This window comes from Triticum dicoccoides, chromosome 7B (genome assembly GCF_002162155.2).
Source record: "Triticum dicoccoides isolate Atlit2015 ecotype Zavitan chromosome 7B, WEW_v2.0, whole genome shotgun sequence".
NCBI lineage: Eukaryota > Viridiplantae > Streptophyta > Magnoliopsida > Poales > Poaceae > Triticum > Triticum dicoccoides.
Window position 1 is genome coordinate 739,096,513 of NC_041393.1, and position 72,089 is coordinate 739,168,601.

The following is a 72,089-nucleotide window of genomic DNA, read 5'->3' on the forward strand; positions in this document are numbered from 1 at the left end:
GGGAGTGACTTGATCCGAAGTTTCATGATCGATATCATAAGCTTCCACTTCAATTGGTGTAGGTGCCACAGGAACAACTCCCTGTGCCCTGTCACACACTAGTTGAAGAGACGGTTCAATAACCTCATCAAGTCTCCACCATCCTCCCACTCAATTCTTTCGAGAGAAACCTTTCCTCGAGAAAGGACCTGATTCTCGAAACAATCCCTTATTGCTTTCGGATCTGAGACAGGAGGTATACCCAACTGTTTTGGGTGTCCTATGAAGATGCATTTTATCCGCTTTGGGTTCGAGCTTATCAATCCTGAAACTTTTCCACATAAGCGTCGCAGCCCCAAACTTTCAAGAAACGACAACTTAGGTTTCTCTAAACCATAATTCATACGGTGTCATCTCAACGGAATTATGTGGTGCCCTATTTAAAGTGAATGTGGTTGTCTCTAATGCCTAACCCATGAACGATAGTGGTAATTCGATAAGAGACATCATGGTACGCACCATATCCAATAGGGTGCAACTATGATGTTCGGACACACCATCACACTATGGTGTTCCAGGCGGTATTAATTGTGAAACAATTTCCACAATGTCTTAATTGTGTGCCAAAACTCGTAACTCAGATATTCATCTCTATGATCGTATCATAGACATTTTATCCTCTTGTCACATTGATCTTCTACTTCACTCTGAAATTACTTGAACCATTCAATAATTCAGACTTGTGTTTCATCAAGTAAATATTCTCAACATCTACTCGAATCATCTGTGAAGTAAGAACATAACGATATCCACTACACGCCTCAGCACTCATTGGACTGCACACATCAAAATGTATTACTTCCAGCAAGTTGCTTTCTGGTTCCATTTTATTGAAACCGAGGCTTTCAGTCATCTTGCCCATGTGGTATGATTTGCATGTCTCAAGTGATTCAAAATCAAGTGAGTCAAAACGGTCCATTTGCATGGAGTTTCTTCATGCATATACACCAATAGACATGGTTCGCATGTCTCAAACTTTTCAAAAACGAGTGAGCCCAAAGATCCATCAATATGGAGCTTCTTCATGCATTTTAAACCAATATGACTTACATGGCAGTGCCACCAGTAAGTGGTACTATCATTACTATCTTTTGGCATGAAAATGTGTATCACTACGATCGAGATTCAATCAACCATTCAGGTTTAATGCTAATCTTGATGGTAGAGGGAGCGTGCGATGTTTGATTACATCAAACTTGGAAACACTTCCAACATATATCGTCAGCTCACTTTTAGCCAGTCTCCGTTTTATTCCGTAGCTTTTATTTCGAGTTACTAACACTTAGCAACCGAACCGGTATCTAATACCCTGGTGCTACTAGGAGTACTAGCAAAGTACACATTAACACAATGTATATCCAATATACTTCTATCGACCTTGCCAGCCTTCTTATCTACCAAGTATCTAGGGTAATTCTGCTCTAGTGGTTGTTCCCCTTATTACAGAAGCACTTAGTCTCGGGTTTGGGTTTTACCTTGGGTTTCTTCACTAGAGCAGCAGCTGATTTGCCGTTTCATGAAGTATCCCTTCTTGCCCTTGCCCTTCTTGAAACTAGTGGTTTCACCAACCATCAACAATTGATGCTCCTTCTTGATTTCTACTTTCGCGGTGTCAAACATCGCGAGTACCTCAAGGATCACCATATCTATCCCTGATATATTATAGTTCATCACGAAGCTCTAGCAGCTTGGTGGCAATGTCTTTGGAGAAACATCACTATCTGATCTGGAAGATCAACTCCCACTCGATTCAAATGATTGTTGTACTCAGACAATCTGAGCACAAGCTCAACAATTGAGCTTTTCTCCTTAGTTTGCAGGTTAAGAAATGGTCGGAGGTCTCTTACCTCTTGACGTGGGCACGAGCCTGAAATCCCAATTTCAGCCCTCGAAACATCTCATATGTTCCGCGACATTTCGAAAAACGTCTTTGGTGCCTCAACTCTAAACCGTTTAACTGAACTATCACGTAGTTATCAAAACGTGTACAAACGACGTTTGGGGTTCAGCACACTGAGCGGTGCATTAAGGACATAAGCCTTCTATGAAGCAATGAGGACAATCCTCAGTTTACGGACCTAGTCCGCATAATTGCTACTATCAACTTTCAACTAATTTTTTCTCTAGGAACATATCTAAACAGTAGAACTATAGCGTGAGCTACGACATAATTTGCAAAAACCTTTTGACTATGTTCAGGATAATTAAGTTCATCTTATGAACTCCCACTCAGATAGACATCCCTCTAGTCATCTAAGTGATTACATGATCCGAGTCAAACTAGGCCGTGTCCGATCATCACGTGAGACGGACTAGTCATCATCGGTGAACATCTTCATGTTGATCGTATCTTCTATACGACTCATGTTCGACCTTTCGGTCTCCGTGTTCCGAGGCCATGTCTGTACATACTAGGCTCGTCAAGTTAACCCTAAGTGTTTTGCATGTGTTCCGAGGCCATGTCTGTACATGCTAGGCTCGTCAACACCCGTTGTATTTGAACGTCTGAATAAACCACCCGATCATCACGTGATGTTTTGAAACAGCGAACTGTCGCAACGGTGCACAGTTAGGGGAGAACACTTCTTGAAATTGTTGTAAGGGATCATCTTATTTACTACCGTCGTTCTAAGCAAATAAGATGTATAAACATGATAAACATCACATGCAATCAAATAGTGACATGATATGGCCATCATCACTTTGCTCCTTTTGATCTCCATCTTCGGGGCTCCATGATCATCATCGTCACCGGCATGACACCATGATCTCCATCATCATGATCTCCATCATCGTGTCTTCATGAAGTTGCCTCGCCAACTATTACTTCTACTACTATGGCTAACGGTTAGCAATAAAGTAAAGTAATTACATGACATTTAAGTTGACACGCAGGTCACAAATAAATAAAGACAACTCCTATGGCTCCTGCCGGTTGTCATACTCATCGACATGCAAGTCGTGATTCCTATTACAAGAACATGATCAATCTCATACATCACATATATCATTCATCACATCCTTTGGCCATATCACATCACATAGCATACCTGCAAAAACAAGTTAGACGTCCTCTAATTGTTGTTTGCATGTTTTACGTGGCTGCTATGGGTTTCTAGCAAGAACGTTTCTTACCTACGCATGAACCACAACGTGATATGCCAATTGCTATTTACCCTTCATAAGGACCCTTTTCATCGAATCCGATCCGACTAAAGTGGGAGAGACAGACACCCGCCAGCCACCTTATGCAACTAGTGCATGTTTGTCGGTGGAACCGGTCTCACGTAAGCGTACGTGTAAGGTTGGTCCGGGCCGCTTCATCCCACGATGCCGCCGAATCAAGATAAGACTAGTAACGGCAAGCATATTGAACAATATCGACGCCCACAACTACTTTGTGTTCTACTCGTGCAAAGAATCTACGCAATAGACCTAGCTCTGATACCACTGTTAGGGAACGTAGCAGAAATTCAAAAAATTTCCTACGTAACACCAAGATCTATCTATGGAGAGACCAGCAACGAGTAGAAAGGGGAGTGCATCTACATACCCTTGTAGATCGCTAAGCGGAAGCGTTCAAGTGAACGGGGTTGATGGAGTCGTACTCGTCGTGATTCAGATCACCGATGATCAAGTGCCGAACGGACGGCACCTCCGCGTTCAACACACGTACAGCCCGGTGACGTCTCCCACGCCTTGATCCAGCAAGGGGAGAGGGAGAGGTTGAGGAAGACTCCATCCAACAGCAGCACAACGGCGTGGTGGTGGTGGAGGAGCGTGGCAATCCTGCAGGGCTTCGCCAAGCACCTACGGGAGAGGAGGAGGTGTCACAGGAGGGAGGGAGGCGCCAAGGGCTCAGGTATGGATGCCCTCCCTCCCCTCCACTATATATAGGGGAAGGGGAGAGGGGGGAGGCGCAGCCTTGCCCCCTACTCCAAGAAAGGGGTGCGGCCAAGAGGGGGGGAGGAGTCCATCCTCCCCAAGGCACCTCGGAGGTGCCTTCCCCTTCGAGGACTCTTCCCTCTAGGGTTCCCTAGGCGCATGGGCCTCTTGGGGCTGGTGCCCTTGGCCCATGTAGGCCAAGGCGCACCCCCTACAGCCCATGTGGCCCCCCGGGACAGGTGGCCCCACCCGGTGGGCCCCCGGGACCCTTCCGGTGGTCCCGGTACAATACCGATGACCCCGAAACTTGTCCCGATGGCCGAAACAGGACTTCCTATATATAAATCTTTACCTCCGGACCATTCCGGAACTCCTCGTGACGTCCGGGATCTCATCCGGGACTCCGAACAACATTCGGTAACCACATAAAAAACTTCCTTTATAACCCTAGCGTCATCGAACCTTAAGTGTGTAGACCCTACGGGTTCGGGAGACATGTAGTCATGACCGAGATGTTCTCCGGTCAATAACCAACAGCGGGATCTGGATACCCATGTTGGCTCCCACATGTTCCACGATGATCTCATCGGATGAACCACGATGTCAAGGACTCAATCAATCCGTATACAATTCCCTTTGTCTAGCGGTATGGTACTTGCCCGAGATTCGATCGTCGGTATACCGATACCTTGTTCAATCTCGTTACCGGCAAGTCTCTTTACTCGTTCCGTAACACATCATCCCGTGATCAACCCCTTGGTCACATTGTGCACATTATGATGATGTCCTACCGAGTGGGCCCAGAGATACCTCTCCGTTTACACGGAGTGACAAAATCCCAATCTCGATTCGTGCCAACCCAACAGACACTTTCAGAGATACCCGTAGTGTACCTTTATAGCCACCCAGTTACGTTGTGAAGTTTGGCACACCCAAAGCACTCCTACGGTATCCGGGAGTTGCACAATCTCATGGTCTAAGGAAATGATACTTGACATTAGAAAAGCTTTAGCATACGAACTACATGATCTTGTGCTAGGCTTAGGATTGGGTCTTGTCCATCACATCATTCTCCTAATGATGTGATCCCGTTATCAACGACATCCAATGTCCATGGTCAGGAAACCATAACCATCTATTGATTAACGAGCTAGTCAACTAGAGGCTTACTAGGGACATGGTGTTGTCTATGTATCCACACATGTATCTGAGTTTCCTATCAATACAATTCTAGCATGAATAAAAGACTATTATCATGAACAAAGAAATATAATAATAACTTATTTATTATTGCCTCTAGGGCATATTTCCAACACAGATCACATCTGCTCACGCGCACGCCCACCGTCGTTCCTTTGCTGCTGCTGCCGCCGGGACGCGACGCGACGCGATGCGGGTTGCGGGAATGAGCCGAGCCGAGCTCATACCTATGCGCTTATTTTTGCCAGTCACTAATGGAGAGGTTCTGACAGCAGGGCCACGATCCGAGATGTCGGATCGTGGGCTGTCACGGACTCGGACGTGGGTCAAGCCCACGTCTCTCCACGCGGCTACGTTTATATAAGTGTGTTGTGTCCCCTAACCCTAGCCGCCACGAACAGATCATATCTGCTCACGCGCACGCCCACCGTCGTTCCTTTGCTGCTGCTGCCGCCGGTGACTCCATCCCGTCCGCCGCGTACACGGTCGATGGGAGAGCAGGTCTCCGAAACCACGCCCTTCTGGTTCCTGTACGGGGTGAGGGGCGAATAGGTTTTTGGGCAGCGATTACGCGACTGCTCGCTTCCGATCGTCTACTTCCTCTACGTCCGCGTCGCCTTCATCATCACCATGTCCACCGATCCCGACCGTGCCGCCGCCGAGAAAGCTGAAGCCGACAAGAAGGCCGCCGAGGCCGCCGCTGCTGCCACCAAAGCCGCGGCCTCTGCATGGCCTACTGGAGGGTATAACTCGTTTATCCCGCTCCTGATTAATTTCATATTAGCAGTACTAGCAGTATGTGTAGATTTGTCTACTGTTTTCTTAGTACGTGCATGTTTAGATCAAAGTTAGTACATCATCAACTTAGTCAATGCCATGCTAGTGATTTACTCGTGGATTAATTTAATCGAGAAATTGCCTATTTACTCAACAATCCAAAAACCTATTATGTGTAGGAATTTTTCGGCAAGTGGCTTTGCCGCAGCACTGAAACCAGATAAGTTTACCGGTACGTATTTTAAGCGTTGGCAGACCAAGACCACTTTATGGCTCACGGCTATGAACGTGTTCTGGGTCACCGGTGTGTCCACGGGAACGATTGCTCATGAACAGGAGAAGGCGTTCAGGGAGGCAACCACTGTGTTTCTCGGAGCAGTTCTTAGCGTGATCGGAGATAAACTGGTCGACGCATATTTACATGTGCATGTCGCCAAGGACTTGTGGGAGGTGCTCGAATCTAAGTTCGGGGCCGCCGATGCAGGGAGCGAGATGTATATTATAGAGCAGTTCCACGATTACAAGATGGTTGAGAACCGTCCTGTACTGGAGCAGGCTCATGAGATAATATGCATTGTTAAGGAGCTTGAGCTTCTGAAGTGCGAGTTACCGGGCAAGTTTGTCGCGGGCTGCATAATCGCTAAGCTCCCCAATTCCTGGAGGAATTTTGCCACCACTCTGAAACATCAGAGGCGTGAATTCTCAGTGGAGGATGTCATTTGCCATCTGAGTGTTGAGCAGAATTCGAGGGCAAAGGACTCGCACGGAAAAGGGGCCGAAGGGACTTCTGTTGCCAACATGGTGAACCAGAGAAACTTCAACTCCCACAAGTTCAAGGGAAAGAACGGTGTCCAACAGAATACCGACTTCAAGAAGAAGGGTAAGAAGACCTTCAAGAAGAACAAGAAGGATGAGGGCTGCTTTACTTGTGGTTCGACTGAACATTGGGCCAACAAGTGCCCAAACAAGTTTAAGAAGTCAGGACAGGACTCCAAGTCTGTTAACATGATTGTGGGCAACAATGAGAATGGTGCATCTGGGTACGGTAATTTATTTACTGTTTTTCAGTGTTTCAGCCTACCGATTGGTGGGTGGATACAGGTGCAGGTGTTCATGTGTGTGCTAACATTTCATTGTTCTCTTCTTACCAGGTCACAGTCCACGGGTCCGTATTGATGGGGAATGGCGCGAGTGCTTCTGATCATGGTGTTGGCACGGTCGATCTGAAGTTTACTTCGGGAAGGATCGTGCAGCTGAAGAACGTGCAGCATGTCACCGCCATCAAGAAGAACCTCGTTAGTGGCTCCCTTCTATGTAGAGAAGGGTTTAAGTTGGTATTCGAGTCTAATAAATTAGTTGTTACTAAGTATGGACTATTTGTTGGAAAAGGTTATGAGAGCGGAGGGATGTTCCGCCTTTCCCTCGCAGATTTCTGTAATAAAGTCGTGAACCATATTCATTCGAGTGTTAATGAATCTGAGGTTTGGCATTCACGTCTTTTTCACATAAGTTTTGGTGTTATGACGCGGCTAGCTAAGTTGGATTTAATCCCGAGTTTCACTTTAGCCAAAGGTTCTAAGTGCCTGTCATGTGTGCAAGCTAAGCAACCTCGCTAGCCTCACAAGGCTGCGGAGGAGAGACACTTGGCACAACTAGAACTCATACATTCTGATCTTTGTGAGATGAACGGTGTATTGACTAAAGGTGGAAAGAAATACTTCATGACATTGATAGATGATTCCACTAGGTATTGCTATGTGTATCTGTTAAATACTAAAGATGAGGCTCTACACTACTTTAAAATCTATAAGGCAGAAGTTGAGAATCAACCTGAAAAGAAAATTAAACGATTTCGTTCAGATCGTGGTGGAGAGTACTTCTCGAGTGAGTTTGATTCCTTCTGTGCGGAACACGACATTATTCATGAGAGGACGCCTCCCTATTCACCCCAGTCAAACGGGGTTGCCGAGCGGAAAAACCGTACTCTAACGGATCTGGTTAACGCCATGTTAGATACGTCGGGTTTATCCAAGGCATGGTGGGGGGAGGCTATATTGACGGCATGTCATGTCCTGAATAAAGTTCCGATAAAGGATAATGAGATAACTCCCTATGAGAGATGGGCAAATAGAAGGAAAACACTCTCGTACTTGCGTACTTGGGGCTGTTTGGCGAAAGTCAACGTGCCGATCCCCAAAAAGCGTAAGCTTGGACCCAAGACTGTGGACTGCGTTAATTTGGGCTACGCTAAGAACAGCGTTGACTATAGATTTCTAGTACTGAAATCTGAGTTACCTGACCAGAAGGTCGGTACAATCATAGAGTCTAAGGATGCTACATTCTTTGAGGATATTTTTCCTATGAGAGATATGCAAAGCACTTCTAGACAGGAATCTGAGGAGACACCTGAGCCTGATATTCCTAACCCTACCGCCAGCCACCCTGATGGTAAGAAAAAGGATCAAATCCCGAATTTTTTCCGAACTGGGTCAAATACTGAATTTATATACCAGAAGAGCCAAAACACGAAATTTTGCCGCAGCCAGAGGGAGCGTGGCTTCAGCTCACCCGCAGAGGATCCACTCTGGCAAGCAGCTCAGCACTACTATCAGGAGCAACTATCATTTAAAAATCAAATTGGTGACGTCTTTGGATTTTATTTTTTTATTAGCCTACTGGTAGAGACTAGTGCTGACAATGAGGGGACGGAGGTTTACATTATTTTAGTTCAGGAAGAGGACAAGAGGTCAGTGAGTTTGGAACCCTTTTCAATGGGGTTGAGATGGATGGATCAAAGTCTGTACCTGACTGCAATGACCACTCCAGAAAGACGGTTTTGGACCCTTCCCATTGCCTGCTAGTTACCGCTAACCTCATCCAGAATATAACGTTGATAACGTGTATTTGCTGCTATGACCTTTGCACAATTGCACACATGACAAATGGTACTCTCAAGGACACGCCTGGGCTGACCTCTTTCTAGCTCACATCTACGGCAACCTTTTTGCATATAACACCGATCAGCGGCTCAGTCCGTTTTGATGACATGAGACCGGCAAAAAAAAACACCACATAGGCGCGTTGACTAGTCTACTTTGTTTTCTCCCATCTTACTAGTGTAAGCATAAAGGTTGGGTTAAGAGTATCTACAACCGGACACCCAAACCGACCTCAAACATTTGGGCGGAAAGCCGGTCATGAAAATTCGACTCAAACGAACGCCTCAAATGAACCTCAAACGTCCGAACTGACCGACACCCCTCATATCTAGCTCAAATATAGGACGGATATAGAAGCGTCTGGATGCGTCAGCCACGTCGGATGATGGTGGGGTCCCACGTGGAATCGCCCGGAAACCCGGCAGTCCGGCGGAGATCTCCTCAGTTGTGGGGGTGTGAACGCTGCGTGGCGTCGCTTCCGCTCGTCGCTCAAAGCCAAATCCAGCTATTTAAGCCGGTCGGCGCCCCCAACCCTAGCACATCCACCTCCCGCCTCTCCGGGTTGCCAGCCAGAGCCCATCCACCTGCTCTCTCCCACTCCGTTGCTCTTCCCACGCTCTCCGGCTTCGCCATGGTCCGAAAGAAGATAACCATGTACTCTATTCTCACGGCGGAGAGCCGGTACCTGATCGAGCAGGAGATCCGGGCAAAGGCGCGCCGCGCCCGTCGCCCGCGTCGCTGCCAGGCTGCCTCCAGACTCACCAGAGCCGGAGAAGGAGGGGGAGCAGGCGGAGGCGGAGGAGGGAGAGGAGCAGCAGCCAGCTCCGATGAAGGTGGCAGATCCGAAGGAGGATGAGGCGGAGGAGCTAGACCTGGATTTTATTCATTGCATGCTTTTGTATGAATTTAAGATTTATAGTATGAGGTATCCGGATACGGAAGAGCAAATTTAAAAACAGACCGGCCACTGCCTGCGGATGCGTCCGAACGCGTTCGTAGGCCTTTGATGGCCCGGATTTGTTCAGTCTGGCTGTAAATGCTCTAAGTCGTGTGTGGTGCGCGCTCGTTTGGAATAGGGCAGCGGCCAAACAAAGTGCAGTGTCCTAGTCATAGCCCGGTGCGGTACCCTGCCGGGGGATTCTGGTCTAGTGGTCTGGTAATTTGGTGTTCTCGTGAAGCATATTTGTTGTTGCGTTTGAAACGGAACCTGTTGTTGTTTCTTGCTCCCTAGGCATCTCATCATTGAACTGGACTTCCTTTCTGGCTGATCGATTTGATATTTTGATTCCAGACAAAAGTGCAGTTGTAATGCTATTTCCCGTGTGTGCGTACGTGTAAAGGATTTTGGCGGGGAAGAGAAGGGAGATTCCAGCCTTGTGCCCCTGGCTGCAGGTGTGTAAAGTAGAGTAGTGATGTAACGCCTGTGTTGTCCTTCGGATTTTCGGTCGCATCCATGCATCTTGTAAAACATTGTACAGTAATTCTTCTGCATGCATCTTGTGATATGATGAAGTGCTGCATGCTTCATGCATGTGCTATGCTGCGCCGATCGAGCGTGCATGTAGGGCCGTCCGGCAGGTGAGGATCCCGTTTGGTTTGAGATGGTGCATGAGACCATGCTGACAGAGGGGAAGAGCGCTCGCGCCTGCCGATCTCTTCCATGACTAGGTAGGAACTGCGGCTTGCCGCATCCGGCAGCGGTGCTGCCGGGTACAAGTCATATCCAACCCGGTAATACAGTCATCGAAGCATTGCAAATATAAAAAAAAATAGCACGATATTGCGTCCTGCCACACCCCACCCAGTCCCATTTTAGCTAATCCGGTAATATATAATAGATATCTTGGAATGTTTAACAATCCAACATATGGTATATATTTATTCAGTCTAACAATCCAACACCTGGTAGTATTACTCAAAAAGCAGAAGATAATATTTACTTACAACAGTTATGGTCCAATTCAAAACATCAAATCTCGTTACAAACCATTGGTGCATTTGTTAACAATTGTAGCATGAAATACCTAAAGATCAAGGTTCCGTACTATATCCAAAAGCAGGTCATGTAAGTTATTTATTTACAATGCTTTAATACAGCATTTTACTAAACTATGTAGTTGGCTATGAGTAGCTTGCTCCAAACACCTTGTCATCTGATTTTCTTGAGTGTTGCGATGGACGCATCTGTTGAAAGACATCTCGTATTAGCCAAATTATGCATATAGTGTGTGTATGTATAGCAAGAAAACAATTTCATGCACTGACCCCCTATGAAAGGTTTTGGGCAGTAGGTGATAGGTGGTCCTCCTAATCCTTAAAAATGAAGACACATATACAAACTTCCTTAAAGTTTGGTGACTGTTTCAGAGGGCATGGTTATGTCCATCCTAACTCATGAGATCTTATGTGTTTTCAAATCATATTAGTTATTACTGGTCCTTTTCGTAACATAGTCAGATAAAAGTAAAAGGCACAAGATTATATGAGGAATTCAAATACTTCTGACCAAATCCACGAATAGAATGATTGGATACTACACCACTGATAGTTTTAATAACTAATATATGAGAAATTGAAATACTTTTGATTGAGTCCACAGTGAGTTCAATGTCTGGTTGACGGAATGATGGGATACTACACTACTTAAAATTCGGACTCAGTAAGACTTAAAGGAATATGATATGTTGTCGCCAATTTACTTACTTACCCTCCTTCCCTCATTATGTGAAGTGTAGCAAAGTTTGGTGAGATTAGGCCTGAACAGATATAAGAAAAGAGCATGAGCAAGAACAAATAACATATACGTCTTTTATCGACTTGTCATAGATAATGTAGGATAAACGAACTAAATATGCTTTGAAAAAGAATGTCAATTTCTACCACCTAAACAATTGAGAGATTAGTCATAATCCAAAAGCATTGTTCTCTATAGAACACTAATCAGACCATGTGAAATCGGAGCAAGAGTTTGACACGAACAATAGGCAACAAACTGGAGCTAACAATGCAATGTGGTCTAAAGAAGACAAATAGACAACGGATTGGCCAAGCTATTGACATCCCAGGCAACATTTATCTAATTGTTCTTATTGTGTATGGGTAGTTGTGGACTGGAGCTAACAAAATTTAGGAATAACAGGCAGTGCATATACGTGAGTGATGGTCAGACATAGCAGTTGAAGCATAAAGAGAGCATATTGGAGAGGAAAACACAAATTTACGAACCCAGACTGAGCTGCAGGTGTTCATCCTACTCTACTGAAACAAATGAAAAAAAGGGTAGGGTGTAGGATATGCTATACCTAGGGCGTGCAGAGGCAGCAGAAGTTGAGATCCTCTCGGCGCGTGGTTCGTGCCAGATATCCTCACCCACCACTGGAAGGTGCTCGTCCAGAATAGATGGGGCGCCCAAGAATCAAGCGAGGAAGAAGACCACCGGGAGGATGGTAGTGAGCTCGCCCACCAAACCCTGGGTCAGGTACTGGGGCAGCCCGGCGTGACGGAACCCGCTAAAACATATAGGCCACCGTAGCGGCTTGAGAGGAGGGGTGACGGGGGATGGACCTCAGGCTGCAATAGCAATAGAAACATAATCTGAAGCAAGATTGATCAGGTTGTTTTTTTCAACTGATTAAGAACTGCTGCAATTTATGCTGCCGATGCATGGTTACATTGTAGTCAACAGGGACTGGTAATGAAATAAAGAAATGACTATACTGCAGAGGAAGCTCATAACTAAAAGGAAACTGCAATAAAAGTAACTACCTGAAGAAATAGGAATCACAACAACTCTCTGTATCAATTGCTCCCTCTGAATCTCTATCAATCATCTACTTCCTTTGGATGGACAGATGTAAATCACATCAAAATTCACCCTAGAAGAACAGAGTACAAAACAAATATAGTCAACAATCTAGAGGTACCACCGACAGTAAACATCATAGCAAATAAACACCATATAGAAGCATGACCCTTTATTAGAAATAGTGCCGTGCGTGACCTATGACTGAAACTACAATCAGGATAAAGCACAAACATAAACGATGTAATAAACTGGGTGTTCCTGGGTGTTCACCATATTGTTTCCTATAAAGCAATAGTGTAGGTTGATTTTCTAAATCTTTCATACCATTGATTAGAGGCAATAATACAAAGTGATTTTCTAAATCGTTCGTGCCATTGATTAGAAGCAATAGTACAAACTGATTTTCTAAATCTTTCATAGCATTGATTAGAATCAATAGTACAGACTGATTTTCTAAATCTATATCTTTTATCACATCTTCACCAATTTCTTGGTACCATTTTTTCTATAGCACCCAGCCATGTTGATCCTCTATCTGTATATGCTTATCCATATCAGAAAGTCTAAATTCAACTAATTCAGTTAGGCTCTAATTGTCCAAATTTTAGCAGTCAATGTTATTAACTTTTCTTATATTGTGTCCTGTGCTCTTACAAGATGGCATCCAATCGGAGATGAGGATTGTGCGTGTGAGGGGGAGGGACAAATTTACCATATGGAGAGGTATCACTGGGCCCACTCGGTAGTGCATCATCATAATGAGCTCAAAATGACCAAGTGTCTGGTCACGGGATCATGCATTACGGTAAGAGTAAAGTGACTTGCCGGCTACGAGATTGAACGAGGTATTGGGATACCGACGATCGAATCTCGGGCAAGTAACATACCGATTGACAACGGGAGTTGAATACGGGGTTCATTGAATCCTCGACATCGTGGTTCATCCGATGAGATCATCGAGGAGTATGTGGGAGCCAACATGGGTATCTAGATCCCGCTGTTCGTTATTGACCGGAGAGCCATCTCGGTCATGTCTACATGTCTCCCGAACCCGTAGGGTCTACACACTTAAGGTTCGGTGACGCTAGGGTTGTATGAATATGAGTATGCAGCAAACCGAATGTTGTTCGGAGTCCCGGATGCGATCTCGGACGTCACGAGGAGTTCCAGAATCGTCCGGAGGTAAAGAATTATACATAGGAAGTGCTGTTTCGGCCATCGGGAAAGTTTCGGGATCACCCGGTATTGTACCGGGACCACCGGAAGGGTCCCGGGGGTCCGCCGGGTGGGGCCACCTATCCCGGAGGGCCCCGTGGGCTGAAGTGGGAGGGGAACCAGCCCCTAGTGGGCTGGTGCGCCCCCTTTCCCCCCCTGCGCCTAGGGTTGGAAACCCTAGGGTGGGGGGCGCACCACTTGCCTTGGGGGGCACTCCACCCCCCTGGCCGCCGCCCCCTTGGGAGATTCCCATCTCCAGGGCCGGCGCCCCCCCCAGGGGGTCTATATAAAGGAGGGGGGAGGGAGGGTAGCCGCACCCTGAGTCTTGGCGCCTCCCTCCCCCTGCTACACCTCTTCCTCCTCCCGCAGTGGCTTGGTGAAGCCCTGCCGGAGTCCTGCTGCATCCACCACCACGCCGTCGTGCTGCTGGATCTTCATCAACCTCTCCTTCCCCCTTGCAGGATCAAGACGGAGGAGACGTCATGCTGACCGTACGTGTGTTGAACGTGGAGGTGTCGTCCGTTCGGCGCTAGGATCTCCGGTGATAGGATCACTACGAGAACGACTACCTCAACCCCGTTCTCTTGAACGCTTCCGCACGCGATCTACAAGTGGTATGTAGATGCATCTCTCTCTCTCGTTGCTAGATGAACTCATAGATTGATCTTGGTGAACGTAGGAAATTTTTTATTTTTATGCAACGTTCCCCAACAGTGGCATTGAGCTAGGTCTATGCGTAGTTCTCTATTGCACGAGTAGAACACAAATCTGTTGTGGGCGTAGATCTTGTCAACTTGCTTGCCACTACTAGTCTTTTCTTGCTTCAGCGGTATTGTGGGATGAAGCGGCCCGGACCGACCTTACACGTACGCTTATGTGAGACAGGTTCTACCGACCGACATGCACTAGTTGCATAAGGTGGCTAGCGGGTGTCTGTCCCTCCTACTTTAGTTGGAGCGGATTCGATGAAAAGGGTCCTTATGAAGGGTAAATAGAAGTTGACAAAATCACGTTGTGGTTATTCGTAGGTAAGAAAACGTTCTTGCTAGAACCCAATTGCAGCCACGTAAAAGATGCAACAACAATTAGAGGACGTCTAACTTGTTTTTGCAGCAATTGTCATGTGATGTGATATGGCGAGAAGTTGTGATGAATGATGAATGATATATTGTGATGTATGAGATCATGTTCTTGTAATAGGAATCACGACTTGCATGTCGATGAGTATGACAACCGGCAGGAGCCATAGGAGTTGTCTTAATTATTTTATGACGTGTGTGTCATTGATTTAACGTCGTGTAATTACTTTACTTTATTGCTAAACCGTTAGCTATATTAGTAGAAGTAATAGTTGGCGAGCAACTTCATGGAGGCACGATGATGGAGATCATGGTGTCATGCCGGTGACGAAGATGATCATGGAGCCCCGAAGATGGAGATCGAAGGAGCTATATGATATTGGCCATATCATGTCCCTACTTTATATAATTGCATGTGATGTTTATTATGTTTTATGCATCTTGTTTACTTAGAACGGCGGTAGTAAATAAGATGATCCTTTATAATAATTTCAAGAAAGTGTTCCCCCTAACTGTGCACCGTTGCTAAAGTTCGTCGTTTTGAAGCACCACGTGATGATCGAGTGTGATAGATCCTTATGTTCACATACAACGGGTGCAAGACAGTTTTACACATGCAATACACTTAGGGTTAACTTGACGAGCCTAGCATGTACAGACATGGCCTCGGAACACAAGAGACCGAAAGGTCAAACATGAGTCGTATGGAAGATACGATCAACATGGAGATGTTCACCGATGATGACTAGTCCGTCTCACGTGATGATCGGACACGGCCTAGTCGACTCGGATCATGTAACACTTAGATGACTAGAGGGATGTCAATCTGAGTGGGAGTTCATTAAATAATTTGATTAGATGAACTTAATTGTCATGAACTTAGTCTAAAATCTTTTCAAAATATGTCTTGTAGATCAAATGGCCAACGCTCATGTCAACATGAACTTCAACGCGTTCCTAGAGAAAACCAACCTGAAAGATGATGGCAGCAACTATTCGGACTGGGTCCGGAACCTGAGGATCATCCTCATAGCAGCCAAGAAAGCATATGTCCTAGAAGGACCGCTAGGTGAAGCACTCATCCCAGAGAACCAAGACGTTATGAACGCTTGGCAGTCACGTGCTGATCATTACTCCCTCGTTCAGTGCGGCATGCTTTACAGCTTAGAACCGGGGCTCCAAAAGCGTTTTGAGCGACACGGAGCATATGAGATGTTCGAGGAGCTGAAAATGGTTTTCCAAGCTCATGCCCGGGTCGAGAGATATGAAGTCTCCGACAAGTTCTATAGTTGTAAGATGGAGGAAAATAGTTTTGTCAGTGAGCACATACTCAAAATGTCTGGGTTGCACAACCGTCTGTCCCAGCTGGACATTAACCTCCCGGACGAGGCGGTCATTGACAGAATCCTTCAGTCGCTCCCACCGAGCTACAAGAGCTTTGTGATGAACTACAATATGCAGGGGATGGTGAAAACTATTCCTGAAGTATTTTCAATGCTAAAGTCAGCTGAGGTAGAAATCAAGAAAGAACATCAAGTGTTGATGGTCAATAAAACCACCAAGTTCAAGAAGGGCAAGGGTAAGAAGAACTTCAAGAAGGACGGCAAAGATGTTGCCGCACCCGGTAAGCCAGTTGCCGGTTAGAAGTCAAGGAATGGACCCAAGCCTGAGACTGAGTGCTTTTATTGCAAAGGGAAGGGTCACTGAAGCGGAACTGCCCCCAAATACTTAGCGGACAAGAAGGCCGGCAACACTAAAGGTATATGTGATATACATGTAATTGATGTGTACCTTACCAGTACTCGTAGTAACTCCTGGGTATTTGATACCGGTGTCGTTGCTCATATTTGTAACTCACAGCAGGAGCTGCGGAATAAGCGGAGACTGGCGAAGGACGAGGTGACGATGCGCGTCGGGAATGGTTCCAAGGTCGATGTGATCACCGTCGGCACGCTACCTCTACATTTACCCACGGGATTAGTTATGAACCTCAATAATTGTTATTTAGTGCCAAGTTTGAGCATGAACATTGTATCTGGATCTCGTTTAATACGAGATGGCTACTCATTTAAATCCGAGAATAATGGTTGTTCTATTTATATGAGAGATATGTTTTATGGTCATGCCCCGATGGTCAACGGTTTATTCTTAATGAATCTCGAACGTAATGTTACACATATTCATAGTGTGAATATCAAAAGATGTAAAGTTGATAACGATAGTCCCACATACTTGTGGCACTGCCGCCTTGGTCACATTGGTGTCAAGCGCATGAAGAAGCTCCATGCTGATGTACTTTTAGAGTCTCTCGATTATGAATCATTTGACACATGCGAACCATGCCTCATGGGCAAAATGACCAAGACTCTGTTCTCCGGAACAATGGAGTGAGCAACCAACTTATTGGAAATCATACATACTGATGTGTGTGGTCCAATGAGCGTTGAGGCTCGCAGAGGATATCGTTATGTTCTCACTCTCACTGATGACTTAAGTAGATATGGGTATGTCTACTTGATGAAACACAAGTCTGAGACCTTTGAAAAGTTCAAGGAATTTCGGAATGAAGTAGAGAATCAACGTGACCGAAAGATAAAATTCTTACGATCGGATCATGGAGGAGAATATTTAAGTCACGAATTTGGTACGCACTTAAGGAAATGTGGAATCGTTTCACAACTCACGCCGCCTGGAACACCTTAGCGTAACGGTGTGTCTGAACGTCGTAATCGCACTCTATTAGATATGGTGCGATCTATGATGTCTCTTACCGATTTACCGCTATCATTTTGGGGATACGCTCTAGTGATAGCTACATTCACTTTAAATAGGGCACTGTCTAAATCCGTTGAGACGACACCGTATGAATTATGGTTTGGAAAGAAACCTAAGCTGTCGTTTCTAAAAGTTTGGGGATGCGATGCTTATGTCAAGAAACTTCAACCTGAAAAGCTCGAACCCAAGTCGAAAAAATGCGTCTTCATAGGATACCCTAAGAAAACCATTGGGTATACCTTCTACCTTAGATCCGAAGGCAAGATCTTTGTTGGCAAGAACGGATTCTTTCTGGAAAAAGAGTTTCTCTCGAAAGGAGCAAGTGGGAGGAAAGTAGAACTCGATGAAGTACTACCTCTTGAACCGGAAAGAAGTGCAGCTCAGGAAAATGTTCCTGTGGTGCCTACACCGACTGGAGAGGAAATTAATGATGATGATCAAGGTACTTCGGATCAAGTTGCTACTGAACTTCGTAGGTCCACGAGGACACGTTCCACACCAGAGTGGTATGGCAACCCTGTCTTGGAAATCATGTTGTTAGACAACGGTGAACCTTCGAACTATGAATAAGCGATGGTGGGCCCAGATTCCAACAAATGGCTAGAAGCCATGCAGTCCGAGATAGAATCCATGTATGAAAACAAAGTATGGACTTTGACTGGCTTGCCCGATGATCGGCGAGCGATAGAAAATAAATGGATCTTTAAGAAGAAGACGGGACTATGTTCGATCTGGCCTATGTTAAATTTGGATGTAAGTTTTTGAGTAGATGATTTTTCATATAAAAAAGATTTTCATCCGAGTCAGTATGCAAAAGTTATGCCCATTTTACTAAATTCTAGAGAGATTTTGCAAATAAAGTCGAAATTCACATTTGCAAATTTTCCCAACGACTAGACCACATATCACATGGGAAACTTATTTTTTTTTACTTTTTTGACATTTTCATCATTTTCTTTTATTTTTTTAAACTGAAAAGGCGATCCACGGGGGGTGGAGTTTGAAAATGTGACCTTTAGTACCGGTTCTTGCCATGAACCGATACTAATGCCTCAAACCCCATTAGTACCGGTTGGTGGCTCGAACCGGGACTAAAGGTCTAACCTTTAGTCCCGGTTGGTGCCACGAACCGGTACTAATGGGCATCACACCCTTTAGTCCCGGTTCGTAGCACCAACCGGGACTAAAAGGTCCAGACGAACCGGGACAAATGGCCCACGTGGCCCCTGGGCGCACGAACCGGGACTAATGCCCCCATTAGTCCCGGTTCTAGATTGAACCGGGACTAATGGGCTAACCCAGGGTGGACCAAAGCCCTCTTTTCTACTAGTGTGAGCAGGGGATCCCTGACACCGTCGCTGCTGTGCTGCGTCCTCCGCCCGAAGCTGTCAGGCCCTCACTCGGGCGATGTGGGTCAAACCTCTCCATGCTCCCTCCTGAGATCCCCTGCGGCCGAGGATCTAGCAGCAACCTACATGCATAGGTAAAAGTCATCATCCATGGAAGGATTCAGTCTCAGGCGAGGCAAGAAAGGAAGGGAAAATGCAGCCAGAGGCAAAATTTCGTGTTTTGACCCTTTTGGGATACAAATTCAGTATCTGACCCCGGTTCGAAAAAATTTTGGGATTTGACCCTTTCGCTACGGCCAGGGGAGCTGGCGGCAGGGTTATACAGCCTACTGCCAGGGCCCCTGGCGGTAGGGTGCGACGAAGGGGGACGGCCGCCGTTTCCGCGTGCTGACGTGGATTAGCACCCTACCGTCAGGGAACCTGGCGGTAGGCTGTATAACCCTACCGCCAGCACCCCTGGCGGTAGGGTGTGCAAGGGTTTTTGCCTCGAAAACCTTCTGTAACGAAAAAATCGAGTGCCCTGACAGTAGGGTCAACCTACCGCCATAGGGGCTGGTGGTAGGCTGTCTAACCCTAACGCCAGGGTCCTTGGTGGTAGGATCTTGCCTATTTCCAAGTTCAATTTCTTTCTTCTTTTCAAAAACAACAGATCTCAAACTATGATATAGAGTCAAAAACAGCAATGATATAGAGTCAAAATAACAGATCTTAAACAACTAAACTTGGGCATCACATACACATGTCATACGGAGTTTCACATAAAATTTTGCATTAAAAGGAAACGAAGTTCAACTAGTTAGTTTCACATAACAAACGGAGTTTCACAAATAGCAAACACATAGTTCAAATAGCAAACACATACTTTCACAACCACTAGACTTTTCAACTACAGCCAAGTATCGAATAGCAGAATTTAATTCTTCCTTCCCCTCTTGCTCTTGGAGGCACGGTCCTCGTTCCTATTTGAACGAGTCTCTTCAGTGTTCTTCTTGGACCGTCGAGGAACCGGTCCCTGGAAAGGGTCCGGACTCAGCAAATCCTTCTTCTTCGGATTCCTCTTCGGCAGCTGAGGTGCTTGAGATGATTGAGTTGTTGGAGGTCCATATTCTTCATCGTACTCCTCCTCCCCGTTGCTCCTCCTCATCCCTTCCTTCCTGTGTGGCCTCCTCCTCCTCCTCCTCAACCAACCTAGACGACGAGGGACCATGGCTTGATGAGGCAATGTGACCCTGTGTGGCTACATGCTAATAAGCTTCAACCGACCCAGCTCCAGCACACCCAAGCAACAATCCTTCACGAACTTCTGCACTCACAATGAAACAAGGGCATAATAAGTATCAGGTTTATGATTGCAAGTGAACAAGATGCATCTGTTCCGAGGAGGCTGAAATTGTATCTTCATCGTCCCCCTCATTTTATTCTCAGATTGTATGCTCCCGAGGGCATCACCTAGTGCATCTGAGGCTTCAAAGATGCATCTGTTCAGCTCACCAGATTGCAACGGCATAAGTCAGTCGCGATGACGAATACAATAATTTAAATACAACCGTCAGTTCAAACTTACCACTCTATTGATGAGGGGTGCAAACTCCCTAAATCCACTGTGCATGTCTCTGATGCCGGTCTGGTAGGCCTCTTCCTCGGGGTCATCCCTCTCCGGCTCCACAATGTCTTCCGCCGTCCATCGAGGCCTGAGACGAAGACGGTGCTTCAGTCACTTTCCTCTCCCCGTCTTTCCGGTACCTCTGTCGGTTCCACTCCGTCACATGAGTTTTATGTTCCTCTCCCCAGTTTGTGATAGCCTGATTCTTCTTCCGGCTCATCCTGCAAGGCATAGGCCACAAGAAACATCGTAATAAAGTCGCCACGCAATGAAATCATGGGCACGAAAAACAAAGCGCTCACATGTGAAGCGCGTGGCCGCCGGTATCGGTGGGCGGGCATGGTGGGGTATGCTGATTCACCCCAAACTTCGTGGCCACACGGTGTGGAAAGTGCCACTCGACGGTGTACACACATATTATGGGCACGATGCACCGCTAGAGACCACGGTCCTCATCGCACATCACGTTCAGATCAAAGTGCCACTCTCGGTCATGATACGGCCACCAGTTTACCTATTACATATACGTTGGTAAGTTCCCACTCTCGGTCCAAAGTGGAATCAAAGAGAAAAGTGTTGAGCGAGTTCATATACCTACGTTGGTGTAGGTCTTGTACGAAGTCTTGTTTAGGACCGTGTAGAGTTCGACAACGTCCCACCCGTAAGCTATGGTGGGGTGTCGAGTATTGTCGCCGTCCTCGCTATAGTCACCCCATGGGCATCTTGGAAGCTTCTCAGGACGCCCCACCGGCAGCCGCTCCCACATCCAAATGGACAAGGCCCAGACAAAGCCACCCATATTGGACTTGTCTCCCATCCTCTGCGTTGCATTGTCGAGCTGCAAAAAATCAAATGAGGATCAGATATAACAAAATTTCATGGACATACTTTCATAGGTAGACAATTAGATACTCTCTTACCGAACGGTATAGGCAGGCGAGAGATGCAGTCCCCCAACTGTACCCTGCATCCCAGCCGGCTAGGAAGAACAGATACGACCAGTTGGCAGAGTTCCCGGATCCGTCTGGAAACACGACCTCCGTGAGAAGATACCAGGTAGGCCCTTGCGTACCGCTCCACAGTCGTCTCATCGACGTCTTGGGGGCATGTCTTCCGGGGCTCCGAGAGCCAGGGCAACGGCACACCGGATGTACGGTTACCCTTAGCCTCGGGGAAGTCGCCGATGAGGGTGGTAACCCTCTCCTGCCAGTTGGTCCTCTCCACTCGCCCGGTCAGTGCATGACCCTCGATCGGCATGGCAGTAATCATCGACCAATCCTCAAGGGTGACCATCATCTCCCCGCATGGGATATGGAAAGAATGGGTCTCCGGTCGCCACCGTTCAATCAGAGCTGTCAGAGCTGCATGGGCAAGCGTCGGCGGCTGACGCTTGAACTGCAACACGAAACCCAACAGCCGGGCTCTCTTGAAGAATGGTGCATAGCGCTCGTTGTAGTCCATATGCCCATGAACCCAGTGCCCCCTCATGCGCAGTGGCTGGAGCATCTATCAAAAAGTGAACACCAAAAGTTAGGAAATTATTTTCATCAATCCGAAAACTTTTATCAATATTTCATTCATATTACTTACCTCTCCGTTCTCTATGAAACGGGCACGATGACCCTTGTCGAATGCGTAGTCAAGCATGGAGTACCGTGGGCCGATGATGTCTGCAAGAGGTGCCCGCCTTAATAAAATTTCATAAACAAAAGCATCATAAGCATAAGCATACGTAAACAAAAACTGAATCAAATCATATCAAAAACATATCGACATGCATCATATCAAAATAAAATCTTAAGCATATTCCTCCAACATGCATCATATCATCATATTTTTAAACAAAAAAAATTCTCCAACATGCATCATATCATATCATCATATTTTTAAACAAAAAATCTTCCAACATGCATCATATCATCATATTTTTAAACAAATAAATCCTCCAACATCTTCATATCATCATATCAACATATCAACATGCATCATGAAACTACAATCAAGTCCTCCCACATGCATTACATCAAAAAAAAATTAATTTTTTTTTGTGAAATAGGGTTCATCTTCACACTAACATATGAACTATTTATTAGAGTTCATATTCCATACCACTAGTTACTAAAGAACTAAGAACTAGAACTACAATCAAGCTAAAACAATCTTAGGTGAAAAAATCCAATCTAAGTTCAAAAATACAAGGGATTTCAAGCAAATAATGCATCAAATCGGAAGCAACTTTGCAAAAACTAATTGGAGGGATATGAGGAGCTTACGTTTCTCTCTTCGGGGCCATCTCGATCCGCAAAAACGGTGAAGAAACTGTGAAGATCCGAGAGGGAGAGTGGAGGAGATGAGAGAAGGACAGAGGGGCAACTTGGGGGAGAAAAGAAGAAACTGTCGACGGAGGGAGGGGGAGGGGTGGGGAGATGGGCAGGGGCGCGCGCGGTCTCGGGCGAAATAACTGCTCGGACCCTACCGTCAAGGCCTCTGGCAGTAGGTTTAGACAGCCTATCGCTAGGGACCCTGGCGGTAGGATGCGACGGAGGGGGATGGCGGCCGTTTCCGCATGCTGACATGGATTAGTACCCTACCGCCAGGGACCCTGACGGTAGGCTGCCTAACCCTACCGCCAGCCACCCTGATGGTAAGAAAAAGGGAAATGTTTGCAGCCGGCGAACCGGCCCAGTTTTCGGCCGGTCGCGTGCGCTGCATTGGATCCAACCGGTCCTGTGGCGGTGGAAGCACCTTGTAGGGTCAAACCTTATCTCTTCACAGGTGAACCTCCATCATTCGTTTGCCCCGGTCATTTCTTCCCACATCGTCTTCGGCCCACACTCTCGTTTTCTCCCATAAAGCACCCGCGAGACAGATTCCTCTCAGCTATCGTGCACCGACCACCGAGTCGCCCTGGTGATGGCCGCCGTCCAACCCTCGGCTGGACCACTGATTTGCTACAGCCGAAGCCATGGCTGCTGGAACCAGCCGCACCATCGTGCTACATGCGTCGAGCAGCAATGGCGGCGCTGCAACCGTAGCCCTCGCGTTCCTGAACCCGGCTGCGGCGATGTTGTATCCTCGGCCGCCGCACAGACCGACGCCCGCGATGGCTTCATGCAGGGGGGTTGCAACGTCTAGCATCGGTACGCGACCGATGACGTGATGCTCGAGCACCGCATACAGTCTCGAGCATTGACAAAAGAAGCTTCAAGCCTAGATCGAAAAAGTTTAAACCGTTAATAGGGGAAGCTTCAACCAGCACTGTCAAACTAAAAAAGTTGCAACCATTACAAAAAAAGCTTCAACCTTAGATGAAAAAAGCTTCAACCGGAAGATGTACAAAGTTTCAACCGGGCACTGGTCGACGAAAAAAGTTGCAAACATTCACAGAATAAGCTTCGAACATACTTGAAAAAAGCATCAACCAATAGGGGGGAAAGCTTCTACATGTGGAAAAAGCTTCAACCGGCGTGAGAAAAGGTTCAACCCGTGTGATAAAAAGCTTCAACCACGGGCACCGAGATGTGAGTGGTACCTTGAGAGATGTGGCTGGGCAGCACGACAGTGCTGCCAGTCTACGATGGGCCTGCTACGATGACAGCGGATAGGTGCGCAGCGACAGAGGCATTAGGCGTGCTTCTAGACGGCGGCATTTTGCTACAATGGCCACAACGTCTTGTGGAACCGACGGCACGGGTGCTGCGAGAGCGACCACCGGCGATGAGGGCGGCTGCCGACGGCTACGAGGGTATTGGCTGGAGGCAACATGGACGGCCGGCGAGCTGGCTGGCGTATGGTAGATCATGGGGTGCTCGGGATGAATAGGCGCCATGGCTTTTTTTTACTAGTGAAGCAATTGGGGAAGAAGGTATCATGGGGTTGTTATGGAGAGCGAATCGCCTTTTTGCGTTGGTTGTTTTTCTTTCTTGGCTCGTCCCATTGACTCATAATGAGTTGTTTCCTTTTCCCCGTCCTCTCATATCTTCTTCCCCGTGTGAGGAGCGCACCCAAGTCTTCTTCAACCTTCGTCTTCACAATCGCTCGCTGAACTCCGACATGGGATGGGGAAAGGAGTTGCAACCGCAGCTCGGCGAAGCTGCATTCGTTTGTTGGCGGTGCTATGACCGTGGCGACCATGGCCATGACCAAACTGTCATGGCACTGCGAGCTCGAGGGGTGGCGGGGTGCCGCATGCTACAACCGTAGCGGTTGTGTGCTAGAACTAGCATCTTGGCGTGCTGGAACCAGCGACATTTTTTGCTACATCCACTCGTGGCGGAGCTACGACCTGCGACGGTGGAGACGACGATTTGCTGCGACCGTCATCTGCTTTTGCTCCCACCGACGAGGAAATTTGCTACATCCATTCATGGCGGAGATGCGACCCGGGGGCCGGGGCGGTGACAACGATTTTTGCTGCAACTGTCGTTGTTTTTTGTTACGACCGGCGAGGTGTTTTGCTACATGGCGTTGACTGGTGGCTGTCGTTCATGCAACCCCGTGCAGCGAGCGTCGACTGAAAAAAGATTCGACGAGCATGGATAAAAGCTTCAACCGGTGAGGGGGAAAGCTTCAATGACAGGGTGGATAAAAAGCTTCAACGGGCGTGAGAAAAAACTTCAAACCGAGGTGCGAGCGGTGACGCTGAGAGCTACAGCCGGCGGTACGGTGGTGCTTCGATGGACGTAATACGACGGTGGCGGCGGCGGCTAGGTGCTGCAACAACAGAGATATCGGATGACACTGTTTTGCTATGAGGGGCGACGACGTACTGTTTAGAACCGGCGAGGATGGGTGCTACGAGGGCGGCAACCGGCATTGAGGCAAGCGGCGATGACGCTCGGCGAGCTGGCTGCCTTGAGGACTATTGGCTGCACGCGATGTCAGGCGCACGACTTTTCCTTTGTTTCTATAAAGAAGTAGTTTTTTTTACAACTATCTAACGAAGCATTTAGCGAGACATGCAGATCATGCGGCAATAAATAAGACCAATCGTAGGGGCGCACCTGGGATGGCTACATGCAGATCCTGCGGCTCTAAACTAAAACGAATCGAACGGGCGCGATGCGACCGGCCGAAATTTCGGCCGGCGCACCGGCGCGTATCACTGGCCTAAGAAAAAGGGTCAAATCCCGAATTTTTTTTCGAACTGGGTCAGATACTGAATTTATATACCAGAAGAGCCAAAACACAAAATTTTGCCGCAGCCAGAGGGAGCGTGGCTTCAGCTCACCCGCAGAGGATCCACTCTGGCAAGCAGCTCAGCACTACTATCAGGAGCAACTATCATTTAAAAATCAAATTGGTGAGGTCTTTGGATTTTACTTTTTTTATTAGCCTACTGGTAGAGACTAGTGCTGACAATGAGGGGACGGAGGTTTACATTATTTTAGTTCAGGAAGAGGACAAGAGGTCACAAAGCTGTGAGGTGAGTTTGGAACCCTTTTCAATGGGGTTGAGATGGATGGATCAAAGTCTGTACCTGACTGCAATGACCACTCCAGAAAGACGGTTTTGGACCCTTCCCATTGCCTGCTAGTTACCGCTAACCTCATCCAGAATATAACGTTGATAACGTGTATTTGCTGCTATGACCTTTGCACAATTGCACACATGACAAATGGTACTCTCAAGGACACGCCTGGGCTGACCTCTTTCTAGCTCACATCTACGGCAACCTTTTTGCATATAACACCGATCAGCGGCTCAGTCCGTTTTAATGACATGAGACCGGCAAAAAAAAACACCACATAGGCGCGTTGACTAGTCTACTTTGTTTTCTCCCATCTTACTAGTGTAAGCATAAAGGTTGGGTTAAGAGTATCTACAACCGGGCACCCAAACCGACCTCAAACATTTGGGCGGACAGCCGGTCATGAAAATTCGACTCAAACGAACGCCTCAAATGAACCTCAAACGTCCGAACTGACCGACACCCCTCATATCTAGCTCAAATATAGGACGGATATAGAAGCGTCTGGATGCGTCAGCCACGTCGGATGATGGTGGGGTCCCACGTGGAATCGCCCGGAAACCCGGCAGTCCGGCGGAGATCTCCTCAGTTGTGGGGGTGTGAACGCTGCGTGGCGTCGCTTCCGCTCGTCGCCCAAAGCCAAATCCAGCTATTTAAGCCGGTCGGCGCCCCCCAACCCTAGCACATCCACCTCCCGCCTCTCCGGGTTGCCAGCCAGAGCCCATCCACCTGCTCTCTCCCACTCCGTTGCTCTACCCACGCTCTCCGGCTTCGCCATGGTCCGAAAGAAGATAACCATGTACTCTATTCTCACGGCGGAGCGCCGGTACCTGATCGAGCAGGAGATCCGGGCAAAGGCGCGCCGCGCCCGTCGCCCGCGTCGCTGCCAGGCTGCCTCCAGACTCACCAGAGCCGGAGAAGGAGGGGGAGCAGGCGGAGGCGGAGGAGGGAGAGGAGCAGCAGCCAGCTCCGATGAAGGTGACAGATCCGAAGGAGGATGAGGCGGAGGAGCTAGACCTGAATTTTATTCATTGCATGCTTTTGTATGAATTTAAGATTTACAGTATGAGGTATCCGGATACGGAAGAGCAAATTTAAAAATAGACCGGCCACTGCCTGCGGATGCGTCCGAACGCGTTCGTAGGCCTTTGATGGCCCGGATTTGTTCAGTCCGGCTGTAAATGCTCTAAGTCGTGTGTGGTGCGCGCTCGTTTGGAATAGGGCAGCGGCCAAACAAAGTGCAGTGTCCTAGTCATAGCCCGGTGCGGTACCCTGCCGGGGGATTCTGGTCTAGTGGTCTGGTAATTTGGTGTTCTCGTGAAGCATATTTGTTGTTGCGTTTGAACCGGAACCTGTTGTTGTTTCTTGCTCCCTAGGCATCTCATCATTGAACTGGACTTCCTTTCTGGCTGATCGATTTGATATTTTGATTCCAGACAAAAGTGCAGTTGTAATGCTATTTCCCGTGTGTGCGTACGTGTAAAGGATTTTGGCGGGGAAGAGAAGGGAGATTCCAGCCTTGTGCCCCTGGCTGCAGGTGTGTAAAGTAGAGTAGTGATGTAACGCCTGTGTTGTCCTTCGGATTTTCGGTCGCATCCATGCATCTTGTAAAACATTGTACAGTAATTCTTCTGCATGCATCTTGTGATATGATGAAGTGCTGCATGCTTCATGCATGTGCTATGCTGCGCCGATCGAGCGTGCATGTAGAGCCGTCCGGCAGGTGAGGATCCCGTTTGGTTTGAGATGGTGCATGAGACGATGCTGACAGAGGGGAAGAGCCCTCGCGCCTGCCGATCTCTTCCATGACTAGGTAGGAACTGCGGCTTGCCGCATCCGGCAGCGGTGCTGCCGGGTACAAGTCATATCCAACCCGGTAATACAGTCATCGAAGCATTGCAAATATAAAAAAAAATAGCACGATATTGCGGCCTGCCACACCCCACCCAGTCCCGTTTTAGCTAATCCGGTAATATATAATAGATATCTTGGAATGTTTAACAATCTAACATATGGTATATATTTATTCAGTCTAACAATCCAACACCTGGTAGTATTACTCAAAAAGCAGAAGATAATATTTACTTACAAACCATTGTTGCATTTGTTAACAATTGTAGCATGAAATACCTAAAGATCAAGGTTCCGTACTATATACCAAAAGCAGGTCATATAAGTTATTTATTTACAATGCTTTAATACAGCATTTTACTAAACTATGTAGTTGGCTATGAGTAGCTTGCTCCAAACACCTTGTCATCTGATTTTCTTGAGTGTTGCGATGGACGCATCTGTTGAAAGACATCTCGTATTAGCCAAATTATGCATATAGTGTGTGTATGTATAGCAAGAAAACAATTTCATGCACTGACCCCCTATGAAAGGTTTTGGGCAGTGGGTGATAGGTGGTCCTCCTAATCCTTAAAAATGAAGACACATATACAAACTTCCTTAAAGTTTGGTGACTGTTTCAGAGGGCATGGTTATGTCCATCCTAACTCATGAGATCTTATGTGTTTTCAAATCATATTAGTTATTACTGGTCCTTTTCGTAACATAGTCAGATAAAAGTAAAAGGCACAAGATTATATGAGGAATTCAAATACTTCTGACCAAATCCACGAATAGAATGATTGGATACTACACCACTGATAGTTTTAATAACTAATATATGAGAAATTGAAATACTTTTGATTGAGTCCACAGTGAGTTCAATGTCTGGTTGACGGAATGATGGGATACTACACTACTTAAAATTCGGACTCAGTAAGACTTAAAGGAATATGATATGTTGTCGCCAATTTACTTACTTACCCTCCTTCCCTCATTATGTGAAGTGTAGCAAAGTTTGGTGAGATTAGGCCTGGACAGATATAAGAAAAGAGCATGAGCAAGAACAAATAACATATACGTCTTTTATCGACTTGTCATAGATAATGTAGGATAAACGAACTAAATATGCTTTGAAAAAGAATGTCAATTTCTACCACCTAAACAATTGAGAGATTAGTCATAATCCAAAAGCATTGTTCTCTATAGAACACTAATCAGACCATGTGAAATCGGAGCAAGATTTTGACACGAACAATAGGCAACAAACTGGAGCTAACAATGCAATGTGGTCTAAAGAAGACAAATAGACAACGGATTGGCCAAGCTATTGACATCCCAGGCAACATTTATCTAATTGTTCTTATTGTGTATGGGTAGTTGCGGACTAGAGCTAACAAAATTTAGGAATAACAGGCAGTGCATATACGTGAGTGATGGTCAGACATAGCAGTTGAAGCATAAAGAGAGCATATTGGAGAGGAAAACACAAATTTACGAACCCAGACTGAGCTGCAGGTGTTCATCCTACTCTACTGAAACAAATGAAAAAAAGGGTAGGGTGTAGGATCTGCTATACCTAGGGCGTGCAGAGGCAGCAGAAGTTGAGATCCTCTCGGCGCGTGGTTCGTGCCAGATATCCTCACCCACCACTGGAAGGTGCTCATCCAGAATAGATGGGGCGCCCAAGAATCAAGCGAGGAAGAAGACCACCGGGAGGATGGTAGTGAGCTCGCCCACCAAACCCTGGGTCAGGTACTGGGGCAGCCCGGCGTGACGGAACCCGCTAAAACATATAGGCCACCGTAGCGGCTTGAGAGGAGGGGTGACGGGGGATGGACCTCAGGCTGCAATAGCAATAGAAACATAATCTGAAGCAAGATTGATCAGGTTGTTTTTTTCAACTGATTAAGAACTGCTGCAATTTATGCTGCCGATGCATGGTTACATTGTAGTCAACAGGGACTGGTAATGAAATAAAGAAATGACTATACTGCAGAGGAAGCTCATAACTAAAACGAAACTGCAATAAAAGTAACTACCTGAAGAAATAGGAACCACAACAACTCTCTGTATCAATTGCTCCCTCTGAATCTCTATCAATCATCTACTTCCTTTGGATGGACAGATGTAAATCACATCAAAATTCACCCTAGAAGAACAGAGTACAAAACAAATATAGTCAACAATCTAGAGGTACCACCGACAGTAAACATCATAGCAAATAAACACCATATAGAAGCATGACCCTTTATTAGAAATAGTGCCGTGCGTGACCTATGACTGAAACTACAATCAGGATAAAGCACAAACATAAACGATGTAATAAACTGGGTGTTCCTGGGTGTTCACCATATTGTTTCCTATAAAGCAATAGTGTAGGTTGATTTTCTAAATCTTTCATACCATTGATTAGAGGCAATAATACAAAGTGATTTTCTAAATCGTTCGTGCCATTGATTAGAAGCAATAGTACAAACTGATTTTCTAAATCTTTCATACCATTGATTAGAATCAATAGTACAGACTGATTTTCTAAATCTATATCTTTTATCACATCTTCACCAATTTCTTGGTACCATTTTTCTATAGCACCCAGTCATGTTGATCCTCTATCTGTATATGCTTATCCATATCAGAAAGTCTAAATTCAACTAATTCAGTTAGGCGCTAATTGTCCAAATTTTAGCAGTCAATGTTATTAACTTTTCTTATATTGTGTCCTGTGCTCTTACAAGATGGCATCCAATCGGAGATGAGGATTGTGCGTGTGAGGGGGAGGGACAAATTTACCATATGGAGAGGTATCACTGGGCCCACTCGGTAGTGCATCATCATAATGAGCTCAAAATGACCAAGTGTCTGGTCACGGGATCATGCATTACGGTAAGAGTAAAGTGACTTGCCGACTACGAGATTGAACGAGGTATTGGGATACCGACGATCGAATCTCGGGCAAGTAACATACCGATTGACAAAGGGAGTTGAATACGGGGTTCATTGAATCCTCGACATCGTGGTTCATCCGATGAGATCATCGAGGAGTATGTGGGAGCCAACATGGGTATCTAGATCCCGCTGTTCGTTATTGACCGGAGAGCCATCTCGGTCATGTCTACATGTCTCCCGAACCCGTAGGATCTACACACTTAAGGTTCGGTGACGCTAGGGTTGTATGAATATGAGTATGCAGCAAACCGAATGTTGTTCGGAGTCCCGGATGCGATCTCGGACGTCACGAGGAGTTCCGGAATCATCCAGAGGTAAAGAATTATATATAGGAAGTGCTGTTTCGGCCATCGGGAAAGTTTCGGGATCACCCGGTATTGTACCGGGACCACCGGAAGGGTCCCGGGGGTCCGCCGGGTGGGGCCACCTTGTTGTAAATATGCCCTAGAGGCAATAATAAAAGTATTATTATTATATTTCCTTATTCATGATAATTGTCTTTTATTCATGCTATAACTGTATTATCCGGAAATCGTAATACACGTGTGAATACATAGACCACAATATGTCCCTAGTGAGCCTCTAGTTGACTAGCTCGTTGTGATCAACAGATAATCATGGTTTCCTGGCTATGGACATTGGATGTCGTTGATAACGGGATCACATCATTAGGAGAATGATGTGATGGACAAGACCCAATCCTAAGACTAGCACAATAGATTGTGTAGTTCATTTGCTAGAGCTTTGCCAATGTCAAGTATCTCTTCCTTCGACCATGAGAGCGTGTATCTCCTGGATACCGTAGGAGTGCTTTGGGTGTATCAAACGTCACAACGTAACTGGGTGACTATAAAGGTGCACTACAGGTATCTCCGAAAGTATCTATTGTTTTATGCGGATCGAGACTGGGATTTGTCACTCCGTGTAAACGGAGAGGTATCTCTGGGCCCACTCGGTAGGACATCATCATATGCGCAATGTGACCAAGGAGTTGATCACGCGATGATGTGTTACGGAACGAGTAAAGTGACTTGCCGGTAACGAGATTGAACAAGGTATTGGATACCGACGATCGAATCTCGGGCAAGTAACATACCGATAGACAAAGGGAATTGAATACGGGATTGATTAAGTCCTTGACATCGTGGTTCATCCGATGAGATCATCGTGGAACATGTGGGAGCCATCATGGGTATCCAGATCCCGCTGTTGGTTATTGACCGGAGAACGTCTCGGTCATGTCTACATGTCTCCCGAACCCGTAGGGTCTACACACTTAAGGTTCGATGATGCTAGGGTTATATAGGAAGCTTGTATGTGGTTACCGAATGTTGTTCGGAGTCCCGGATGAGATCTCGGACGTCACGAGGAGTTCCGGAATGGTTCGGAGGTAAAGATTTATATATGGGAAGTCCTATTTTGGCCACCGGAAAATGTTTGGGATTTTTCGGTATTGTACCGGGAAGGTTCTAGAAGGTTCCGGAGTGGGGCCCACCTGCATGGGGGGACCCACATGGACGTGGGTAGTGGGGGCAAGGCCCCACACCCCTGGTCAAGGCGCAACAAGATCCCCCCTTAGAAGGAATAAGATCATATCCCGAAGGGATAAGATCAAGATCCCTAAAAAGGGGGGATAACAATCGGTGGGGAAGGAAATAATGAGATTTCTTTCCTCCCACCTTGGCCAACGCCCCAATGGACTTGGAGGGCAAGAAACCAGCCCCTCCACCCCTATATATAGTGGGGAGGCGCATGGGAGCTATAGACGAAGTTCTGGCGCAGCCCTCCCCCTCTCCCAAGTCCTCCTCCTCTCCCGCGGTGCTTGGCGAAGCCCTGCAGGATTGCCACGCTCCTCCACCACCACCACGCCGTCGTGCTGCTGCTGGATGGAGTCTTCCTCAACCTCTCCCTCTCTCCTTGCTGGATCAAGGCATGGGAGACGTCACCGGGCTGTACGTGTGTTGAACGCGGAGGTGCCGTCCGTTCGGCACTAGGATCTCCGGTAATTTGAATCACGACGAGTACGACTCCTTCAACCCCGTTCTCTTGAACGCTTCCGCTTAGCGATCTACAAGGGTATGTAGATGCACTCTCCTTCTACTCGTTGTTGGTTTCTCCATAGATAGATCTTGGTGACACGTAGGAAAATTTTGAATTTCTGCTACGTTCCCCAACAGTGGTATCAGAGCCAGGTTTATTGCGTAGATTCTTTGCACGAGTAGAACACAAAGTAGTTGTGGGCGTTGATGTTGTTCAATATGCTTACCGTTACTAGTCCAATCTTGTTTCGACGGTATTGTGGGATGAAGCGGCCCGGACCGACCTTACACGTACTCTTACGTGAGACAGGTTCCACCGATTGACATGCACTTGGTGCATAAGGTGGCTAGCGGGTGCCAGTCTCTCCCACTTTAGTCGGAACGGATTCGATGAAAAGGGTCCTTGTGAAGGGTAAATAGCAATTGGCATTTCACGTTGTGGTTTTGCGTAGGTAAGAAACATTCTTGCTAGAAACCCATAGCAGCCACGTAAAACATGCAAACAACAATTAGAGGACGTCTAACTTGTTTTTGCAGGGTATGCTATGTGATGTGATATGGCCTAAAGGATTTGATGAATGATATATGTGATGTATGAGATTGATCATGTTCTTGTAATAGGATTCACGACTTGCATGTCGATGAGTATGACAACCGGCAGGAGCCATAGGAGTTGTCTTTATTTATTGTATGACCTGCGTGTCATTGAAGAACGCCATGTAAACTACTTTACTTTATTGCTAAACGCGTTAGTCATAGAAGTAGAAGTAGTCGTTGGCGTGACAACTTCATGAAGACACGATGATGGAGATCATGGTGTCATGCCGGTGACAAGATGATCATGGAGCCCCGAAGATGAAGATCAAAGGAGCTATATGATATTGGCCATATCATGTCACTACTCTATTTGATTGCATGTGATGTTTATCATGTTTATGCATCTTGTTTGCTTAGGACGACGGTAGTAAATAAGATGATCCCTTACAAAATTTCAAGAAGTGTTCTCCCCTAACTGTGCACCGTTGCTACAGTTCGTCGCTTCTAAGCACCACGTGATGATCGGGTGTGATGGATTCTTACGTTCACATACAACGGGTGTAAGACCGTTTTACACAGCGAAAACACTTAGGGTTAACTTGACGAGCCTAGCATGTGCAGACATGGCCTCGGAACACGGAGACCGAAAGGTCGAGCATGAGTCGTATGGTAGATACGATCAACATGAAGATGTTCACCGATGATGACTAGTCCGTCTCACGTGATGATCGGACACGGCCTAGTTGACTCGGATCATGTGATCACTTAGATGACCAGAGGGATGTCTATCTAAGTGGGAGTTCATAAGATGAACTTAATTATCCTGAACATAGTCAAAAGACCTTTTGCAAATTATGTCGTAAGCTCGCGCTTTAGTTCCACTGTTTAGATATGTTCCTAGAGAAAATATAGTTGAAAGTTGATAGTAGCGATTATGCGATCAGTAGAAAGCTTATGTCCTTAATGCACCGCTCAGTGTGCTGAACCCCAACGTCGTTTGTCGATGTTGCGAACATCGGACATACATGTTTTGATAACTACGTGATAGTTCAATTAAATGGTTTAAGTAGAGGCACCAAAGACGTTTTCGAAACATCGCGGAACATATGAGATGTTTCGAGGGCTGAAATTGGGATTTCAGGCTCGTGCCCACGTCAAGAGGTATAAGACCTCCGACGATTTTCTTAGCCTGCAAACTCAGGGAGAAAAGCTCAATCGTTGAGCTTGTGCTCAGATTGTCTGAGTGCAACAATCACTTGAATCAAGTGGGAGTTAATCTTCCAGATGAGATAGTGATGTCTCTCCAAAGTCATTGCCACCAAGCTGCTAGAGCTTCGTGATGAACTATAACATATCAGGGATAGATATGATGATCCTTGAGGTATTCGCGATGTTTGACACCGCGAAAGTAGAAATCAAGAAGGAGCATCAATTATTGATGGTTGGTGAAACCACTAGTTTCAAGAAGGGCAAGGGCAGGAAGGGATATTTCATGAAACGGCAAATCAGCTGCTGCTCCAGTGAAGAAACCCAAGGTTGAACCCAAACCCGAGACTAAGTGCTTCTGTAATAAGGGGAACAGCCACTGGAGCAGAATTACCCTAGATACTTGGTAGATAAGAAGGCTGGCAAGGTCGATAGAAGTATATTGGATATACATTATGTTAATGTGTACTTTACTAGTACTCCTAGTAGCACCAGGGTATTAGATACCGGTTCGGTTGCTAAGTGTTAGTAACTCGAAATAAAGAGCTACGGAATAAACGGAGACTAGCTAAAGGTGAGCTGACGATATATGTTGGAAGTGTTTCCAAGTTTGATATGATCAAACATCGCACGCGCCCTCTACCATCAAGATTAGTATTAAACCTGAATGGTTTATTGAATCTCGATCGTAGTGATACACATTTTCATGCCAAAAGATATAAGATAGTAATGATAGTACCACTTACTTGTGGCACTGCCATGTAAGTCATAATGGTATAAAACGCATGAAGAAGCTCCATGTTGATGGATCTTTGGACTCACTCGTTTTGAAAAGTTTGAGACATGCGAACCACGTCTATTGGTGTATATGCATGAAGAAACTCCATGCAAATGGACCGTTTGGACTCACTTGATTTTGAATCACTTGAGATATGCAAATCATACCACATGGGCAAGATGACTGAAAAGCCTCGTTTTCAGTAAGATGGAACAAGATAGCAACTTGTTGGAAGTAACACATTTTGATGTGTGCAGTCCAATGAGTGCTGAGGCATGCAGTGAATATCATTATGTTCTTACTTCACAGATGATTCGAGTAGATGTTGAGAATATTTACTTGATGAAACACAAGTCTGAATTATTGAATGGTTCAAGTAATTTTAGAGTGAAGTAGCAGATCATTGTGACAGGAGGATAAAATGTCTATGATATGATCATAGAGATGAATATCTGAGTTACAAGTTTTGGCACACAATTAAGACATTGTGGAAATTGTTTCGCAATTAATACCGCCTGGAACACCATAGTGTGATGGTGTATCCGAACATCATAGTTGCACCCTATTGGATATGGTGCGTACCATGATGTCTCTTATCGAATTACCACTATCGTTCATGGGTTAGGCATTAGAGACAACCACATTCACTTTAAATAGGGCACCACGTAATTCCGATGAGATGACACCGTATGAATTATGGTTTAGAGAAACCTAAGTTGTCGTTTCTTAAAAGTTTGGGGCTGCGACGCTTATATGAAAAAGTTTCAGGTTGATAAGCTCGAACCCAAAGCGGATAAAATGCATCTTCATAGGAAACCCAAAACAGTTGGGTATACCTCCTAATTCAGATCCGAAAGCAATATGGATTGTTTCTAGAATCGGGTCCTTTCTCGAGGAAAAGTTTCTCTTGAAAGAATTGAGTGGGAGGATGGTGGAGACTTGATGAGGTTATTGAACCGTCTCTTCAACTAGTGTGTGACAGGGCACATGGAGTTGTTCCTGTGGCACCTACACCAATTGAAGTGGAAGCTTATGATATTGATCGTGAAACTTCGGATCAAGTCACTCCCAAACCTCGTAGGATGATAAGGATGCGTACTACTTCAGAGTGGTACGTAATCCTGTCTTGAAGGTCATGTTGCTAGACAACAATGAACCTACGAGCTATGGAGAAGCGATGGTGGGCCCGGATTCCGATAAATGGCTTGAGGCCATAAAATCCGAGAGAGGATCCATGTATGAAAACAAAGTGTAGACTTTGGCAGAACGGCTCGATGGTCGTAAGGCTAATGAGTACAGATGGATTTCAAAAGGAAGACGGACAATGATGGTAAATGTCACCATTAAGAAAGCTCGACTTGTCGTTAAGATGTTTTCCGACAAGTTCAAGGAGTTGACTACGATGAGACTTTCTCACTCGTAGCGATGCTAAGAGTCTGTTGGAATTATATTAGCGATTACTGCATTATTTATGAAATCTTGCAGATAGGATGTCAAAACATTGTTTCCTCGACGATTTTAATGAGGAAAGGTTGTATGTGATACAACCGGAAGGTTTTGTCAATCCCGAAAGATGCTAATAAGTATGCAAAGCTCCAGCAATCCTTCTAAGGACTGGAGTGAGCATCTCGGAGTTGGAATGTATGCTTTGATGATGATCAAAAATTTTGGGTTTGTACAAAGTTTATGAGAAACTTGTATTTCCAAAGAAGTGAGTGGGAGCACTATAGAATTTCTGATGAGTATATATTGTTGACATATTGTTGATCAGAAATGACGTAGAATTTCTGGAAAGCATATAGGGTTATTTTGAAAGTGTTTTTCAATGGAAAGCCTGGATTAAGCTACTTGAACATTGAGCATCAAGATCTATAAGGATAGATCAAAATGCTTAATAATACTTTCAGATGAGCACATACCTTGACATGATCTTGAAGGTGTTCAAGATGGACCAGTCAAAGAAGGAGTTCTTGCTTGAGTTGTAAGGTACGAAGTTAAGACTTAAAGCTCGACCAGGGCAGAATAGAGAGAAAGGACGAAGGTCGTCCCCTATGCTTAAGACGTAGGCTCTTCAGTATGCTATGCTGTGTACCGCACCTGAAGTGTGCCTTGCCATGAGTCAGTCAAGGGGTACAAGAGTGATCCAAGAATGGCTCACAGGACAGCGGTCAAAGTTATCCTTAGTAACTAGTGGACTAAGGAATTTTCTCGATTATGGAGGTGGTAAAAGAGTTTGTCGTAAAGGTTACGACGATGCAAGCTTGACACCTATCCGGATAGCTCTGAGTAGAGAGACCGGATACATATAATGGAGCAATAATTTAGAATAGCTCCAAGTAGAACAGTTGTTTGGAATAGCTCCAAATAGAGCGTGGTAGCTGCATCTAGGAGATGACATAGAGATTTGTAAAGCACACACGGATCTGAAAGGTTCAGACCCGTTGACTAAAACCTCTCTCACAAGCAACATGATCAAACATAAAACTCATTGAGTGTTAATCACATAGTGATGTGAACTAGACTACTGACTCTAGTAAACTCTTGGGTATTAGTCACATGGCGATGTGACCTGTGAGTGTTAATCACATGGCGATGTGAACTAGATTATTGACTCTAGTGCAAGTGGGAGACTGTTGGAAATATGCCCTCGAGGCAATAATAAAAGTATTATTATTATATTTCCTTATTCATGATAATTGTCTTTTATTCATGCTATAACTGTATTATCCGGAAATCGTAATACACGTGTGAATACATAGACCACAATATGTCCCTAGTGAGCCTCTAGTTGACTAGCTCGTTGTGATCAACAGATAGTCATAGTTTCCTGGCTATGGACATTGGATGTCGTTGATAACGGGATCACATCATTAGGAGAATGATGTGATGGACAAGACCCAATCCTAAGACTAGCACAATAGATCGTGTAGTTCATTTGCTAGAGCTTTGCCAATGTCAAGTATCTCTTCCTTCGACCATGAGAGCGTGTAACTCCTGGATACCGTAGGAGTGCTTTGGGTGTATCAAACGTCACAACGTAACTGGGTGACTATAAAGGTGCACTACAGGTATCTCCGAAAGTATCTATTGTTTTATGCGGATCGAGACTGGGATTTGTCACTCCGTGTAAACGGAGAGGTATCTCTGGGCCCACTCGGTAGGACATCATTATATGCGCAATGTGACCAAGGAGTTGATCACGGGATGATGTGTTACGGAACGAGTAAAGTGACTTGCCGGTAACGAGATTGAACAAGGTATTGGATACCGACGATCGAATCTCGGGCAAGTAACATACCGATAGACAAAGGGAATTGAATACGGGATTGATTAAGTCCTTGACATCGTGGTTCATCCGATGAGATCATCGTGGAACATGTGGGAGCCATCATGGGTATCCAGATCCCGCTGTTGGTTATTGACCGGAGAACGTCTCGGTCATGTCTACATGTCTCCCGAACCCGTAGGGTCTACACACTTAAGGTTCGATGACGCTAGGGTTATATAGGAAGCTTGTATGTGGTTACCGAATGTTGTTCGGAGTCCCGGATGAGATCCCGGACGTCACGAGGAGTTCCGGAATGGTCCGGAGGTAAAGATTTATATATGGGAAGTCCTATTTTGGCCACCGGAAAATGTTCGGGATTTTTCGGTATTGTACCGGGAAGGTTCTAGAAGGTTCCGGAGTGGGGCCCACCTGCATGGGGGGACCCACATGGACGTGGGTAGTGGGGGCAAGGCCCCACACCCCTGGTCAAGGCGCACCAAGATCCCCCCTTAGAAGGAATAAGATCATATCCCGAAGGGATAAGATCAAGATCCCTAAAAAGGGGGGATAACAATCGGTGGGGAAGAAAATAATGAGATTTCTTTCCTCCCACCTTGGCCAATGCCCCAATGGACTTGGAGGGCAAGAAACCAGCCCCTCCACCCCTGTATATAGTGGGGAGGCGCATGGGAGCTATAGACGAAGTTCTGGCGCAGCCCTCCCCCTCTCCCAAGTCCTCCTCCTCTCCCGCGGTGCTTGGCGAAGCCCTGCAGGATTGCCACGCTCCTCCACCACCACCACGCCGTCGTGCTGCTGCTGGATGGAGTCTTCCTCAACCTCTCCCTCTCTCCTTGCTGGATCAAGGCATGGGAGACGTCACCGGGCTGTACGTGTGTTGAACGCGGAGGTGCCGTCCGTTCGGCACTAGGATCTCCGGTGATTTGAATCACGACGAGTACGACTCCTTCAACCCCGTTCTCTTGAACACTTCCGCTTAGCGATCTACAAGGGTATGTAGATGCACTCTCCTTCTACTCGTTGTTGGTTTCTCCATAGATAGATCTTGGTGACACGTAGGAAAATTTTGAATTTCTGCTATGTTCCCCAACACACCTATCCCGGAGGGCCCCGTGGGCTGAAGTGGGAGGGGAACCAGCCCCTAGTGGGCTGGTGCGCCCCCTTTCCCCCCTGCGCCTAGGGTTGGAAACCCTAGGGTGGGGGGCGCACCACTTGCCTTGGGGGGCACTCCACCCCCCCGGCCGCCGCCCCCTTGGGAGATTCCCATCTCCAGGGTCGGCGCCCCCCCCAGGGGGTCTATATAAAGGAGGGGGGAGGGAGGGCAGCCGCACCCTGAGTCTTGGCGCCTCCCTCCCCCTGCTACACCTCTTCCTCCTCCCGCAGTGGCTTGGTGAAGCCCTGCCGGAGTCCTGCTGCATCCACCACCACGCCGTCGTGCTGCTGGATCTTCATCAACCTCTCCTTCCCCCTTGCAGGATCAAGACGGAGGAGACGTCATGCTGACCGTACGTGTGTTGAACGTGGAGGTGTCGTCCGTTCGGCGCTAGGATCTCCGGTGATAGGATCACTACGAGAACGACTACCTCAACCCCGTTCTCTTGAACGCTTCCGCATGCGATCTACAAGTGGTATGTAGATGCATCTCTCTCTCTCTCGTTGCTAGATGAACTCATAGATTGATCTTGGTGAACGTAGGAAATTTTTTATTTTTATGCAACGTTCCCCAACAGTGGCATTGAGCTAGGTCTATGCGTAGTTCTCTATTGCACGAGTAGAACACAAATCTGTTGTGGGCGTAGATCTTGTCAACTTGCTTGCCACTACTAGTCTTTTCTTGCTTCAGCGGTATTGTGGGATGAAGCGGCCCGGACCGACCTTACACGTACGCTTATGTGAGACAGGTTCTACCGACCGACATGCACTAGTTGCATAAGGTGGCTAGCGGGTGTCTGTCCCTCCTACTTTAGTTGGAGCGGATTCGATGAAAAGGGTCCTTATGAAGGGTAAATAGAAGTTGACAAAATCACGTTGTGGTTATTCGTAGGTAAGAAAACGTTCTTGCTAGAACCCAATTGCAGCCACGTAAAAGATGCAACAACAATTAGAGGACGTCTAACTTGTTTTTGCAGCAATTGTCATGTGATGTGATATGGCGAGAAGTTGTGATGAATGATGAATGATATATTGTGATGTATGAGATCATGTTCTTGTAATAGGAATCACGACTTGCATGTCGATGAGTATGACAACCGGCAGGAGCCATAGGAGTTGTCTTAATTATTTTATGACGTGTGTGTCATTGATTTAACGTCGTGTAATTACTTTACTTTATTGCTAAACCGTTAGCTATATTAGTAGAAGTAATAGTTGGCGAGCAACTTCATGGAGGCACGATGATGGAGATCATGGTGTCATGCCGGTGACGAATATGATCATGGAGCCCCGAAGATGGAGATCGAAGGAGCTATATGATATTGGCCATATCATGTCCCTACTTTATATAATTGCATGTGATGTTTATTATGTTTTATGCATCTTGTTTACTTAGAACGGCGGTAGTAAATAAGATGATCCCTTATAATAATTTCAAGAAAGTGTTCCCCCTAACTGTGCACCGTTGCTAAAGTTCGTCGTTTTGAAGCACCACGTGATGATCGAGTGTGATAGATCCTTATGTTCACATACAACGGGTGTAAGACAGTTTTACACATGCAATACACTTAGGGTTAACTTGACGAGCCTAGCATGTACAGACATGGCCTCGGAACACAAGAGACCGAAAGGTCAAACATGAGTCGTATGGAAGATACGATCAACATGGAGATGTTCATCGATGATGACTAGTCCGTCTCACGTGATGATCGGACACGGCCTAGTCGACTCGGATCATGTAACACTTAGATGACTAGAGGGATGTCAATCTGAGTGGGAGTTCATTAAATAATTTGATTAGATGAACTTAATTGTCATGAACTTAGTCTAAAATCTTTGCAAAATATGTCTTGTAGATCAAATGGCCAACGCTCATGTCAACATGAACTTCAACGCGTTCCTAGAGAAAACCAACCTGAAAGATGATGGCAGCAACTATTCGGACTGGGTCCGGAACCTGAGGATCATCCTCATAGCAGCCAAGAAAGCATATGTCCTAGAAGGACCGCTAGGTGAAGCACTCATCCCAGAGAACCAAGACGTTATGAACGCTTGGCAGTCACGTGCTGATCATTACTCCCTCGTTCAGTGCGGCATGCTTTACAGCTTAGAACCGGGGCTCCAAAAGTGTTTTGAGCGACACGGAGCATATGAGATGTTCGAGGAGCTGAAAATGGTTTTCCAAGCTCATGCCCGGGTCGAGAGATATGAAGTCTCCGACAAGTTCTATAGTTGTAAGATGGAGGAAAATAGTTCTGTCAGTGAGCACATACTCAAAATGTCTGGGTTGCACAACCGCCTGTCCCAGCTGGACATTAACCTCCCGGACGAGGCGGTCATTGACAGAACCCTTCAGTCGCTCCCACCGAGCTACAAGAGCTTTGTGATGAACTACAATATGCAGGGGATGGTGAAAACTATTCCTGAAGTATTTTCACTGCTGAAGTCAGCTGAGGTAGAAATCAAGAAAGAACATCAAGTGTTGATGGTCAATAAAACCACCAAGTTCAAGAAGGGCAAGGGTAAGAAGAACTTCAAGAAGGACGGCAAAGATGTTGCCGCACCCGGTAAGCCAGTTGCCGGGAAGAAGTCAAGGAATGGACCCAAGCCTGAGACTGAGTGCTTTTATTGCAAAGGGAAGGGTCACTGGAAGCGGAACTGCCCCCAAATACTTAGCGGACAAGAAGGCCGGCAACACTAAAGGTATATGTGATATACATGTAATTGATGTGTACCTTACCAGTACTCATAGTAACTCCTGGGTATTTGATACCGGTGCCGTTGCTCATATTTGTAACTCACAGCAGGAGCTGCGGAATAAGCGGAGACTGGCGAAGGACGAGGTGACGATGCGCGTCGGGAATGGTTCCAAGGTCGATGTGATCGCCGTCGGCACGCTACCTCTACATTTACCCACGTGATTAGTTATGAACCTCAATAATTGTTATTTAGTGCCAAGTTTGAGCATGAACATTGTATCTGGATCTCGTTTAATACGAGATGGCTACTCATTTAAATCCGAGAATAATGGTTGTTCTATTTATATGAGAGATATGTTTTATGGTCATGCCCCGATGGTCAATGGTTTATTCTTAATGAATCTCGAACGTAATGTTACACATATTCATAGTGTGAATACCAAAATATGTAAAGTTGATAACGATAGTCCCACATACTTGTGGCACTGCCGCCTTGGTCACATTGGTGTCAAGCGCATGAAGAAGCTCCATGCTGATGGACTTTTAGAGTCTCTCGATTATGAATCATTTGACACATGCGAACCATGCCTCATGCGCAAAATGACCAAGACTCCGTTCTCCGGAACAATGGAGCGAGCAACCAACTTATTGGAAATCATACATACTGATGTGTGTGGTCCAATGAGCGTTGAGGCTCACGGAGGATATCGTTATGTTCTCACTCTCACTAATGACTTAAGTAGATATGGGTATGTCTACTTGATGAAACACAAGTCTGAGACCTTTGAAAAGTTGAAGGAATTTTAGAATGAAGTAGAGAATCAACGTGACCGAAAGATAAAATTCTTACGATCGGATCGTGGAGGAGAAATTTAAGTCACAAATTTGATACGCACTTAAGGAAATGTGGAATCGTTTCACAACTCACGCCGCCTGGAACACCTCAGCGTAACAGTGTGTCTGAACGTCGTAATCGCACTCTATTAGATATGGTGCGATCTATGATGTCTCTTACCGATTTACCGCTATCATTTTGGGGATACGCTCTAGTGATAGCTACATTCACTTTAAATAGGACACCGTCTAAATCCGTTGAGACGACACCGTATGAATTATGGTTTGGAAAGAAACCTAAGCTGTCGTTTCTAAAAGTTTGGGGATGCGATGCTTATGTCAAGAAATTTCAACCTGAAAAGCTTGAACCCAAGTCGGAAAAATGTGTCTTCATAGGATACCTTAAGAAAACCATTGGGTATACCTTCTACCTTAGATCCGAAGGCAAGATCTTTGTTGCCAAGAACGGATCCTTTCTGGAAAAAGAGTTTCTCTCGAAAGGAGCAAGTGGGAGGAAAGTAGAACTCGATGAAGTACTACCTCTTGAACCGGAAAGTAGTGCAGCTCAGGAAAATGTTCCTGTGGTGCCTACACCGACTGGAGAGGAAATTAATGATGATGATCAAGGTACTTCGGATCAAGTTGCTACTGAACTTCGTAGGTCCACGAGGACACGTTCCACACCAGAGTGGTATGGCAACCCCGTCCTGTAAATCATGTTGTTAGACAACGGTGAACCTTCGAACTATGAAGAAGCGATGGCGGGCCCAGATTCCAACAAATGGCTAGAAGCCATGCAGTCCGAGATAGAATCCATGTATGAAAACAAAGTATGGACTTTGACTGGCTTGCCCGATGATCGGCGAGCGATAGAAAATAAATGGATCTTTAAGAAGAAGACGGGACTATGTTCGATCTGGCCTATGTTAAATTTGGATGTAAGTTTTTGAGTAGATGATTTTTCATATAAAAAAGATTTTCATCCGAGTCAGTATGCAAAAGTTATGCCCATTTTACTAAATTCTAGAGAGATTTTGCAAATAAAGTCGAAATTCACATTTGCAAATTTTCCCAACGACTAGACCACATATCACATTGGAAACTTATTTTTTTTTTACTTTTTTGACATTTTCATCATTTTATTTTATTTTTTTAAATTGAAAAGGCAATCCACGGGGGGTGGAGTTTGAAAATGTGACCTTTAGTACCGGTTCTTGCCATGAACCGGTACTAATGCCTCAAACCCCATTAGTACCGGTTGGTGGCTCGAACCGGGACTAAAGGTCTAACCTTTAGTCCCGGTTGGTGCCACGAACCGGCACTAATGGGCATCGCACCCTTTAGTCCCGGTTCGTAGCACCAACCGGGACTAAAAGGTCCAGAAGAACCGGGACAAATGGCCCACGTGGCCCCTGGGCGCACGAACCGGGACTAATGCCCCCATTAGTCCCGGTTCTAGATTGAACCGGGACTAATGGGCTAACCCGTGGTGGACCAAAGCCCTCTTTTCTACTAGTGTGAGCAGGGGAACCCTGACACCGTCGCTGCTGTGCTGCGTCCTCCGCCCGAAGCTGTCAGGCCCTCACTCGGGCGATGTGGGTCAAACCTCGCCATGCTCCCTCCTGAGATCCCCTGCGGCCGAGGATCCAGCAGCAACCTACATGCATAGGTAAAAGTCATCATCCATGGAAGGATTCAGTCTCAGGCGAGGCAAGAAAGGAAGGGAAAATGCAGCCAGAGGCAAAATTTCGTGTTTTGACCCTTTTGGGATACAAATTCCGTATCTGACCCCGGTTCGAAAAAATTTCGGGATTTGACCCTTTCACTACGGCCAGGGGAGCTGGCGGCAGGGTTATACAGCCTACTGCCAGGGCCCCTGGCGGTAGGGTGCGACGAAGGGGGACGGCCGCCGTTTCCGCGTGCTGACGCGGATTAGCACCCTACCGTCAGGGAACCTGGCGGTAGGCTGTATAACCCTACCGCCAGCACCCCTGGCGGTAGGGTGTGCAAGGGTTTTTGCCTCGAAAACCTTCTGTAACGAAAAAATCGAGTGCCCTGACAGTAGGGTCAACCTACCGCCATAGGGCCTGGTGGTAGGCTGTCTAACCCTACCGCCAGGGTCCTTGGCGGTAGGATCTTGCCTATTTCCAAGTTCAATTTCTTTCTTCTTTTCAAAAACAACAGATCTCAAACTATGATATAGAGTCAAAAACAGCAATGATATAGAGTCAAAATAACAGATCTTAAACAACTAAACTTGGGCATCACATACACATGTCATACGGAGTTTCACATAAAATTTTGCATTAAAAGGAAACGAAGTTCAACTACTTAGTTTCACATAGCAAACGGAGTTTCACAAATAGCAAACACATAGTTAAAATAGCAAACACATACTTTCACAACCACTAGACTTTTCAACTACAGCCAAGTATCAAATAGCAGAATTTAATTCTTCCTTCCCCTCTTGCTCTTGGAGGCACGGTCCTCGTTCCTATTTGAACGAGTCTCTTCAGTGTTCTTCTTGGACCGTCGAGGAACCGGTCCCTGGAAAGGGTCCGGACTCAGCAAATCCTTCTTCTTCGGATTCCTCTTCGGCAGCTGAGGTGCTTGAGATGATTGAGTTGTTGGAGGTCCATATTCTTCATCGTACTCCTCCTCCCCGTTGCTCCTCCTCATCCCTTTCTTCATGTGTGGCCTCCTCCTCCTCCTCCTCAACCAACCTAGACGACGAGGGACCATGGCTTGATGAGGCAATGTGACCCTGTGTGGCTACATGCTAATAAGCTTCAACCGACCCAGCTCCAGCACACCCAAGTGACAATGCTTCACGAACTTCTGCACTCACAATGAAACAAGGGCATGATAAGTATCAGGTTTATGATTGCAAGTGAACAAGATGCATCTGTTCCGAGGAGGCTGAAATTGTATCTTCATCGTCCCCCTCATTTTATTCTCAGATTGTATGCTCCTGAGGGCATCACCTTGTGCATCTGAGGCTTCAAAGATGCATCTGTTCAGCTCACCAGACTGCAACGGCATAAGTCAGTCGCGATGACGAATACAATAATTTAAATACAACCGTCAGTTCAAACTTACCACTCTATTGATGAGGGGTGCAAACTCCCTAAATCCACTGTGCATGTCTCCGATGCCGGTCTGGTAGGCCTCTTCCTCGGGGTCATCCCTCTCCGGCTCCGCAATGTCTTCCGCCGTCCATCGAGGCCTGAGACGAAGACGGTGCTTCAGTCACTTTCCTCTCCCCGTCTTTCCGGTACCTCTATCGGTTTCACTCCGTCACATGAGTTTTATGTTCCTCTCCCCAGTTTGTGATAGCATGATTCTTGTTCCGGCTCATCCTGCAAGGCATAGGCCACAAGAAACATCGTAATAAAGTTGCCACGCAATGAAATCATGGGCACGAAAAACAAAGCGCTCACATGTGAAGCGCGTGGCCGCCGGTATCGGTGGGCGGGCATGGTGGGGTATGCTGATTCACCCCAAACTGCGTGGCCACACGGTGTGGAAAGTGCCACTCGACGGTGTACACACATATTATGGGCACGATGCACCGCTAGAGACCACGGTCCTCATCGCACATCACGTTCAGATCAAAGTCCCACTCTCGGTCATGATACGGCCACCAGTTTACCTATTACATATACGTTGGTAAGTTCCCACTCTCGGTCCAAAGTGGAATCAAAGAGAAAAGTGTTGAGCGAGTTCATATACCTACCAATGCGTCAAAGCGTCCAACTCGTTGGTGTAGGTCTTGTACGAAGTCTTGTTTAGGACCATGTAGAGTTTGACAACGTCCCACCCGTAAGCTATGGTGGGGTGTCGAGTATTGTCGCCGTCCTCGCTATAGTCACCCCATGGGCATCTTGGAAGCTTCTCAGGACGCCCCACCGGAAGCCGCTCCCACATCCAAATGGACAAGGCCCAGACAAAGCCACCCATATTGGACTTGTCTCCCATCCTCTGCGTTGCATTGTCGAGCTGCAAAAAATCAAATGAGGATCAGATATAACAAAATTTCATGGACATACTTTCATAGGTAGACAATTAGATACTCTCTTACCGAACGGTATAGGCAGGCGAGAGATGCGGTCCCCCAACTGTACCCTGCATCCCAGCCGGCTACGAAGAACAGATACGACCAGTTGGCAGAGTTCCCGGATCCGTCTGGAAACACGACCTCCGTGAGAAGATACCACAGGTAGGCCCTTGCGTACCGCTCCACAGTCGTCTCATTGACGTCTTGGGGGCATGTCTTCCGGTGCTCCGAGAGCCAGGGCAACGGCACACCGGATGTACGGTTACCCTTAGCCTCGGGGAAGTCGTCGATGAGGGTGGTAACCCTCTCCTGCCAGTTGGTCCTCTCCACTCGCCCGGTCAGTGCATGACCCTCGATCGGCATGGCAGTAATCATCGACCAATCCTCAAGGGTGACCATCATCTCCCCGCATGGGATATGGAAAGAATGGGTCTCCGGTCGCCACCGTTCAATCAGAGCTGTCAGAGCTGCATGGGCAAGCGTCGGCGGCTGACGCTTGAACTGCAACACGAAACCCAACAGCCAGGCTCTCTTGAAGAATGGTGCATAGCGCTCGTTGTAGTCCATATGCCCATGAACCCAGTGCCCCCTCATGCGCAGTGGCTGGAGCATCTATCAAAAAGTGAACACCAAAAGTTAGGAAATTATTTTCATCAATCCGAAAACTTTTATCAATATTTCATTCATATTACTTACCTCTCCGTTCTCTATGAAACGGGCACGATGACCCTTGTCGAATGCGTAGTCAAGCATGGAGTACCGTGGGCCGATGATGTCTGCAAGAGGTGCCCGCCTTAATAAAATTTCATAAACAAAAGCATCGTAAGCATAAGCATACGTAAACAAAAACTGAATCAAATCATATCAAAAACATATCGACATGCATCATATCAAAATAAAATCTTAAGCATATTCCTCCAACATGCATCATATCATCATATTTTTAAACAAAAAAAATTCTCCAACATGCATCATATCATATCATCATATTTTTAAACAAAAAATCTTCCAACATGCATCATATCATCATATTTTTAAACAAATAAATCCTCCAACATCTTCATATCATCATATCAACATATCAACATGCATCATGAAACTACAATCAAGTCCTCCCACATGCATTACATCAAAAAAAAATTAATTTTTTTTTGTGAAATAGGGTTCATCTTCACACTAACATATGAACTATTTATTAGAGTTCATATTCCATACCACTAGTTACTAAAGAACTAAGAACTAGAACTACAATCAAGCTAAAACAATCTTAGGTGAAAAAATCCAATCTAAGTTCAAAAATACAAGGGATTTCAAGCAAATAATGCATCAAATCGGAAGCAACTTTGCAAAAACTAATTGGAGGGATATGAGGAGCTTACGTTTCTCTCTTCGGGGCCATCTCGATCCGCAAAAACGGTGAAGAAACTGTGAAGATCCGAGAGGGAGAGTGGAGGAGATGAGAGAAGGACAGAGGGGCAACTTGGGGGAGAAAAGAAGAAACTGTCGACGGAGGGAGGGGGAGGGGTGGGGAGATGGGCAGGGGCGCGCGCGGTCTCGGGCGAAATAACTGCTCGGACCCTACCGTCAAGGCCTCTGGCAGTAGGTTTAGACAGCCTATCGCTAGGGACCCTGGCGGTAGGATGCGACGGAGGGGGATGGCGGCCGTTTCCGCATGCTGACATGGATTAGTACCCTACCGCCAGGGACCCTGACGGTAGGCTGCCTAACCCTACCGCCAGCCACCCTGATGGTAAGAAAAAGGGAAATGTTTGCAGCCGGCGAACCGGCCCAGTTTTCGGCCGGTCGCGTGCGCTGCATTGGATCCAACCGGTCCTGTGGCGGTGGAAGCACCTTGTAGGGTCAAACCTTATCTCTTCACAGGTGAACCTCCATCATTCGTTTGCCCCGGTCATTTCTTCCCACATCGTCTCCGGCCCACACTCTCGTTTTCTCCCATAAAGCACCCGCGAGACAGATTCCTCTCAGCTATCGTGCACCGACCACCGAGTCGCCCTGGTGATGGCCGCCGTCCAACCCTCGGCTGGACCACTGATTTGCTACAGCCGAAGCCATGGCTGCTGGAACCAGCCGCACCATCGTGCTACATGCGTCGAGCAGCAATGGCGGCGCTGCAACCGTAGCCCTCGCGTTCCTGAACCCGGCTGCGGCGATGTTGTATCCTCGGCCGCCGCATAGACCGACGCCCGCGATGGCTTCATGCAGGGGGGTTGCAACGTCTAGCATCGGTACGTGACCGATGACGTGATGCTCGAACCACCGCATACAGTCTCGAGCATTGACAAAAGAAGCTTCAAGCCTAGATCGAAAAAGTTTAAACCGTTAATAGGGGAAGCTTCAACCAGCACTGTCAAACTAAAAAAGTTGCAACCATTACAAAAAAAGCTTCAACCTTAGATGAAAAAAGCTTCAACCGGAAGATGTACAAAGTTTCAACCGGGCACTGGTCGACGAAAAAAGTTGCAAACATTCACAGAATAAGCTTCGAACATACTTGAAAAAAGCATCAACCAATAGGGGGGAAAGCTTCTACATGTGGAAAAAGCTTCAACCGGCGTGAGAAAAGGTTCAACCCGTGTGATAAAAAGCTTCAACCACGGGCACCGAGATGTGAGTGGTACCTTGAGAGATGTGGCTGGGCAGCACGACAGTGCTGCCAGTCTACGATGGGCCTGCTACGATGACAGCGGATAGGTGCGCAGCGACAGAGGCATTAGGCGTGCTTCTAGACGGCGGCATTTTGCTACAATGGCCACAACGTCTTGTGGAACCGACGGCACGGGTGCTGCGACAGCGACCACCGGCGATGAGGGCGGCTGCCGACGGCTACGAGGGTATTGGCTGGAGGCAACATGGACGGCCGGCGAGCTGGCTGGCGTATGGTAGATCATGGGGTGCTCGGGATGAATAGGCGCCATGGCTTTTTTTACTAGTGAAGCAATTGGGGAAGAAGGTATCATGGGGTTGTTATGGAGAGCGAATCGCCTTTTTGCGTTGGTTGTTTTTCTTTCTTGGCTCGTCCCATTGACTCATAATGAGTTGTTTCCTTTTCCCCGTCCTCTCATATCTTCTTCCCCGTGTGAGGAGCGCACCCAAGTCTTCTTCAACCTTCGTCTTCACAATCGCTCGCTGAACTCCGACATGGGATGGGGAAAGGAGTTGCAACCGCAGCTCGGCGAAGCTGCATTCGTTTGTTGGCGGTGCTATGACCGTGGCGACCATGGCCATGACCAAACTGTCATGGCACTGCGAGCTCGAGGGGTGGCGGGGTGCCGCATGCTACAACCGTAGCGGTTGTGTGCTAGAACTAGCATCTTGGCGTGCTGGAACCAGCAACATTTTTTGCTACATCCACTCGTGGCGGAGCTACGACCTGCGACGGTGGAGACGACGATTTGCTGCGACCGTCATCTGCTTTTGCTACCACCGACGAGGAAATTTGCTACATCCATTCATGGCGGAGATGCGACCCGGGGGCCGGGGCGGTGACAACGATTTTTGCTGCAACCGTCGTTGTTTTTTGCTACGACCGGCGAGGTGTTTTGCTACATGGCGTTGACTGGTGGCTGTCGTTCGTGCAACCCCGTGCAGCGAGCGTCGACCGAAAAAAGATTCAACGAGCATGGATAAAAGCTTCAACCGGTGAGGGGAAAAGCTTCAATGACAGGGTGGATAAAAGCTTCAACGGGCGTGAGAAAAAACTTCAAACCGAGGTGCGAGCGGTGACGCTGAGAGCTACAGCCGGCGGTACGGTGGTGCTTCGATGGACGTAATACGACGGTGGCGGCGGCGGCTAGGTGCTGCAACAACAGAGATATCGGGTGACACTGTTTTGCTATGAGGGGCGACGACATACTGTTTGGAACCGGCGAGGACGGGTGCTACGAGGGCGGCAACCGGCATTGAGGCAAGCGGCGATGACGCTCGGCGAGCTGGCTGCCTTGAGGACTATTGGCTGCACGCGATGTCAGGCGCACAATTTTTCCTTTGTTTCTATAAAGAAGTAGTTTTTTTTACAACTATCTCTATCTAACGAAGCATTTAGCGAGACATGCAGATCATGCGGCAATAAATAAGACCAATCGTAGGGGCGCACCTGGGATGGCTACATGCAGATCCTGCGGCTCTAAACTAAAACAAATCGAACGGGCGCGATGCGATCGGTCGAAATTTTGGCCGGCGCACCGGCGCGTATCACTGGCCTAAGAAAAAGGGTCAAATCCCGAATTTTTTTCCGAACTGGGTCAGATACTGAATTTATATACCAGAAGAGCCAAAACACGAAATTTTGCCGCAGCCAGAGGGAGCGTGGCTTCAGCTCACCCGCAGAGGATCCACTCTGGCAAGCAGCTCAGCACTACTATCAGGAGCAACTATCATTTAAAAATCAAATTTGTGAGGTCTTTGGATTTTATTTTTTTATTAGCCTACTGGTAGAGACTAGTGCTGACAATGAGGGGACGGAGGTTTACATTATTTTAGTTCAGGAAGAGGACAAGAGGTCACAAAGTTGTGAGGTGAGTTTGGAACCCTTTTCAATGGGGTTGAGATGGATGGATCAAAGTCTGTACCTGACTGCAATGACCACTCCAGAAAGACGGTTTTGGACCCTTCCCATTGCCTGCTAGTTATCGCTAACCTCATCCAGAATATAACGTTGATAACGTGTATTTGCTGCTATGACCTTTGCACAATCGCACACATGACAAATGGTACTCTCAAGGACACGCCTGGTCTGACCTCTTTCTAGCTCACATCTACGGCAACCTTTTTGCATATAACACCGATCAGCGGCTCAGTCCGTTTTGATGACATGAGACCGGCAAAAAAAACACCACATAGGCGCGTTGACTAGTCTACTTTGTTTTCTCCCATCTTACTAGTGTAAGCATAAAGGTTGGGTTAAGAGTATCTACAACCGGGCACCCAAACCGACCTCAAACATTCGGGCGGACAGCCGGTCATGAAAATTCGACTCAAACGAACGCCTCAAATGAACCTCAAACGTTCGAACTGACCGACACCCCTCATATCCAGCTCAAATATAGGACGGATATAGAGGCGTCCGGATGCGTCAGCCACGTCGGATGATGGTGGGGTCCCACGTGGAATCGCCCGGAAACCCGGCAGTCCGGCGGAGATCTCCTCAGTTGTGGGGGTGTGAACGCTGCGTGGCGTCGCTTCCGCTCGTCGCCCAAAGCCAAATCCAGCTATTTAAGCCGGTCGGCGCCCCCCAACCCTAGCACATCCACCTCCCGCCTCGCCGGGTTGCCAGCCAGAGCCCATCCACCTGCTCTCTCCCACTCCGTTGCTCTTCCCACGCTCTCCGGCTTCGCCATGGTCCGAAAGAAGATAACCATGTACGCTATTCTCACGGCGGAGCGCCGGTACCTGATCGAGCAGGAGATCCGGGCAAAGGCGCGCCGCGCCCGTCGCCCGCGTCGCTGCAAGGCTGCCTCCAGACTCACCAGAGCCGGAGAAGGAGGGGGAGCAGGCGGAGGCGGAGGAGGGAGAGGAGCAGCAGCCAGCTCCGATGAAGGTGGCAGATCCGAAGGAGGATGAGGCGGCGGAGCTAGACCTTGATTTTATTCATTGCATGCTTTTGTATGAATTTAAGATTTATAGTATGAGGTATCCGGATACGGAAGAGCAAATTTAAAAGCAGACCGGCCACTGACTGCGGATGCGTCCGAATGCGTTCGTAGGCGTTTGATGGCCCGGATTTGTTCAGTCCGGCTGTAAATGCTCTAAGTCGTGTGTGGTGCGCGCTCGTTTGGAATAGGGCAGCGGCCAAACAAAGTGCAGTGTCCTAGTCATAGCCCGGTGCGGTACCCTGCCGGGGGATTCTGGTCTAGTGGTCTGGTAATTTGGTGTTCTCGTGAAGCATATTTGTTGTTGCGTTTGAACCGGAACCTGTTGTTGTTTCTTGCTCCGTAGGCATCTCATCATTGAACTGGACTTCCTTTCTGGCTGATCGATTTGATATTTTGATTCCAGACAAAAGTGCAGTTGTAATGCTATTTCCCGTGTGTGCGTCCGTGTAAAGGATTTTGGCGGGGAAGAGAAGGGAGATTCCAGCCTTGTGCCCCTGGCTGCCCGGTGCGGTACCCTGCTGGGGGATTCTGGTCTGGTACTTCCGTCTTCTGGTGGAGAATATCTGTTGTTGCGTTTGAACCGGAACCTGTTGTTGTTTCTTGCTCCGTAGGCATCTCATCATTGAACTGGACTTCCTTTCTGGCTGATCGATTTGATATTTTGATTCCAGACAAAAGTGCAGTTGTAATGCTATTTCCCGTGTGTGCGTCCGTGTAAAGGATTTTGGTGGGGTAGAAAAGGGAGATTCCAGCCTTGTACCTAGTATCTGCTGCCCCTGGCCGCAGGGGTAAAGTAGAGTAGTGATGTCTCGGCTGTGTTGTCGTTCGGATTTTCACTCATGCATTTTCGAACGGGGCGGTAAAACTTACCCTGTACTCGCTCCATCCCGAAATAAGTGCCGTCGATTTAATAAAACGGAGGGAGTAGTTGTTTCTTGATGGAATTAGAGAAGTTTCCACACACGCGCGTGCACAGAGAGAGAGAGAGAAACAGAGAGAGAGAGAGAGAGAGATTATTTCGTGTCGTTTTGGATTTGTGCAGCAGAGAACAACGATTCTTGTAAAACTATGTACGTGTTTCACGTGCGTCTTGTGATACTGGGATTAAGTGCTGCATGTTTGCATGTGCTGTGCTGCGCCGATCGAGCGTGCATGTAGGGATGGACGACGACCGAGCTCTCACGGACGGAACAGATCATCGACCGGGCTCACGGACGTCGTCGGACAAACCCACAGCCACAGAGATGGGGAACGGGATGCATGCATGCATGGACGCATGGTGATCTTCCAAACATATCTCAATCATGGAGTATCTTCATTTTTCTTGAGGGAGCCGTTTCAATATTTTCATTGAGAAGAAGTCATGCATCACACATATCCAAATAAGATGCATTCCTGTACCTACGCGTGAAACGTTTGCCGCCGGTGGCCGGTGGCCGGTGGGTGTTACGTACATGCATGCACATATGTTTGGTGACTTGTTTGTTTGGTGGATGTCACGGGTTGGCAGGCCTTGTAGTGTGTATGCAGTAAATCGAAGAGCAACGAAGACAGTGCGGTGATTTGTTTCTTTGCTCTGCTGTGCCTCGCTTGTTTTTTGTCTATTTCGTGGGGGGAGGGGAGGGGGGCAAAAATGGCGGTTGATGCGTTCATTCGTACACCTAGCTTTGCTATACATCTCCAGGACCGGCTTTGGCCGTGCATGTATGAAACATTCCTGCTGAACCTACCTAGTTTCCGTGTGTGTATGTACTCCCTCCGTTTCTTTTTAGTTCGCATATAAGAATTGGTCAAAGTCGAACTTTATAAAGTTTGACTAGTTTTGTAGAAAAAGATATCAACATTCACGATATGAAATTGACATTATTAGATGAATGATGAAATTAATTTTCATGACATGTAACTTTAGTACTGTAGATGATGATATATTTTTTTTAATATTAATTAAACTTTGTAAAGTTTGACTTTGATCAAATCATATATGCAGACTAAAAAGAAATGGAAAGACTACGTAGTCTACAGGGCGTAGCTCTCTCCCTTCCTCTCCATGCATTTGCTCATGGACCCTCTGTCTCTCTTCCTCGGTCCATTGCATGTATGGCGTCGCGTTTCCCGAGGAAGCCGTGGCATCTTGCGCTTGTCCTCCTTCCTCAGCCGAGCTAGATGGTCCTGCCAAGCCGAACTCTCCCTCCGTTTCTCTTTCGTTTCTCATGATGCATGCAGTGTGTGATGTATGTCAGTATGTGTGGACGGCGAAACACGACGGCATGCACGTCCGTCCGTCCGTCACGGGCATCCAACGCCTGGCTGCCTACCTGCTAGCTGCTGCCAGGCATCTTCAGGGCCAAACTACCGCCACCTTCATGGATAGCACGTGGTAGAGCTAGGGAGTAGTATGTCTGAGCGTACGTGACATGCATGGAGCCGCACGCAAAGATGACGGCAAAATATACACATTTGACCTTGAGATGAAAGTATTTCACAAACTGAACTATTCATGAAAAAATTTCACACACCTGATTTTTTTATGTAACGTCCGATAACTAGGCGCCACACTACTCTGTGCAGCGCCTGACTGACTGACGCTACACGTCTAACCAACGTCGCACCCGAAATGCCCGAAAATTGCTAAGTCAGTGTGCAACGCCTAAGAGCTAGGCATTACACTATATAGTGTAGCGCCTAGTGTCTAGGCGTTGCACTACATCTTCAAGTGGCCACTAGTGCAGCGCCTAGCTCTTAGGCTCTGCACTGTACTGTGCAGCGCCTAGCTCTTAGGCTCTGCACAACGACTTAGAGCAACTTCAACGGGGCGACCGAAACGGACGGCATGTTTGTCCGCTTTTTGTACGTTTGGGTCGTCCGCCCGCCCGTCGTCCGCCCTCTTTTAGATTTGGGTCGGCAGCACGCCCAACGCGCCAACCCATTTTATGACCGCGCGCGCTTTAGATCATGCCAGCGGCAATGCCAGCGCGCGGGAAAGGTTCGCGGGCACGGGCGAAATTCGGCCTAGCGCGCGCTGGCTTTGGCGCTCCAGAGCGCGGGAAATGTTCGTGCCCGCATTTTGGCGCGCCGCTACCGGCGCTCGTTATAATATGGCGCTCCGTCCACACTTAGTATGTTGTCGCCGCCCACTCGTCTCGCCCCCTCTCACTAGCCTCGCCGCATGTGCGCCACCATGTCGATGCGCATCCTCGGCGCTTCGTATTTTCGCGGAGTCCGCGAGCGGCCCTCCGTCGCCTTCTCCGCCGAGATTTTGTTTGGCGAGAAACGGCTCATCCTCGGCACCTTCGACACCGCTGAGCAGGCGGCCCGTGCGTACGACGCGGCAGCGTGGCGCCTCCGGCGGCCGAGTCGGGAGATGAATTTTCATGACGTGCCGAGCCAGCGGGCGCAGGATCTGGCGCCTCTCCCGCTGCTTTTCACCGATGAGGATCGTCGCGTCCACCGGAGACGGATGCGTCGCCTCGCCATCGCTGAGATGGACGTGCAAGCCTTGGTGCTGTGGCGCAAACGCTTCCCGCGGGACATCGTCGATGAACGTCAGTTCTATGAGCAGAGGAGGACGGAGCGAGCCGCCTATCAGGAGGGCAAGCGCGCGCGGAAGCTGACCACTCAAATGAGACTGAGGCTGCGAGAAACATCGGGGTGGGACTTCGAGGACGAGCACGCTGCTGACGCCTACATTCAGACATCGGAGGAGGACATTACCGAGTCGGAGTCGGATAGCGACGAGTAGTTGATATTTACTTTTATCTGTATATGCAAGAACTATCTATGTATCCTTTTTCATCGGAAAAAATGGCCGGCGGCGTCGTCCACGAAGCAGGCGGTGGAGGTTCTGCACGCGGGGGAGGAGAGAGGGCGCGCGGGCGCGTCCGTCTTGTGTCCGCGCCGACGCAAATCCGGCTCAAAAATGGCCGGGAATGGGTCAGCAGGCGGACGAAAGCGGACGGGCTTCCGTTTGGGTCGGCGCGTTGGGCCGTCTTTTCTCTCCGCGCCGACCCAAACGGACGGTGGCGGACGAAATGGATCGCTCCATTGAAGTTGCTCTTAGCAATTTTCAGGCAACCCAGGATGCGACACTGACCCGCCGTGCAGCGCCTGTCCGTCGGACGCTGCACAATGCAGTGTGGTGCCTGGTTGTCGGGCGCTGCACAAAAAGGTCAGCCGAGTGATTTTTTTCAATGAGAGTTCACTTTGTGAATTCTTTTTGTTCACGGGTCAAATCTGTCGTTTTTGCCAAAGGTGATAGAAAGCAGACTAATATGCCTGTTCAACATCCGTACGTACGCAGATAGACGACGACAATATATGTATACTACGTACAGGAAAGCGGCGATCTCCAGGCTGTCCGATCGGCAGTGTCTCTGTGCATGCGTACATACATATACGTCCACTTGGCCAATGGCCAGTGCCGTACCTAGAAAAAAACATGCACGCACTAGGTCTCTGCATGAGGGCCGATGAGGATCCCGTCTGAGATGCTGCATGACCTTGACAGTGCGTTGCTTTGGTCCATGTGTGATGTGTCCCCTGCCGCCGGAGCAGCGCTCGCGTTTGCCTCCATGATTGATCGAGATCTCACGGACCGACGCCGTCACACCAACACATGCACGGAGACGGAGATGGGGAATGGGAGTAGCTGAGACTGAGAGATGGTTTGTGAATCTTCATTTTTACATTTCGATAGAGAAGTTGTCGAACACACACACCGTAGCAAAATAAGATGCATCCTGTTAGCTTGCTACCCAGGTGCCTAGGTGATACACGACCACCTCTACGGTGGGTGTTACGTACATGCATGCATGCACATATGTCTCATGTTTGATCTATCGATCGGCTGAAACACACAGATATATATGTCTGTCACGGGTTGGCAGGCTGGCCATGTATGCAGTGCACAGTAATAAATCGGAGAGCGACTGTAGGATGGATTGTTTCTTTCCTCTGCTTGCCTTGTTGCATGTCACCTCGCAGCTATGCATCTCCAGGGCCGACTTTGGCCGTGCATGTGCCCCAGCTCTCTAGCTCGTGCATGCAGTGAAGTGAAGGGACGACGCAGCGGGGCAGCACATGAAACATTCCTGGTAAGCCAAGCCCGACTGCTTAACCTACCTATTATACTTAGTTTCTGTGTGTGTCCGCACGTATAATCTCTGAGGTCCATCCTTAGCTTGTACTCCCTCTGTTCGGAATTACTTGTCGCAAAAATGAATGTATCTAGAACTATTTTAGTTTTAAATACATTCATTTCCGAGACAAGTAATTCCGAACGGAGGGAGTACTACAATTGTATGCGCGTAGCTTCCTCTCCGGTCCGAGCATGTGTCGTTGGGCCCCACAGGCTTAGGTCCACACACAGTCGTAGGCATCTAGCTAGCGCGCTGGTCGTTCCATGCCAAGCCAAGCAAATGTTGTGCGGGCCAACTCAAAGAACAGCACAACTATCCAGTCTGCAACTATCCATGAGTTTTTCGCTGTTGCTTTTCTGTATGTTCTTTGGCCTATGTGAGCATCGTTTTTGCTTATACTCGTACCCTATAGCAGGTGACCCGGCAAATTACTTTGGAGGTTTCGCTGTTTTCGTAAGACAAGAAGAAGGCTTGCCGATGCAAATTAATTACTCGGGAATTGAAGATGCAATGCTCGATTGCTTGTTACCTGGGTCGCCGGCTGGAACGCTGCTCGCTGTGACGCTGCTGGCTTGGATCGACGAGTACTAGCCCGAACAGACGTTGCATGGTTACTGGACTGCGCTAAAAAGCACAGGTTTTTTTTGTTGCCAAAATCCTGGACGGGCCATGGCCCAGGTTTGCCCCAACTAAGCTCTGCCCCTTAGCCAACCAACCTCCGTTTCTCTGGAAAAGATGCATGCATGCAAAACGCACCGCTGTGTGTGTATGATATCTACTCCTAATGTCTCGGTTGGTAGTCTCCGTTCCACGGTTAAATTTTGTCCCACCAACACCAGTCTATTTTCGTCCTCCCTCCCATATCCCTCCCACCTCCCACGTCCCATCAAGCCCCCCCCTCGACCCGCGAACCAACAACAAGCGATGCACCCATGAACCTCCGGTCGATCCTGAAAAAACAGTGCGAACAAACTCAAAAAAACTACGAAAATTAACCAGTCCCTCGCACGCGAGTCGTTCGCCCTCGAAGCACTCGATCCACCCCCTCTCGGTGAGTTTTCTCTTTCCCTCGTCTCCCACTCCGCCGCCGCCCCGTCTCCCGCTCCACCGCTGCCCCTACTGCTCCACCGGACTGGCTTCTTCTTCGAGCGCGGCGGCAGGAGCTGCTCCACCTCTCTGTTAGCGAATGTGTGTGTCATGTAATTTTGTTAGTCCTAGTCTTCAGGCTAGTGGGTGAGTTAGTTGGCTGAGTCGGCATGTATAAAACTGTGTAACCCCAGATTGTCAATACAGTGCGTTGCACGACCCATCTCTCTCTCCCGATCGCTCTGGCTCCAACATGGTATCAGTTTAACTGAGATCCTCCTCTTCCGCTGCCCTCTCTCCCCACCTCGCCGCCATGAGCTCCTCCTCCTCGGTCTCCTCTTCTGGCGAGTTCTCCGCCGATGAGCGGTTCGACCTCCCCGTGGCCACCCAAACCCTTCCCACCGTTCAGATCCAAAGGCTGCGGATTCGTGATCACGTCTTGGTCACCCTAGACTATGAGAAGGAGAACTATGGCCTCTGGCGCCGCCAGTTTCTCGCCGCCCTCGCCAAGTTCGGACTCACCGACCACGTCAACGGCTCGCCGGCTCACGCCACCTCTGATTGGGTCCTCAACGACTTCACTGTCCTGTCGTGGTACAACGCCACGGTCACCCCCTCGACCTTGGAGATCGTCGAGGATCGTAAGGACACGGCGTACACCCTCTAGTGCTCGCTCCGTTCTCTCTTCCGCAGCAACCGCGACGCCCGGATCACCTACCTCCTCGACGAGTTCCACAGCTTCATCCAAGGCAACCTCACCGTCGTTGACTACACCTCTCGGTTGAAACAGATGGCTGACACTCTGTGTGATCTCGCCCATCGCATCAAGGATCGCGAGCTGGTTCACAACGTCCTGCGTGGCCTCGTTGAGTGTCTCCAACATGCCGTGCCGCACATGACCCGTGATCGCCGGCCCTCCTTCGTCAAGCTCCGCTCCTTTTTGCAGCTGGAGGAACAACGCCTCAGCCAGCTGGCGCGCAACGCCACCCGCACGGCCCTCATCGCGCAGGCCAGCGCCTACTACGCCGATAGGCCGCAGCCCCCTGCGCCCGCGCTGGCCCTCTCCAACCCCGGTGCTCTCGCGTCCCTTCTCGGCCCCACCCAGCATGGTGTGGGCGGCTCCTCCGGCAACGTCGGCGGCCGGCAGAAGAAGCGCTAGCAGAATCCCTCGGTCGGGCCTGGTGGCTCCTCCTCCGGCGAGGCTCTCCCTGGCGGATCCTCCTTCAGTGGCGGGATCTATGGTGGCTATGTTCCTGCCCAACGCTCCCCCACCACCGTCGCCGGCACCTTCCAAGGCATCCTCGATGCATGCCCGCCCGCTCTTTCTGCACACCAGGCGTACCAGGCCACGACCGCGGCCTCGCCGTCGCCGCACTGGGATCAGGCGGCACTGATTGGCACCCTCAACCAGATGGCGCTGCCTCCACCCTCTGCTCCCGATGGTGAATGGGTCCTCGACAGCGGCGCTTCTTCCCACATGAGCTCCAGTTCTGGTATTCCTTTCTCCCTTCCCACATCCTCTTCTGCCTCCTCCATCGTCGTTGGTGATGGGTCTCTTCTACCAATCACCGGCGTCGGTTCCACCTCCTTCCCCACTCCCTCCCACCCTCTCTCCCTCTTAGAAATTCTCATATCTCCCTCTCTTATCAAAAATCTCGTTTCCGTACGTGCTTTCACTCATGATGATTTAGTCTCGATTGAATTTGACCCATATGGTTTCTCTATCAAGGATCTCGCAACCAACACGGCGCTTTTCTGATGTGACTCCACCGGCGATCTGTACACCTTCGCTCCGTCCTGTCACTGCCTCACCATCGATCTCTGGCACCAGCGCCTTGGCCACCCCGGTGCTGCCGTCCTCGCCAAGGCCTCCACATATTTCGATTTTAGCTTTAATAAGAGCTCGTCAACCCATTGCGATGCATGTCGTCTCGGCATGCACACTAGGCTCCCCTTTAGTTCTTCTACTTCTCATACTACTTTTCCATTCGAACTTTGTCATTGTGATCTATGGACAAGTCCCATATTAAGTGTGTCTGGTTTCCAATACTACTTGGTCATTCTTGATGATATCACACATTTTGTATGGACCTTTCCTATACGTCGCAAATCCGAAGTGCATGGCCTCTTAGTTCATTTTTTGCCTATGTCCACACGCAATTCTCTTGTCCCATTCTCGCTCTTCAAATGGACAACAACAAAGAATTTGACAACCTCGCAAATCGTTCTCCTATGGCAACTCACGTCACTCTCTTTCGCCTCACCTGCCCGTATACGTCCCAACAGAACGGCAAGGCCGAACGAATTCTTCGTACTCTCAACAACGGTGTTCGTACCCTTCTCCTTCATGCTTCCATGCCTCCCCGTTGGTGGGCTGAAGCTCTAGCCACGTCCACTTATCTCCTCAACCGACGTCCGTGCAAACCTAAACTTCTGACCACCCCCTACGAGCTTCTTTTTGGGCATGCACCCGACTTTCGTCACCTCCGTGTATTCGGATGTCTTTGCTATCCCAACTTCTTAGCCACCACCCCCAACAAGCTCTCCCCACGTTCGGTTTCTTGCGTCTTTCTAGGCTACGCCGACGATAGGAAAGGATATCGTTGTTACGATCCCTTATCCCGGCGCATTATCTTTTCCAGGTACATAACCTTCGTGGAGACTGTTTTCCCCTTCAAATTGCTACCTACTCCTCCTCAAACTGTGCCCTCATCCGCTCCCGATCCATCTCCTGCGATTCATGTTGATCCTACATGCCCGCATGGCCGCCGCCCTCGCCCTCCCATCCTGGATCGCCAACTGGCTCCCCCTCCCCATGAGCCCACAAACGCACCCAACCCTCCCACGTCTCCACAGCCCGCTAGCCATTCGCCTCATGGGCCGCCTACCCCACCTTCCGGCCCACCCACCTCTCCCGATCCCCCCTCGCCTCATCCTTCTCCCTCGCTACCTCCTGTTCGTGCGCCACATTCGATGATGACGCGCACACGGCATGGGATCTTCCAGCCTAACCCTCGCTACACAAATCTACAAGCCTCTACCATCTCCCCCCTTCCCTCCTCCATCTGTACTGCCCTTCACAACCCAAACTGGCGCGCTGCCATGCAGTCTGAATTCGATGCTCTCATGGCGAACTCCACCTGGACACTTGTTCCTCACCCACCTCACACTACCGTGGTCACTGACAAGTGGGTTTTCGGGCATAAAGCTAACGCTGACGGCTCCCTCGAGCGGTATAAAGCCCGCTGGGTTGTCCGGGGTTTCGCTCAATGGCCCGGCGTTGACTTTGGCGAGACATTTTCGCCGGTGGTCAAGCCGGCTACAATTCGGACGGTTCTCACCCTCGCGTGCTCTTGCGGATGGCCGATGCATCAGCTTGACGTAAAGAACGCCTTCCTTCATGGCGTCCTTGACGAGCAAATCTATTGCTATCAGCCTGCCGGATTTGTCGACGCTACTTGGCCGGATCACGTGTGTCGTCTCTCCAAGTCCTTGTACGGCCTCAAGCAGGCCCCGCGGGCTTGGTTTCAGTGGTTCGCCACCTTCGCCGCCATCATTAGGTTTGCCGCGTCGTGGTCCGATGCCTCGCAGTTCATCCTACGGCGGGGTGACGACACCGCGTACCTTCTACTGTATGTCGACGACATCGTCATCACGGCTTCCTCGACTGCCTTTCTTCGCTCACTCGTCGATCAACTACAGCACGAGTTCACGATGACGGACATGGGGTGCTCTCCACTACTTGCTCGGCATTCCTGTTCAGCGTACATCGCGTGGGTTCTTCCTCGACCAGGCCCAGTATGCCGAGGACCTTCTTCATCGCGCCGGCAAGTCTACCTGCCACTCCGCGACCACGCCGGTCAACACCTCGCCCAAGGTTGCTGCCGATGCCGTTCGGCCCGTCGCCGATCCCTCCAACTATCATAGTCTCGCCGGCATCCTGCAATATCTCACCATGACGCGTCCAGACCTGGCATACGCTGTCCAACAGGCGTGTCTTCACATGCATGATCCTCGGGACAGTCACCTCACGCTCGTCAAGCGTATCTTGCGATACATTCGCGGCACAACCGCCCATGGACTCCTGCTGCCAGTCTCCTCATCGACAGAGATAGTTGCCTACTCCGACGCGGATTGGGCGGGTTGTCCTGACACTCGCTGCTCCACCTCTGGATACTGTGATTACCTTGGCGCCACCCTCGTCAGCTGGTCCTCCAAGCGGCAAGCGATCGTCTCCCACTCTAGCGTAGAAACGGAGTATCGCGATGTCGCCAATGTAGTGGATGATTGTGTTTGGCTCAAGCAGCTCCTTGGTGAACTCGGCATCTCTACACCGAAGGCTACTGTTGTTTTCTGCGACAACATATCGGCTGTGTACATGTCCACGCATCTCGTTCATCGTTTGGGGACTAAACACATCGAGCTCGATATCTACTTAGTCCGGGAAAAGGTGGCACTCGGTGATTTTCACATAGCACATGTCCCCACAACTCAGCAGCTCGCAGATATCATGACCAAGGGTTTGTCGACTTCCGTCTTCCAGACATTCAGGTCAAGTCTTTGTGTACTGCCCAGCAGCGACGACACGACTGCGGCGGGGTGTTAGCGAACGTGTGTGTCATGTAATTTTGTTAGTCCTAGTCTTCAGGCTAGTGGGTGAGTTAGTTGGCTGAGTCGGCATGTATAAAATTGTGTAACCCCAGATTGTCAATACAGTGCGTTGCACGACTCATCTCTCTCTCCCGATCGCTCTGGATCCAACACTCTCCACTCCCCCACGCAAGAACGCTCCTAACCCCACCCGCATGCCCGGCCGCCATTAGGGTTTCTTACCCTCGCTACTCTGCCGCCACCTCTCTCCCTCGGTCCATTGCATCCCGTTTCCCGAGGAAGTCGTGGCGCCTTGCGCTTGCCCTCCTTCCACGAGTAGCCCAGCTAACTGGTCCTGCCAAGCCGAACTCACCCTCCGTTTCTCTTCCGTTTCTCATGATGCATGCAATGTGTGATATGTATGTCAGTATGTGTGGACGGCGAAACACGGAGGCATGCATGTCCGTACGTACGTACGTCACGTGCATGCAATGCCTGGCTGCTGCCAGCCATCTTCAGGGCCAAACTACCGCATTCGGCCGATTTTCGTGTTTTGACCCTTTCGCTAGAGTTTAGCCGGATCTGACTGATACGTCTCCGTCGTATCTATAATTTTTGATTGTTCCATGCCAATATTATTCAACTTTTATACACTTTTGGCAACTTTTTATACTATTTTTTGGGACTAACATATTGATCCAGTGCCCAGTGTCAGTTCCTGTTTGTTGCATGTTTTATGTTTCGCAGAAAACCAATATCAAACGGAATCCAAACGGGATAAAAACGGACGGAGAATTATTTTGTAATATTTGGGATTTTCTGGAGGAAGAATCAACGCGAAATAATGTCCGAGGTGGCCATGAGACAGGGGGGTGCGCCCCTACCCCTGGGCGCGCCCTGGGCTCTCGTGGGCCACCCGTAAGGCGGTTGAGGCTCTACTTTTGCCGCAAGAAAGCTAATTTTATGAGAAAAATATGGGCGAAAGATTCACCCCAATCGGAGTTACGGATCTCCAGATATAAAGGAAACGGTGAAAGGATAGAATCAGAGAACCCAGAAACAGAGAGATAGATCCAATCTCGGAGGGGCTCTCGCCCCTCCCAAGCCATGGGAGCCAAGGACCAGAGGGGAAACCCTTCTCCCATCTAGGGAGAAGGTCAAGGAAGAAGAATAAGAAGGGGGGCTCTCTCCCCCTTGCTTCCGGTGGCGCCGGAACGCCTTCGGGGGCCATCATCATCACCGTGATCTTCACCAACACCGTCGTCATCTTCACCAACATCTTCATCACCTTCCCCCTTCTATATCTAGCGGTCCACTCTCCCGCAACCCGCTGTACCCTCAACTTGATCATGGTGCTTTATGGTTCATATTATTTTCAAATAATGTGTTGCCATCCTATGATGTCTGAGTAGATCCGTTGTCCTATCGATGATTGATGAATTGCTATGATTGGTTTGAATTGCATATTTTATTATTAGTGTTGTCCTATGGTGCCCTCCGTGTCGCGCAAGCGTGAGGGATCCCGCTGTAGGGTTTGCAATATGTTTATGATTTGCTTATGGTGGGTTGCGTGGGCGACGGAAACACAAACTCGAGTAAGTAGGTTGTTTGCGTATGGGATAAAAGGAGACTTGATACTTTAATGCTATGGTTGGCTTTTATCTTAATGAATCTTTAGTATTTGCGGATGCTTGCTAGAGTTCCAATCATAAGTGCATAAAATTCCAAGTAAGGGATGATATGTTAGCTCATGCCTCTCCCTCAAATAGAATTGCAATAGTGATTACCGGTCTAGTAACATTGTCAATTGCTTAGGGACAATTTCACAACTCCTACCACCACTTTTCCACACTCGCTATATTTACTTTATTGCTTCTAATCAGCCCCTAGTTTATGTTTACTTACACTTTATTTCTTGCAAACCTATCCAACAACACCTACAAAGTACTTCTAGTTTCATACTTGTTCTAGGTAAAGCGAACGTCAAGCGTGCGTAGAGTCGTATCAGTGGCAGATATGACTTGAGAGAGTATTTGTTCTACCTTTAGCTCCTCGTTGGGTTCGACACTCTTACTTATCGAAAGAGGCTACAACTATCCTGTATACTTGCGGGTCATCAAGACCTTTTTCTGGCGTCGTTGCCGGGGAGTCATAGCGTGGGGTGAATATTCTCGTGTGTGCTTGTTTGCTTTATCACTAAGTAATTTTTATTTGATGTTCTAAGTTGTTCTCTATCTTTAGTTATGGATATGGAACGCAAAATACCAAAAAAATTAGATGTACTTGCTACTCATGTAGATGGGGTAACTTCTAAAACCTCTGACTTTCATTATGCGAGAGATATTCTGTACTAATTTGATAATCCTGAGAAAACCCCATTCAACTTTATAATGGGAGACACGTTGGATCAATGTGAATACTTTAGGGATTATCGCTCGACACAAAAAGGGAAACTATTATGGGATCAATTTATTATGTTGCGTTGGTATGCCTGGAATCTATGCTTGAGACATGATATTACTTGTTGCTCTAGGATGGAGGCTCCACACCTTCCCTTTTCATGCAAATTTAGTGATAATAAAACCTTAGCTTCTTATGCTAATGGTATATATGATTACTATGATGTGGAACAAATAGAATAATTTGTTGCTTTTAAGGCTGCTTATGAAATTGAAGCTTTGTTTGAAAAGTATGAAGCTTTTCATGATGATGGTTATAGGCCTGAAAATCTTGCTATGCTTAGATATTGCTATGAAAATTATGAATACAACTACTATATTAAAGCTTTTATGAAGAAAGTCTCCGCTGTCCAAGAAGAGACTAATATTTTGCAGGAAGCTATGGAATAAGAAATTGATGAAATTGTGAGCTCATTGGATGAAAAAGATGATGAGGAGAGCGAAGAACAAAAGGAGGAAGAGCGGATTAGCTACCCGTGCCCACCTTCTAATGAGAGTAACCCTCCAACTCATACATTATTTAATTCCCCTTCGTGCTTACCGAAGGATGATTGCTATGATGATTGCTATGATCCCTTGAATTTGTTTGAAATATCCCTTTTTGATGATGCTTGCTATGCTTGTGGCCAAGATGCCAATATGAATTATGCTTATGGAGATGAACTTGCTATAGTTCCTTATGTTAAACATGAAATTGTTGCTATTGCACCCACGCGTGATAGCCCTATTATCTTTCTGAATTCTCCCTAGTACACTATATTGGAGAAGTTTGTCCTTATTAAGGATTATATTGATGGGTTGCCTTTTACCATTGCACATGATGATTTTGATGAATATAATATGCATGTGGTTGCTGTTCCTACTTGCAATTATTATGAGAGATGAACTAAATCTCCGCCTCTTTATGTTTCCAACACGATAGAATTGCAAGAAACTACTTATACTATGCATTGGCCTTTACTTGGTGTGCATGAATTGTTCTGTTATGACATGCCAATGCATAGGAAGAGAGTTAGACTTCGTTGTTGCATGATATATGTTACCTTGTGCTCACTACTAATTTACAAATCATTGTTAATTAAAATTGGCTTTGATATACCTTGGGATCCGGGTGGATTCATTACTTGAGCACTATATGCCTAGCTTAATGGCTTTAAAGAGAGCGCTGCGAGCGAGACAACACGGAACTTTTAGAGAGTCATTTATTTCTGTTGAGTGCTTTTATATAGTTTAAAAACAAAAAAACAGGGGAACCTAAAAACTTTTCAAAAAGGAAAGTGAAAGTGAGAAAGACAAGCATTGTTGAAGTGGGAGAGCTCCTTGAACTTTGTTCATGCTCACGGAAACTTTGTGAATCTTAATTACAGAAACTTTTCATCAAAAATAATTATCCCCTAGTATAATTCCATTGCATTATAAAATTAATGTGCCAAGGTTTTCCTTTAGGATGTTTACAATGCTTGTTGGTTTGTACAGTGCAGGACAGAAATTTTGGCTGTAGAGCTTGATTTTACATTTTTTACTGGAACGTCAAGTAGGTCTGATTCCTTTTGCACTGTCTTTCTGTAAACTTGTTTATGTTTCAACCTAAAAAAACTTGTTTATGTTTCCTAATTTTGGTAGAATTTTTGGGGTACCAGAAGTATGGTGGATGTTCAGATTGCTACAGACTGTTCTGTTTTTGACAGATTCTGTTTTTGATGCATAGTTTGCTTGTTTGGATGAAACTATCAATTTATATTAGTGGATTAAGCCATGAAAAAGTTATACTACAGTAGACACAATGCAAAAACAAAATATGAATTGGTTTGCTACAATACTTAGAGTGGTGATTTTCTTTATTATACTAACGGATCTTACCGAGTTTTTTGTTGAAGTTTTGTGTGGATGAAGTGTCTAAACGAGGAGGTCTCGATATGAGGAAAAGGAAGAGAGGCAAGAGCTCAAGCTTGGGGATGCCCAAGGCACCCCAAGTAAATATTCAAGGATACTCAAGCGTCTAAGCTTGGGGATGCCCCGGAAGGCATCCCCTCTTTCTTCAACAAGTATCGGTATTGTTTTCGGATTCGTTTCGTTCATGCATTATGTGCAAGTCTTGGAGCGTCTTTTGCATTTAGTTTTCATTTTTCTTTTATGCACCATGCTGGTATGAGATAGTCCTTTGTTGATTTATAGAATTCTCATTGCACTTCACTTATATCTTTTAAGTATGGCTTTATAGAATGCTTCATGTGCTTCACTTATATCATTTGAAGTTTGGATTGTCTGTCTCTTCACATAGAAAACCGCCATTTATAGAATGCTCTTTTTCTTCACTTATATTTGTTAGAGCGTGGGCATATCTTTTGTATAAAGAATTAAACTCTCTTGCTTCACTTGTATCTATTTAGAGAGATGACAGGAATTGGTCATTCACATGGTTAGTCATAAAATCCTACATAAACTTGTAGATCGCTGAATATGATATGTTTGATTCCTTGAAATAGTTTTGCGATATAAAGATGGTGATATTAGAGTCATTCTAGTGGGTGGTTGTGGATTGTAGAGACACTTGTGTTGAGGTTTGCAAGTACCGTAGCATGCACATATGGTAACCGTTGTGTGACAAATTTGAAGCATGGGGTGTTTCTTTGATTGTCTTCCTTATGAGTGGCAGTCGGGGACGAGCGATGGTCTTTTCCTACCAATCCATCCCCCTAGGGGCATGCATAGTAGTACTTTACTTCGAGGGCTAATAAACTTTTGCAATAAGTATATGAGTTCTTTATGACTAATGCGAGTCCATGGATTATACGCACTTTTACCTTTCCATCATTGCTAGCCTCTTCGGTACCGTGCAATGCCCTTTCTCACCTCGAGAGTTGGTGCAAACTTCGCCGGTGCATCCAAACCCCGTGATACGATATGCTCTATCACACATAAGCCTCATTATATCTTCCTCAAAACAGCCACCATACCTACCTATTATGGCATTTCCATAGCCATTCCGAGATATATTGCCATGCAACTTCCATCATCATCTTATACATGACTTGAGTATTTATTGTCATAATGCTTTGCATGATCGTAAGATAGGTAGCATGATGTTTTCATGGCTTGTCCGTTTTTTGATGTCATTGCTACGCTAGATCATTGCACATCCCGGTACACCGCCGGAGGCATTCATATAGAGTCATATCTTTGTTCTAGTATCGAGTTGTAATATTGAGTTGTAAGTTAATAAAAGTGTGATGATCATCATTATAGAGCATTGCCCCATGCAAAAAAAGAAAAAGGAAAAAAAGAAAAAAAAAGAAAGGCCAAAGAAGCCTAAATAAAAAAGGGGCCAAAGAAGCCCACCGAAAAAAAGAAAAAAGAAAAAAAGAAAAGAAAAAGGGGCAATGTTACTATCCTTTTTCCACACTTGTGCTTCAAAGTAGCACCATCTTCTTCCTATAGAGAGTCTCTTATGTTGTCACTTTCATATACTAGTGGGAATTTTTCATTATAGAACTTGGCTTGTATATTCCAATGATGGGCTTCCTCAAATGCCCTAGGTCTTCATGAGCAAGCAAGTTGGATGCACCCCCACTTAGTTTCTTTTGTTGAGCTTTCATACACTTATAGCTCTTAGTGCATCCGTTGCATGCCAATCCCTACTCCTCGCATTGACATCAATTAATGGGCATCTCCATAGCCTGTTGATTAGCCGCGTCGATGTGAGACTTTCTCCCTTTTTGTCTTATCCACATAACCTCCATCATTATATTCTATTCCATCTATAGTGCTATATCCATGGCTTGCGCTCATGTATTGCGTGAGGGTTGAAAAAGCTGAAGCGCGTTAAAAAGTATGAACCAATTGCTCGGCTCGTCATCAGGGTTGTGCATGATGGGAGCATTTTTGTGTGACGAAAATGAAGCATGGCCAAACTATATGATTTTGTAGGGATAAGCTTGCTTTGGCCTTGTTGTTTTGACAAGACATGATTGCTTTATTAGTACGCTAGAAGTATTATTGTTTTTTATGTCAAATGATAGACTATTGCTTTGAATCACTCGTGTCTTAATATTCATGCCATGATTAGACATATGATCAAGATTATGCTAGGTAGCATTCCACATCAAAAATTATCTATTTTATCATTTACCTACTCGAGGACGAGCAGGAATTAAGCTTGGGGATGCTGATACGTCTCCGTCGTATCTATAATTTTTGATTGTTCCATGCCAATATTATTCAACTTCTATATACTTTTGGCAACTTTTTATACTATTTTTTGGGACTAACATATTGATCCAGTGCCCAGTGTCAGTTCCTGTTTGTTGCATGTTTTATGTTTCGCAGAAAACCAATATCAAACGGAATCCAAGGGATAAAAACGGACGGAGAATTATTTTGGAATATTTGAGATTTTCTGGAGGAAGAATCAACGCGAAATAGTGTCCGAGGTGGCCACGAGATAAGGGGGCGCGCCCTCTACCCCTGGGCGTGCCCTGGGCTCTCCTGGGCCACCCGTAAGGCGTTTCAGGCTCTACTTTTTACGCAAGAAAGCTAATTTTATGAGAAAAATCTGGGCGAAAGATTCACCCCAATCGGAGTTATGGATCTCCAGATATAAAGGAAACGGTTAAGGGGTAGAATCAGAGAATGCAGAAACAGAGAGATAGATCCAATCTCGGAGGGGCTCTCGCCCCTCCCAAGCCATGGGAGCCAAGGACCAGAGGGGAAACCCTTCTCCCATCTAGGGAGAAGGTCAAGGAGGAAGAAGAAGAAGAAGGGGGGCTCTCTCCTCCTTGCTTTCGGTGGCGCCGGAACACCGCCGGGGGCCATCATCATCACCGTGATCTTCACCAACACCGTCGTCATCTTCACCAACATCTCCATCACCTACCCCCTTCTATATCCAGCGGTCCACTCTCCCGCAACCCGCTGTACCCTCTACTTGAACATGGTGCTTTATGCTTCATATTATTTTCCAATGATGTGTTGCCATCCTATGATGTCTGAGTAGATTTTCGTTGTCCTATCGGTGATTGATGAATTGCTATGATTGGTTTGAGTTGCATGTTTTATTATTGGTGATGTCCTATGGTGCCCTCCGTGTCGCGCAAGCGTGAGGGATTCCCGTTGTAGGGTTTGCAATATGTTTATGATTTTCTTATGGTGGGTTGCGTGAGTGACGGAAACACAAACCCGAGTAAGTAGGTTGTTTGCGTATGGGATAAAAGGGGACTTGATACTTTAATGCTATGGTTGGGTTTTACCTTAATGAATCTTTAGTAATTGCGGATGCTTGCTAGAGTTCCAATCATAAGTGCATAGAATTCCAAGTAAGGGTTGATATGTTAGCTTATGACTCACCCTCAAATAGAATTGCAACAGTGATTACCGGTCTAGTAACATAGTCAACTGCTTAGGGACAATTTCACAACTCCTACCACCACTTTTCCACACTCGCTATATTTACTTTATTGCTTCTAATCAGCCCCTAGTTTATGTTTACATACTCTTTATTTCTTGCAAACCTATGCAGCAACACCTGCAAAGCACTTCTAGTTTCATACTTGTTCTAGGTAAAGCGAACGTCAAGCGTGCGTAGAGTCGTATCGGTGGCAGATAGGACTTGAGAGATTATTTCTTCTACCTTTAGCTCCTCGTTGGGTTCGACACTCTTACTTATCGAAAGAGGCTACAACTATGTCGTATACTTGCGGGTCATCAC

The 72,089-nt window shown here is 47.3% G+C and overlaps 2 long non-coding RNA genes across 2 annotated transcripts; both read right to left on the minus strand.

Annotated features, from left to right (window-relative positions):
* Positions 1–10,952: 10,952 nt before the first annotated feature.
* LOC119336618 lies at positions 10,953–12,322 on the minus strand. Its single transcript, XR_005162677.1, has 3 exons — positions 12,143–12,322; positions 11,548–11,596; positions 10,953–11,024 (listed from the first exon to the last, which is right to left on the minus strand). It is a non-coding gene; the product is annotated as an uncharacterized LOC119336618 (long non-coding RNA).
* A 15,925-nt stretch (positions 12,323–28,247) lies between these two features.
* On the minus strand, positions 28,248–29,716 carry LOC119337005. Its single transcript, XR_005162963.1, has 3 exons — positions 29,546–29,716; positions 28,951–28,999; positions 28,248–28,427 (listed from the first exon to the last, which is right to left on the minus strand). It is a non-coding gene; the product is annotated as an uncharacterized LOC119337005 (long non-coding RNA).
* Between the last annotated feature and the right edge of the window lie 42,373 nt (positions 29,717–72,089).